Raw genomic sequence first — 61,253 nt, 5'->3', positions numbered from 1 at the left:
AAAAAAAAAAAAAAAAGCACGTGACAATTTGATCAACATTCACCTTATGAGGTCACTTTCTTTTATTTTAGTAATCTCCGCGATTAATTCGGATTTTAGATTCTATAGAAATTTTTTTATGAAAGCGACTCTCTTAATTTAATTTTTTCTATTTACAACGTCATGATTCAATTAAAGTCTTTAACATTATTTAAAGGATGCGGCAAATAAAGTGATCTTCCTTGATTTTGATTTCGCGGTAAGTTAGATATAGATCTTTTTCATGAATCACATAATTATTAATAAAAGTTAAAACCTATTAATATTTAAATATATTCTATCAATTATTTACTTGGCATGGATTCCTAATATTTCACAAATCAATCAATCTTTACAAGTGGTGCAACCTCAGCCCCATATTTATAATAAAAAATTATGAAACATATAAATATAATTAATAGACAATGAATGTGCTATTTTATTTTTATTTTTTACAAAGGGGTTTTAAGATTATTGGTTTGTGCCTAACTAATGACAAAGAAGACAAATTCATTAAGGATGTGGAAATTGGAGATCTAATAGATGACATTAACATTGGTGAATTGTCCACCACAAATGTTATTGTCTCTTCTTTATGTTTTTTTTTTTTTTTTTTTTTTTTTTTTGAAAGAATGTCTCTTCTTTATGTTAAAATTTTTAATTGGTTACAATTAATGGGGACAAAATTGCCAAATTAGCAACTCTTTTGGATCCATTCTCCATGGTTACATCAACCCAGTTCTATTTTTATCTCTCATCTTTTTCTTTTTGATTTTAGTAATAATGGTAAATAAAATTCTTACTTTAAGAATAGCTATATAAATAACATTTTTTCTTTTATTTTTGGATTAATTCTATGTCTTTATGTTTACTGTTCTGAATCAAAAATAGCAGCAAGTTAAATGACATTTAGCTCAATTGGCAATGCATGCTAATCATGTGGAAAGAGTTTTTGGATTCAATCCTCACTAAATGCACCTACATGGAGGGACGAAGAGTCTTAACTGTGATTAATTGCCAAACCGAAGAGTTTATAATTTTTTTTAGCCTTTTAGATGTGGTGTGTGGCTTTACACTATGCTTGGTAAAAATTAACCCACCATTTAAAATTTTTTATTTAAAACCCTACTCTTAATTTAGATTTACTTTATAATTACTCTCCCAATTTAAAATATAAATATTAAAAAGTTTAAATTAGAGTGCAAAAATTGTGGTAATTTCAAAGTTTGAGGTATTCCTAATAATTAAGCATACTTTATATATTTGTGCATACATAGTAGTTTTTTATTTTATTTTTGAAAAATTATAAAATATGGTTATTAGTTAACATGTTTGACATAATTAATAAGGCAAAGAGGAATTTTTTTATTTTTTTAAAGTGACACAGAAGTGTGTTAGACCAGAAGACTTAAGATAAAATTTAATTTTCTTATTTGTTTCAATTCTTATCCTTTAAGAAAATATCAAGAAGTATTTTGTATAATTTCTGTATAAGCAATATTCATATAGAAAAAATAAAATATTTGTTGTAGGATGTTCAATATTAATAAGGAAAAGTTTAAAAAAATATTTTAATTAGAGTTTATTTTTTTAGGTCACATATTTTATTGCCCAATAGGATTTTTTATTTCCCAATTAGCTCTTTGGCTTGGCCCATAAAATTAGAGTTATTACTAATTACTGTAATTTGTTTTCTTCAAGTTAGCAAAGGTTGAAAATTATTTTCTATATCGCGTTCTTTCTCTCTTTTGGTGGACTCATGGGGATTTTGAATACAGCTATATTCTTGAATTGAGATTACTTGCTTTCTATAGATTATACACCAAAATGATAAATCTCGTTTAATTATTAGTTTTTGCCAAGTGGGTGGAAAGAAAAGTACAACAAGATAGAAACAAGACCCTACATTTATTTCTTATTCCCATGTAGGAAAAATTTTCAATTCAAAATCATTACCAGCAAACAAAACTCAGGCAAGTATGGTAATAATTGAGATTTGATGATAATTAGTTGTCATTTTTTTTTTCCAATATAATAGAACCATCTAAACAAATTAAAAAGGGAAAAATCTGTTTTTTATTTTTTTCGGCCATCGACAACAAGCCCCCATGAGCAGTAATTCCCCCCAAAAAAATCTGAGAAGCCTTTTTGACCCATAATTTTTTGGTGTGAAATTTCATAATAATTCACCTTCTGTTCACTGGTCAATTCGTATGTATCTATCGGACGTCTGCCGTCCATACAAACGCACAGACTCGAAGACTTTTTTCTGTCGTTCCGTGTAGCTTTCTCTCTTTTGGCTGTTTATAAATTAAAGCTGCGTGGCTTCAAGAACTGAGGATTATAATACAATCTCTATCTTGTATTGTTCCTTATTCTTGGGTTTCTACCAAGTCTTCATCTTTCTGGTTCAATCTTTATTTTCTTCATTTGTTTCCCACTGGGTTTTCATTTATTTCAAGGGTGATAGTTTTTGACAAATTGGTCAAAGAAAAACAGCCATAGGTATTGGGGATTGGGGACTTGGGTTTGATTCTTTTTTTCTTTTTTATCTTAAGGATTTCAAATTCTGCTGTAAATTATTTAGTGTTAATTTTTGTGATTGAAGTTTTAGTTTGTTGACAAAGCTTAATTTTGAGGCCTTGTGATTATTAGTTCGTTTCATAGTTGACTGGCTGATATTGAAAGAGATCTAGTTATTGACAGATCGGATTATCAAAGTTGGTTGTCTGGGCCATTGGGGTATAACAATCTTCCCCCCTCCTGCTGAGAAGCTCGTTGTAGAGTTTTTAAAAAAAAAGCCTCGAGTTTGAATTCGGTTCAAACCGATATTACAGGTTAGTAAATGATTTAGTTTGTAAATTTCTTGAATTTCATTTCCTTACACCAGTAGTTGTAGAATTGTGGAGCTAATTCTGAATTTTCATGAACTACAGATATTCTAACTTTACTATAGCTGCTTTGTAGATTTTGTATTGAAGTCTGAAATCTGTATTTGGAATAGTTTTTAAGTTGCTAAAGAAGATGACAATTGAAAATCATGCTCCAAAGAAGGAGACAAAGTCAAGGAAGAGCAAACAAATTAATGAGGATGCTCCCTTATTGCCCAAGAGGGAACAGGATGCTGCAGGTTTTGATGAGTTTGATGGCGCCTCCTTTACTGGAGCAGTGTTTAATTTGTCAACTACTGTAGTTGGTGCTGGAATCATGGCACTCCCTGCTACCATGAAAGTGTTAGGTCTTGTACTTGGGATTGCCATGATCATCTTTATGGCTTTCTTGACAGAGGCTTCAATTGAGCTGCTGCTTAGGTTTAGCAGGGCAGGGAAGTGTGCTTCCTATGGAGGACTTATGGGAGATGCTTTTGGAAAGTATGGGAGGATTTTATTGCAACTTGCTGTGTTGGTTAACAACATTGGTGTACTCATTGTGTACATGATAATTATTGGTATGCTTTCATTCCACTCTAATTTTCCTCATAAAACTATTTGATATGTGTATTTATGACAGTTTGCCTAATCTTACCAAATATGGGAGAGTCTGGTATTGTTTAATTCATGTTTTTAATTCCTAATAGATGGTATAACGAAAGTAGTTATTGATATTTGTGGAAAGGACTGAAATGCTAATGTTTTCCTGTCTCGGTATTTGAAGGTGATGTGCTTTCTGGAACATCTTCAAGTGGAGTTCACCATGCTGGTGTGCTTGAAGGGTGGTTTGGAGAACACTGGTTCACTGCACGTTTCTTTGTCGTTCTTGTCACAACACTTGCTATATTTTCTCCACTCGCTTGCTTTAAGAGAATCGGTCAGTATTTTGTCTTAATTGAAAAGTGTCATTATTTTTTATCTTGATTCCTTATGTGTTAGGCTATATACTAAAATAAATAATTTATGAGCTTTAGCAGTTTTAGATGCTAACAATCTGAATTTTTTTATGTTCAAACTACTTTATGTTGCTGCTTGTAATATAATATTGGGGTCTAATGAGCTCCTTTACCAGCAATCCATTTTGGATCATTCTCTTTGGCATGTCAGTTGGACACCATATCCTTATCAGCAATTTAGTTATAGTACAACTTATACTAGCACATACATTGTGGAGAATGATTGTGAAATTTTTTGTTTACAGATTCTTTAAGCTTCACATCTGCCTTATCAGTTGCTCTAGCAGTCGTTTTCCTTGTCATCACTGTGGGAATTACAATTGTCAAGTTGATAAATGGAAGCATAATGATGCCCAGATTGCTACCTGATGTTACTGATTTGACATCATTTTGGAAACTCTTTACCGTTGTCCCTGTCCTTGTCACTGCATACATCTGCCACTACAATGGTATGCTATATTATAGTTACCTGGATTCTTTTGTTCTTAAAGGTTATCAACATAACTGTGGCAATAGGTTCATTAATAATTTAATATCGAGATAGTATTAACTGTCTAATAGCTGCTTGAAATGCTTTCTTTGTTTAATATATACCCGATCTATCATCATGAACATTGCCAAATTCTAAGTAAATTTGTTTCAGTTTAGCACCAGTTCCTTACAACCCGTATCTAAGCCAGTTAGTTTTGTAAAGACTACTCTTTTATATTTTGAATTTATGAATTATTTCTTAGAATAATTAAGTTGTTCTGCTTATGAAAGATAACAAAGCTGGCTGCCCTTAAGTTAACTCATTTTATATATTTCCTTGGATTAGGTTTCATATTTGTGTACCGGCGTCCAGAATATGAAGTACACTTGAATGTGATGGCTTTTATCAGAACTTTGTATTATTTTATACACGCACCAATTTAAAATTAATGGTCTTGGCTAATAAAGATTGGTTAATTTAAAATTAATTGATAATATTCTACTTGATGCTTGGGGACAGATATTTAGTTAGTGTTTTGTTTTTTACCTTTAAATTGGAATCATTATACAGACAATTACTAATCGATTTAATGCTCTATTTACAGTTCACAGCATAGATAATGAACTTGAGGACTCTACTCAGATTAAAGCAGTTGTACGAACATCACTTGCTTTGTGCTCAATTGTGTATATAATGACCAGCATCTTTGGATTTCTTCTATTTGGTGATGGAACTCTTGATGATGTGCTTGCCAATTTTGATACTGACCTTGGCATCCCTTTTGGTTCCCTGCTTAATGATGCTGTCCGTGTTAGTTATGCTGCTCATCTCATGCTTGTATTTCCAATCGTCTTTTATCCCTTACGACTCAACTTGGACGGTCTCTTATTTCCCTCAGCAAGGCCTCTTCATCAGGAAAATATGAGGTTTGCATCAATTACCATTGGACTAATCGCTCTGATCTTCTTGGGTGCCAATTTCATTCCAAGCATCTGGGATGCTTTCCAATTCACTGGAGCAACTGCTGCGGTTTGCCTTGGATTCATTTTTCCTGCTTCCATCACTCTTAGGTATGTTTATGACTTGATTACTTGAACTAGCAAGTTCAACTCTTTTCTTATTATATATATTTTAATTCTTAGTATGAATTTGTATGTACTAATTTGCAGACAGGTCATGTAGGCTAGTTGTTCATGGTTGATTATGCCAAATTCTATATACCTAAGAAAAATTGAAAACACGTCCATGTTATGAAACAATAGTAACTAATTGGCTTGAAGTAAAATTTGATAGTTATAGTTGAATCAGCACACTATCACCGTTCTGTTATCTTTGATCAGGTGCCAATCAGTATCTGTTTTCACCTTTGTATTTCAGGAATCGTCATGATATAGCAACAAAGAAGGACAAGATCTTGTGTATTTTCATGATTGTCCTTGCTGTATTCTCAAACTTGGTGGCCATATATAGTGATGCCTATGCATTGATTAAAAAGAACTCATCACCTCGCGAATGATCTCTCATATTGCTTCATACTGTGAAATGAACTGAGAAGCAAGGTCATCTTTAAGCTAAGATACCTTAATTTGCAGAATCATTCAGTCGAACTTAAAACCTGAGTCCTCTAGGAAGGTGTAATGAGTTGAAGTATTAATAAGATGAGCACTCGGATAAATGTATAAAATCACTTTGCTAAAGACATACACGTTCCCTAAACCCTTTCAGATTGTGTATTATGTGGATTGTTGTTCTGGTTTGTGCTTTATTTTAGTTTTACTGTGTTGGACCTGAATCAAATTATAAAAATGACCGCTGCTTTTTCTAGCTATAGCCATTTTGCAGTGTGCTTTTCCTGCTTCTACAGGCTTTATGCATTGTGATTGATTCAATTGCATAGCTGAATTTTCGAAAATAAACTTTTCTAGAATGAAGTTAACTCTTTGTGCGGGACAGGCTTGTAAATTTTGTTTGGAAGTGAAGTCTCTACCAGGAGAATCATGAAATGAACCATTTTGATGTTAAATGCAATTTAGCACATTTGAGGTTCCCGAGTTAGGGTTTGGAACTGTTAGTTTCAAGTAAAATTTGCAAGCTTAATTAAGGAGTGAATTTGAGAAAGCAGAGTCTTTTCCCGTCTTTCTGTTGGATGTTTAGAGATTTTGTTTCCCTAGAGAAGAGGCACTCCTTGCAAATTTGCAATACCAATTTCAAAAACAGGCTTCCTCTTCATTTGTTGTTGCTCTAAATCAAATAGAGCTCCAGTTATATGAATATCTGGAGTACTATGGCTCCTAACGCTTTGATATTTAATGCAATGAAACTACTATAATTTGCAAAATAGAGACTAAAAATACTACAATTACTAATTTTGGCTCAAAAACTGCTACTAATTTATAATGCCTATTTACAAATCATGTACCTAAAATTTCCAGTAGTGCTGCATTTAGAATACATTTACAGTTATTAAAACTAATTATACGGTCATCATAGGTTTCCAATACTGCTTACAAAAGGCACCAGCCTTCTATAGTCTCTTCTCCTCCCTAGGGCACAGTTGTCAAGTACTCGTCCCAATATCACACGTGTGTTCTGCAAAGCCACCTCTCTAGGTGGGATTCCTGATTCAATTCCACTTACTGCGCCTGGTGTTGAAGCTACCCCAAACCCAAATCCCATGGCATACTGTAACGGCCCACTCCGAGCTTTGAATGAGGTCTGAGGAGCAAGCATCTTATCTTCAGCACCATTCTCATATGACCCAGGCTCGTGTGGGTGGGAACCTGGCAACGAACTACAACTCTGCAAGAGGGCTTCCAACACACTGAGTGCCTCCCAGCACAATGTACTCTCCACCAGCTGTGACACAATTGCATACATATGTGGGCTTTGAGAAGCATCCATGGGCGTATGCTGAAGCAATGCTTTGAGCATGAGCAGAATCACGCGCTGATACTCAACAGGTCCTTTCTCCAATAGTCGTAACAAGTGCCCAAAAGCTAAAGCTGAGTGCTTTGGAAACCATTCGTTGCATAATAGAGGTGAAACACAAGCAAGGAGGTTCTCAACACTTTTGATCTCTCCTCGGGCATAAGCCACAAAAACAGTGGCTAATTCATCCAGTGATTTTGCTCGACACCAATGTGCAATGTTGTTTGCAACAGAGCAAGCCTTTTGCCACTGCTGGTGGAGTGGTGAAGCAGGTGCAACTGTTGTGTCCTTGCTGAGCTGCAAGCAGAGCCAGGGAAGTAAACCTGTGATGTGCATCAGGAGCCTTGTCTCTGCATCCCCGAATATAGAATCACATGAATGCACAGTGATTCGCGAGAGAACCTCAATCGCAACCCCATGACTAACAGTTGACATGAGCCCTTTAAGCACAAGAGGTTGCACCCCTTCAAATGTAGGCAGACTCCCACTGGATGATGCTAGTGAATCGATTCGTTGAAATTCCCCAATGTCACCACCAGTATCAAGCTCATCACGAGGCATGCTTGAAAGGAGCACATTTTCTGTTGTTCTCTCCCGGAATGATAAACGGTCAATCACACGTGAGAAGAGCTCAAGCACTTGACAATAAACATGAACAAAATCTGTGTGCATCATGGCAACGCATCCCCAGAAGAGTTGTGGGTAGAGGATAACCTTTTCTGGTTCCATATTCTCTACCATTACTTGTAATGTCAACAAAATTTCCATGATAAATCCCAAGACTGGAGGCACTGGATTTCCTAAGCACCTGTGGAGGCATCTAAGGAGAGATACACATGTGTCACTTGTGACACTAGGCCGCAATGCACGGTAGATCTGGTGTGAGCGGCATGCAAGATGTCTTGATGTGCACTCCATGGCCCATTTGAGTGCCTCAGCACCCCAAGTTTCACGTAGATCTCCTTGGAAGAAGATAGCATCAACCATACTCTGAACAAGTGCTGACAGAAGTGCTGCACTAGGAAGCTCCATTCTTGTAACTGTGGGGTCCTCATTCTCCCACATCATGCTCCCTCTCTTCGACTGAACATATTTTATCAGGCTTACAACCTGCTGCTTGTTCTCTCCATCACTGTTTTCTACCTCATACAGTTCCAAGTGCCGGCCTGCAAGTGAGTATAATAGATTGACAAGCAAATGCTGACAGTGCTCTAGCACAATATCTTCTGAACTATCCATTGAAACAAATGTGACGTGAAAAAGCAGAGGCAAGTGTTCGCGAAAATCTTCATCATTCTCGTATGCAATTTCTGCCAGTAGAATCAACGCTATATCTGCATGAGTTAATGAATGCTGTTGATGCCCCTGCAATGCTGACTGAAGTTCTTTCGCACTAACACCATGCATACCAACTCCAGGATGTAAACCATCTTCACCAGAGTTTGGAGTGTCAATCAGGTAATCTCCACTATCCCGAGAAACATGGCGGCTCCGCAAACTTCCTGTTGAACTTCTAACTCCCATCAAGGGGCCTGACATGTTCACCAGTGCTGGAAGGAGCTGCCCTGAGCGTCCTGTGGTCACTGGAACAACATTCAATTCTGGAGGCATTGGACTTAATGGGCCTGAGACACTTCGCCCCGTCACACCCGCCGTTCGCCAACTCAGGCTTCCACTAGTATTTCTAAGGGGACCATCTAGGGAACCACGGACAAGCAATGGTGACATGTGTGGCTGGGAGTCCACAACGGAAGCAATTTGGGCTGCTGCAGGCCCTTGAGAAAATTCCAACACAAAGTTTCCGTTGGCATCACCCTTAGTTGCACTAGGCACAACTGGTTCAATGCTATCTTCCAACATCCGTTGAGCCAATTGGTAAACCAGGTGATCAATTGTGCGCTGTGGACAAATCCGTGCTAAATATAAGCTAACCCGCTTCGCAACTGAAAAATATGTGGCAAATGCACCACTTATTTCAGCAGATGCATTTGAATCACAATCTTCAATTCCTTTTGTGATTAAGAAATCTAATACTGGACTAATATTCCTTGGCTTGCTAGCAATTGTGCTCCATAATTTTTCAATTTCATCAGGGAACTGATCGCCATGTCGCCATGTTACATAGTAAAGGCTCTTCAGTAGTCTTTCACTCCAACCTGAATCCTTGAGTTTCCAGAAATTTAGGTTCTCAATCCAAGGAGCCATACATGTTAGGACCTGATGCTGTGCAATTATATCAACAGCATCCAGTTGCCTCTGCATGATCTCCTCACAAAGAAGCTGGCTTAATTCAGGGTGATCTTTGGCAAGTTTACATGAAAGCTTGTACTGGAATTGTTGATAGGAATCAGGAAGATTGCCAACAACAGCAGCTCCATAGCTTCCTGAGCCCTCAATACCATCCTCAGCCCACTCACGAACAGAAAGTGTTTCAAGCATCTGAAGGGCATCATCACGGATTTGTCTATTTGGGTCCACAACTTTGTAGAGGATCAGGCTCAAAAGCCTCTGTATTTCACATTTAGGTATTTCTTGGCGCATGTAGACCTCAGCCAAGACACTGAAGTAACCATCAGCTATAGCAGCATCAGAATAGTAGCACTGGCAAAAAAGTCTAATTAATCAGTTATAAAGACTGAAAGTCAACACAACTCATCAATGTTCATGACAGAAAAAACAGACTGGTAAAATGCTGTAAATACAGACAGGAGTGTAATGATGGATTAGGCCCAGACCATGAGTCGATAAAATAGCAAAATAATTGAACGACGAAAGGGCAAAGCAAACCAGTATTTTAGACATCAGGAAGACCTTGTGCTTGAGACATCAGATTATTACTCTTAACCAGGTGGCACAGATTGTTCTCAATTTTTAAATTTAAATAAGAAACATTAGTATCACCCTAACGTAAAGCTTTTCCAGACAGGAGAGTGATGCATGCACCCAATCAAAATGTAAAGTTTTACCTGATCAATACAAGCTGGAAAAAGGTCCAAATTTGTAAGAAGAAGATTCTTTAAAGCCAATTTTGCTAAGGAAACACGGTGCTGACCACCTCTATGTCTGTCACGACCAGCAGCTCCACGTGCAGCTTCTCCTGTGTACTTGGAATAAGATGGAGTTGATGGAGAGTAACCAAATGGAGCCCTAGGTGCAGGGTCATTGAACAAACTATTGATCCAAGATATCACCCTGCCACTCATTTTTCTTGCATTGTCATCAAAGCATGGCCCATACAAAAGTGAAGCCATAGCATTCATGGATGCCCACTGAATTGCCTCAATTTGTTCACTTAGTTCTTTATCAAAAGAAATTTTGTCTATAGAATCTTTTGACCGGTTGTGCTGTGAAGCCTTGTAACGTTCAACATCACGTCGGTAATCACTTACACTATCCGGGCCCCATGTACTGCCAATTTCATCACTCCAGGTCAAAAGAAGATCAAATAGTCGTTTTCTGGTTCTGAGGTCAAATTTCTCTGATTTTGACTCAACAAATTCAGGTGCAAGAGACCTTAGAACAGAAGCAAGTGCATAACGGAGAGGTTGCATTTCTTGAAAGTTCTCAATTATCGCTGTTAAGATCTGCCTAGTTGTCTCATCAATGAACCTAAGATAATGAAGACGGAAAACCGGTTTACGGCTCAGCATGCCGGGCCAGATTTTCTCAGCAACAGTTCGGTATATGTTTGCAATATGAATCCGGAGTTCCTCACGACGAGATTTTTGAGACTGCAGTAATAGAAATGTGACATTCTGTTAGTTGCCTGAACAAAAGTTCAAAATTTGGGAAACTATCAATTTAAAGAAAATTCTATGAACAGTTTGTCTTCTCTTCTTTCTTATTCTTTTTCTTAATACCATAATGGTAAGATATTAATTGGTAAGTGAAAGGACAGGTTTCCACCAACTCTACTGGATTTTGACTGAGCTCATTGCAATCTTCCAAAAGAAAAAAAGGAATGACCTCTAATCATTGGTTAATTCTAGAATAAAATATTGAGGCATAATAATGGAATAGCATATTGAGAACAAACTGGAAACTGAACCAGACACAGACCGTTAAGCACTGGTCTGAATGTTCTGATTTCAAAAAATTAACATCCTTCATGGTCTGTGATAAACAAAATGCGGAGGATTTAGATGGACGAACTCGGATAACCAATTAAATTGACATTGCATCAAGATTCAATTGAGATATTCTGATAACCAATTAAAAAGAGATCATGTCCATTTGAAAAATGGAATCTGAAGGGTAGCAATAGATTAGTAGATGCAACTTATCAAAATGGTCATGAACCTTGCTAGTGAAGTCCAGCCTAACAATTTTTCATGAAAAATATGTGATAATCACATTGATAACATACCCAATACTCCAGTTACCTTGAGAAAGCAATAATGCCATATGAACCTCATGCATGATATATTTCCTACGCCTATATGCTTGTTAGGAAAAAGAGTCAGCTGTGATGATTGATAATGCTTCCAAGCAGACTCAAACATTATTGGTGTTGGCTATTATTGGTACGTTAACCAATCTTCAAAATTATAGCGAAGTTACATATCCTTCTAAACTAGCAGTTTTCAATGAAAACTCAGTGACTATGGTTTGAGAATAATGCTTCCATCAAGTTACAAATGAAAGCCAGAAAAAATAACAGATATTGCAGGTACTTTATGATAAATCCATACCTTCCACTTTGGTTTTCCCTCAGTTTCAGAAGAAACATCGTCAATAAAAGATGAAAGCTCGCTGAACATAACTTCACATGATTCCAAGTGCGAATGACCAAGAGCCATGGTGGCTGCATGCTAAATTCATGATAACAACCAATTTAAGCATCAGCTACAAATCTGAAAAGCATGGTGTTTTTGCAGTGCTTATATAAAGTAATTAATCTTTCTAATTAGTTAAAGAGAAGGCGTTTACTTCCATGCAAAACCACCTCAAATTGGTTCTGACTGCATTACTTATAACATATAAGGCTTTTATCTTTGTAAGCACAATCCTACCTCCATTCTACCAATCCAAGCCCCAGTGGAACCTCAAAAGGAAAAGAGAGAGTCAAACCAAGAGAAAAGGCACACCAAACATTTACTATTGACCAAAAAATTTTTGTCTCCTTTGACTGCTAAACAGGCACCTTAATTTAGCAATAACACAGGCACAGAGCCATATAGTTTTGAAAACCTATCACATATTTAGCACATATTTGAATAAGAAAACTTGTACTCTCAACAGTCAACAGTATTTGCAGAAAGTGTGTAAGAAAAGGCAGCGTAAGACAGATTTCACTACTTGGAGGAATTGGGAAAGAAAAAGCAACATGGCCATATAGCAAAACTAGTCAATAGCATAGTTAAAAGAGAGAAATTTCAGGTCACAAAAGATAGAACAAAGATACAGCATGCCAACTTTAAGAATTTATAGCACTTATATGTGAATTGGCCTCACAACCTCCAAATAGATCAAGATATTTGTTAGCTTCAACATCAAGTTTGCGATATTTGCTCAGATAAACAGATTGTTACGCCATAGGAAAATAAATCTAAATGACCAAATAAACAAGCGTCCTCGAAATACAAATGTACTTCCCATTCTATAATTAGTTGTTAGGATAGATAATTTCTGTTAACAATTTGGGTTTAATTGCAAATATAATTGGGTTTGACTATTGCTGTTTGAATTGATTTTAATTGTAAATCAATTTGTTAGCTTTGCTTAGGTGATTAAACATGTTTGGATGATGTGGCAATTGAACCTCGTGTGATAGCCATGTAATTGTAGGTATAGAAGTGAGATGTAACGGTGAATATTTTGAAATGATGAATAGTAAACATTTTCCTTCACTTTCTCTCTCTGGATCTTCCCCAATTCTTTGCTCCTTTTCTATTTGTTTCTCTTATTTTCTCTCCCAAACAATAATTTTTCTCTTAAAATCAATTAGTTAGGATCAAATGATCACTAGTCCTAGCAACATAGTACAGAGCACTAGTAAGATATATTTTCAAAGAAGAAGAAGAAGAAGAAGAAGAAAAACAGCAGCTCTAGTAATATGTACTTACTATGTTTGCCTCAGACCCAGATTTCAGTGAAGGAAAAATAAGATGATAAAGATCCTTGGTTGCAACTAAGCCACCAGCTTCTCTACTATCTGGTGGGCATGAACATGCAAACATTGCATACATGAGCCACTGATCCAGCTTGTTATCTGCATCCTGTGACTGATGAGCCTTTCCACCTAGCTCAATAGGCGTGATATGGGCAAGTCGTTGTATGACCTCTACCCTGCTAATTGAAATTTTGTTAAAATGACAAGCCTGTATCTTTTTCCTATGTGCTGAAATTGATTAACATGAAAAACATGATTAAGCAATAAGAATGCAGGAAAAATATTAACAATGTAACCAGACATTATGCACTAATTATTAAGCATTGATTCCCTTATATTTTGAACATTTTAGTTGGTAATTATAAGTTTGGTAAACTTGTATTCAGTTCAGAAGCACCTAATAATGTACGCAAAACCCACTCACATGTTATACAACCAAAAAAATGCACAAATAGATACAATTGTTTTGCATTTAACGCCTAAAAATCCAAAAATTCAAAGATCCAAATACTGCAAAAGTTGAATCCTGCTAAACATATTACTTCAAGAGAGCAATGCATTAAAGCTAGATGATAGGCATGTAAAAACACAGCAAAATATGATTCCAGGAAAAAAAAATGTAACATGAATACATGAAAGTCATCTACTTACTTTGCATCCTGAACAGAGCTTGGGCAAAGCTCAGCAGCATATTTGACAAGTTCACTAAGACACCGAGCCCACCTGTTCTTGTCAGGGCTTTCAAATATTACAGACTGAAGTGTCACTTCAGGAGGAATTGCATCAGATTCTCGTCTCAGGTCAAATGGACGCCCAGAATCCCAATAGCAGCTCTGAACAATGTCATCCTATGATATTGAAGATATGAAACCAAAAATAAGAAGACAAAACTTACATTCTCAAGAATTCATCTCACATGAGACTGTAAAAATAATGCAATAGATGGAGAAACTAATATTGGTATAGCTCACCCCATGTTCTTCTAGGACATCAATTACAAATATAGGTTCAGGTTCAAGTCTCAAATTATAGTCCACTTGCTCACGTGAAGTGAGGTCTTGTATATCATTCCTCAAGGCACGTACACAGCGCAATAACTCCAATGCTGTATGCCGAATCTGGCTATCCACAGAACTAAGGAAGATAAGACCAACTGCATCAATCTCGGATGCACGGAACTCAATCACTTCTGATTGATGAAAGGAAGACTTCTTAAATCCTTCATTTCCCTGTCCCCCACACTTTGTATCATCAGCACCAGAATCCAGTTTATCATCAAGCAAACAAGCTCTCCAAAAACGCATGAGTTCCAACAAGCGTCCCAATGAAGTTTGAATGAGAAGAGGGAATTCATCGGGAAGCCGAAGTATGAAGTTGGCCATGCCCCTCATAACTGCAAATCGACGATGAGGAAGGCATCTAACAATTCGATTCAATACTTGAACAGCTTCCTCACGAACACCGGGATCAATACTTATGCCATGTTGTGGGATTATTTCAGTTATCTTATCACTTCGTCCAACTTCTTCTATCAGGTACGGTATACACTTCAGGACCGACCGAAAGAGATACCCTTGGGACTTTTCCTTGGTCACAGCATCTGAAAAGTACACAGTTTGTTTGGTATGTGCCATTGCAGCCCAAAGAAGAATAAAAGAATGCAAGCAATACAAGGATATAGCACAACCAAGTTCATAAACAGAATGAGTCTTAAGAATAGTAAAAGGACACATTGCAAAAAATTGAAATAAAAAGAGAAAATAATGCAGACCTGTTGACCCACCTAAATAGGTGAAAATGTGTGGGTGGTGAGATACTTGATGCTTGTCAACATCTTTCCCACATGCAAAACCTCTAGACTGTTAATTTATGTTGTTTCTACAAGCTCAATGACTAACTATAGTCTAAAACTGGTGGGGTCAGCTAAATGAGTTTTTTTTACAACCAATTTAGCCAATCAGGTTAGGCTTCAGCATAATTTTCAAAATGAGCATCAAATTGGCCAATTCTCGGTTCACTGACAGCTGTGTGGAATTCAGAGTTGTAAATATCCTGATATTCTCAGACAGTGATAGAAGTTGAAGGACTACGTCAAGCAACTACTACAATTTTTCAACCATACATGGGAAAAGAGAGAAAATTTATCCATCAAAATTAAATGCAAGCAAAACAAGTTTATATATATACAATAGAAATAAAAATTATCCACCAGATTAGTCAACTGAGTAGTATGATGGTAAAGTGTGTGTCCATTTTTAACCTTATGTGACAAATTGCCGACAAACATTTCCTGCATGCATACCAATACTATACAATTTTGAGAAAGGTGTTACCTATTGTTGTCTTTGAAGAAGTCAAAAGGGCCTGACTGTAGGTTCTATGACAAGACCTCAAAATCGACTCAATTGCTGCCTTAACTTTTGGTATGTAGTGTCCAATATCATGTCCTGCATATGGAACAGGAGTTAATGTTGATAGAGAAAAGTAGGCAGAAAATTTATGAGTTCATTTTTCCTGTATTGTATTGAACAATTACATCAACTCTACATATACAAACAAACCTATGTCTAAACAGGAAATTATAGAAAAGGAAAATACAAACAAATCTTTCTAAATAATTGCTTCAAGATACACTAAAATCACACAAGTCAACACTTCCCTTCAAGTTTGTGCATAAATATTGCACATGCCCAGCCTGCGCACTAAATTATGAAAATATTTCCTATTAAACCCTTTAGTAAAACCATCAGCAAGTTGATTATCCAAGGTTACATGAGTAAGTTTCAAGAATCTTGGATAATTTTTTGGACATATCTCCTAGAGCAGAAACGTGTTTCCAAATTACTCAATTCACATAAACGGCCCTGAAACGTTTTCGAGGAGTTTCCAAATGTTTCCGCGCATGAAATGTGTCCATGCTATATAGGCGCTCAGGCTTCCCACAATAGTTGCACTATAAGTGATCTTTATCTGATGAGCTATGATTATTTTGTTTTGGATAAGAAGAATAAACAATTGGGTCTGGTCTTCTCAATAGTGGCTATATTTATCATAGCACTTTGCCGACTTTCTTCCTATTGCACATATGAATATGTTTGCTTTAAAGAAGGCAAAGGCTTCCGACCAAGCACCTGTATTCTTATTTGTCGTATTCCACATTCAAACCAGCAAAAAGAATCATATATGAGCCAGCTTTCCTTTGATATCCGACCACATTATGGGACATGTGAGTTTATTATTTCTCTTGTATTGAACAATTACATCAAGCCTATATATATACACAAACACAAACTTATGTCTAAATAGGAATTATGGAAAAGGAAAACACAAGAAAAATCTTCCTAAACAATTTCTCCAATGTACACTAAAATCTCACAATCAATAGTTAAAGTGATGCTTAATTAATTAGTCCACATATCGTAACGAAATATTATATTGTATTCATGTAACATGGCTTGTCATCTATTACCTCTAAATATTTCCAAGCCAACATGTTGACTTGAAGGAGACATAACAATGGCAAGCAAAGCACGAAGACCGATAACCTTTCCTTCACTTGGACTATCTTGCTTCAGCAATTCTAATATCATATGGTTCATGGCAAAATCAAGGTTATGCTCGGCTATAGTCACACAGAACTCAACTAGTTTATCATGTTGGACATCTTGAGTAAGCATTCCTTTTCTCAAAAATGTTAAGAGTTGAGAAGTCACACTGTCTAAATAATCCCATATACGATTTGGGGCCTGATTAGCAGCATGAACACTCAAGTAAAACCTCAAAACTCGATGGAGACAATCCAAGGCCATGAAACGATGGTTCTTGTCCTGCACAATCAAAACATATGCTATTGCATAATACTTGAAGTGAAAATTCTGTAAAATGATGGCCCCAAACCCTAAACAAACCAACATGATAAGACAGCTGCAACCATTTTTCCACTGCTTCCCCCTATATTGAAGTTAATAAGAACTTACCCTTAGAAGCTTGTAGAGTTGCTCCATGTGTGGACTCAAGTTGTTGTGGAATATTTGAGGATCACCCAAACAAAGGAGAAGAGTCACCAAAGGGTAGCCAACCTAAGATGTAGAATCATTCATGTGAGGATAAAAGAAAATACAAGAATGCACAAGTGCTTCCTGCTTTTTTTTTTTTTTTTTGGGGGGGGGGGGGGTGGTGTTGTGATTTTCGGAAGAGGGAGGTTCCCATAATTGGGGCACGGAATCTCACATAAAAACCAATAACAAAAGACAAAAATAAAATGAGGGTTGAAATCGAAAACAAGATGGCAATATAACAATGTGGAAAGTTCCAACTACAAATTCTGTGATAAACATTTTACAGGAAATAATAAAGACAATTAGATGCAACCATGAGAATGTCTCTAATACTTCTAGGACCATACCACTCGCCAGACCAAACATAATCTAATACTTCATTATCTAAGAGAAGTAGAATAAAGCTACAACCAATCAACCATTCCAATAAAGTCAAGATGATGGCTACTAAAAGTCAGATTTCTATGATTGAACAGTTATCCAAGTTCGATTCCCTGGAACCTCATGTTTAAGCCGGTTGCTCAAGCTCAATAATCAGTATCTAACTGGTTGGTTGTTCATGAGGTTGTTAACATATGAAATGATATCACAAGTAGGACAAATTAGTATAACATAATTTCAATCTCCATCAATTTGGAAGCATGTGATGCAACAAAAAAAACTCTTTAAAATAGTTGACAAGGGGGAACACTTGAAATGATAGGTTATATATTTCTGCTATAGATAAACAAAAAGGATTAGAAAAAGACTATTTGTACCACAAAAGACATTTAAAACCAATTAATCCAGCATACTGTGGTAGGGACCAGCACTTGCAAGCTAAATAAAGATGTCCATAATGCATTCAAAATGTAAACTAAAGTTTAAGAGCATGTGGTAATTTAATGCTTTAAGATGTGGAAGGGGCCTATTTCACCTCATAAGTAAACTGAGAAATCATGACAAATAAAGGCTATAAGACTACTGCAGATTAAATATCTACAAAAACCACTTTGTACAGTTTAGAATTTCAGATTGATACTAGGCAGAATGTTACTGCAGAAGATTCATCCCAAAGTTACAGCACTCAACGCAACTTCATCCTAACAGCATATAGAAGGCTTCAAAAGTCAAAACTGACAGAAAAAACTACTTATTCCACCAAAAGAAATTTCTATGAAACCATTTTATGCTTTAGAATTGCACACCAAAATCAACTTAGGGAACAACTAAATGACAGAATCTCAAAAATTTTAATGGAAAAGGAATTTAAGTAAAAGAAACCAGTTTATGATAGCACAACCATACACTTGAAACTCAAGAAAAAGTAGATAATCTGAGATTCACTCACAGCTATATGTTTGCTTTGTTTATCCATCCAATGTATAAGTTGCACTCTTATTCGCCCAACAGCCTCATACCACAATGTAAGTGCGTTGTCTACACCAGAAGGTGGCCAGTGGCTTTTTCCACCATCCGCTAGCGGAGCTAGAATGTTGGAAAGCATATTACATAGTGCATGGTAAAGCTCACTCTTGCGTTTATGTGGGGCACGGTTAAGAGGGTTTGCTTTTGCCACAAAGGAAGCAGATGCATTCAGTCCTCCCTCAGTCTTAACCTAGCATTTTAACTTATTTATTGTTAAATAATAGTTTCATGTCATTTGTCTCCTGAAGAAGTTAAAATTAATAAACATACCCCAAGTTTCAGATAGCGCATTCCATTGATAATACTCAGTGTTTCACTTCGGGCCACACTAGTGTCAATCCGACGTGTGTTTAATTCCATAAAAAAGCGCTCTGTTACAAAGCTAAACCTGCACAAGCCAAAAAAGATAAAATGTTGTAATCTAGAATTACAGAGGAGAAAAAACAAAGTAAAACATGCTTTCAATTTCAGAATCAGATGGTACTTAAACAGTAGTCCAGTCAACTTGAATGTCCATAGTTCCACAACTTAACCTCATGAATTTGGATGTGGTTGCCAACTTCATATGAGAAATAGATCAAAAGGCAGGAAAGAAGGTGGCATATTTATGCTCCATTTATTCTCACACTCTCTCAAGATATGATATCAACCCAAATTTGAGAATATGCGAGCCTGTATGCAAGTTATAAAGGAAAAACATTCTGCATTTCCATTTCCAATTTCATCACTATGTATTTCAGCTGGTTGGATTGTTATTGAGGTTGTTGCTATGATGTACCATAAAAAATCAACTAGAAAAGGTGGATAAGAAGTTGCATCGCTAGCTGAAGGAAAAGCAAAAGCAACAATTGTCCCCTATATAGAATTAGTGCACCTAGCTTAGGATATATCATTCTACAAAATATGACATAGATGATTAATCTGCCTAGATAATGGGAAAAAGTAAAGATGTCAAGTCAAGAAAATATATAGCTGAAACAAATAGCTATGGTATGCCAAAGTTGTTAAGGATAGATATATTAGAAAGCTAAATTAACCTTGAAATAAACTTGTACTTAAATAAAAAGCAAAACTAGGCATGTAAAAGCCAAGATAATTTAAGATGTAACACAGTATATCTTATTATCAACAGTTCTGAATTGAAGAAAACTACTATTGATGCCTGGAATCAAAATGTGATTATCACCTAATACGAGATAAGGCACCTAAGAGCTGAGCAACTAAGTCCAGAAGGAGACCTCGCAAATCAACCAATGAGGGATATTCAATCTGGCTAACAACCCTGCAAAATGAATTTAGTGAGCATATACTGGAACAAAGAAGCAGATAAATATTATAGAAGACAAATTTTATAACTGATTTCTCAACGTTTTTATTAATGTCTACATGGTAGTAAAGAAACAGGAGCTAATTCCTGAATGTCAATAACATGTCCATTGTAGATCAAGGGCATGGTTGTGCTTAGGTAAAAGCACTATCAATCTGTGCAAAACAATGCCAAATTTTCAAATGCCATAAATCTTATCCTAAAATTTAAAGCAAAACTACAAACGCAAGACTTTCACAGCTAATGCAGCTCGTTTAAATTGACTTGCAAAAGAAGTTTATGATAAAATTGCCAAAGAGGGAAAGACATTTCTGAGTTTTATCAGTACCGTGGAGAATCATTGGAGTTTGTTTCATATGAGCACAATTTATGTTGCAAGTGAAGCAGAAAAAGTCAACACAATTGTTTTAAAAAAATTTTCCTAAACCCATGGCAGCAGCCTTACCTGTCAGCATTGATTAGCCAGTCAAAAACAAAATTTTCAAGGCCGGACCAAAGCTTCTCTGCAATGAAATTAATCTATTTTATTTCACTAGTAAGAAAAACAAATTCAAAAAAAAAAAAAAAACAAAAGAATATGATAAACAAACCAGTAAGTCCTTCCTGAGGACAACACTCCACAAAACGAATGCATGCCGAGCAAAAAATACACTCAACTGCAAGCTGATGCCATGTAAAGATAATATTAGACTCTGAATCAAATAATCATATTTGAATCAAACAGAAAGAAAAAACGTATTACATCACCTCTGCCACATTAACGAAAAGAAAAAAAAGCAACCATAATTTGATAAGCAAAAGAGACGACTAAGTGATCATAATATAGACAGAAAATAATTATGGCACATTATGTTTTTCCTTCCACTATACGAATCATCCATAAAGAAAAAGAACAAGGGTGATTTCCAAGATAGTAATACACCTATCTATTATCAGCATATCTAGCCATAAATTGCCACTCTGACGTTTCAAGTTTCCTCATAAACAAAAAGTTAATATCCCTCAGTAGGAAGAGGGAAATAAGAAAGGAGGGAAAAGTCAGAAATGAACGATTTAGGATGAAATGGGGCTTGAAATTACTTCTATTTGTTGATTGACAAAGGAAGGAAAAAGAAAGAATCTGTAATTATTAATTGTTGGATCAACTGGTCGAAAAAATACAAATCCAAATGTGTGCTTTGGTAGGTTAAAGGAAAGGAAAATCCGGAAACTAATGCATTTATTGTAATTCCTTCTCTCCAATTCTCAAAAAATTGAAATGATGAGAAAATGTGGGCTCAAATGAAGGCCCAAATGAAGGAAAGAATGCTTCCTTTTCTTTTTGATTCCTTACAACAAACCAAAAGACCACACTCTTTCCTTTCCATGGTATTATTCCTCTCAAATTTTCCTCCCAACAGAATATTGGTTAATGGCTAGAATATCAAGGACTTATTATAGATGTTAGGAGGATTAAATTTATAGGTACAAAATAATATGATGGTGTACAACATTTTTCAACATCAGTTCCGTGGCAAAGGCTACCTTTCTTAATATATGTGATCAGCAATGAGTTTGTTAACAAACTAAAAAAGATTTTGTGAATTTGTTTAAGATTCTAGGAGGATATAAAAGGGAATGCTCGAAATTAGACACTAGTTTGTTATGTTTGGTTGAAGAGTTATGCCTCAATTTTGAACAACAGACTGTCTGTCCAGTTACTATAGAAAGAGTAGCTTTTTTCTTTTCTTTTCCCTCTACAGCATCAATTTTCGTTTTTTTGAAGAAGGTTCCTTAGCTGAAATGTCCTTGGGATTGGAGATTAGGTGATTTACGAAATCCTGCATATTTGGAACAAAACAGAGTAGGGAAAGACAGCAAATTGAATTTTAAGCCTGCTTCAACTGAAGGTATTAACTGGGTAATCCATCTGAATCTTTCAACATGAAGAGTGTAGGAACATTTATGAGTATCCAACTGTTTAATTTTTGTGTAGAAACATGTCACACAAACATCCAAAAACACGCACAAATAAACACACTCGTGCTCACACAAATAGAGATGCAATTTTGTTAGCTACTCCTATTTTTTGCAAATAAGGAGAATATTACTAGAAAGCAACTATTAGAAAATAAACAACCACAATAATAGTGATACACACAGTAATCCATTACCAACCTTTCTTTGGAAGGTAGAAGCATCATTTGCACCTTTAGGAGATTCACTGCAACAAAAAATTTAATAAAGTGAAAGAAAACACTTAGCAGAAAACAATTAGCCGCTCCAGAAGATAATGAATTTTCACATCGGAGTTAGAGACCGAGAGTTACGATAATGCAGATTTGAAGTGCCAAATAAGTCATTTGCTCCTTACAGTTGAAGCTTATTTCTAGCTGCTCACTGTAGTTATTATGTTGGAAATTCAAACCCTTAATTCTGAAAGGAACCTCTATTTATATTTATCAGCTAAGAAGAAAAGGAAGTACAAACTAAGTCACACGCCTAACATGTAACTAAAAATGGAATGACACAAATAGGTTTGTTTCCATCCATACAGGAAGCAGAATGCCTAGTAATGCTCTGCACCAATATGGTTGAATAATGAGTCCTCCACAAAAGGGAAGCAGCTGTGTAAATCACAAGTTGCAATCCAAAGACATGAGTTAATCTTTTTTTTTTGGAGGAAAAGAATGGCCGATGTGAGATTTTATTAAAAATTGCTAGAGAATAGAATTCATTTTCCTATAAGAAAGTTTCCACTGGGAATTATTGTTTCTCACTAGCAGATGAAACACGGTTAATTGTGAAATGAATAAAGAAGGCACAAACATAACCCATTCTTGGACCTTGTTTGTGAGCTTGGGACTTTAGTAAGAGGATCCTTTGCTTCAGTATCAAAGCTCTTTGACCATGTTGTCCATTGTTCAAATCTCAAACACGCCCTATAACTAATTAAATTTAAACATCATGTAGATGCAGTTGTTCACGATTGAAGCACCATAGGCTTTCATATGAGGTAATGTGTTAGAGATATTAAACTCAGTTTTAGACCCTTCTCTACAAACGATTCTTTGAAAACAAATGAAGGTAAAAGTTAAAAGGAAACTTATACTCTTTTGCTAACTTAGTTTCATATTGAATTAAAAATATCTTCCTTGCCTCAAGAAAATAGCAGAAATTTATTTTATAGCATTTGGAGTACGCTAAGGAAAAACAATTACTGTCCTAAAAGTATAAAACCATGAGGGTAGCCCATGAGAACTCTACATTCAAATATCCTTGTAGAAGACACTTGAATTTGATCTACTTGAATAAAAGAGGAAATATGCAAATAAAGGTCAATTGCAGTAGCTTGTACACAAGTCAATCAATTGGTGCATACCTATGCAGATCTCTGGAACAGTAATAACAAATAGTTACTACTCTAAAATCTCTATCACAGTTGGAATTTTCTTTCATTTTTGTTTAGGGGAAGCGCATGGGTTGTGAGGAGAGGAGAAATGGTGTTTTTGGAAAAAAAATTAAAAGATAATCTTTCAATAAAGAAATAATAAAATATTTTTTCATTTCGCTCTTTACAATTGGATACATTTGAAACTAATTTTCAAATTATGGTATAATAGTCTATCTTAGAAGGTTTGGATAAAATTTCAAGTTCAAGAAAAAGTCTTTTTTTTTTTTATTATTTATTCATCATTATTTGGCCTAATAATAATCCACATCTCCCTTGCTAAGTAACATTATATTTGGCCATCTAGATGTTTCTAATCATGCAAAAGAAGGTTTTGGTGAGCATACATATCATATTTCATACACAAGAAACTCGTCTTAGCCTCTTTTTATACAATTCCTCCCTCTTTCTATCACTCTCACTCTCATCAATTTTAATTTGAAAGCCAATAAGTTTCTCTAGGTGTGTTCTTCAAACTTGCTTTCCAGCATATCCCAAATAGTTTGGAAGTAAGGCTCAATTCAGTTGAATTAAACTCCCAATTGGATTAAGGCTTTGTATACACATGCATACACAAAATCCTGATAAACTTCCAATTGTGATTCCTATTTTTATTCATTTGTCAATTAAGTCATTTGTTTGTCCTATCCATGTATATGGGAACATTGAGAATGGAACCATATAGGCACACATTAAGACGCAAGTTAAGGATTATGATAGAAGGAAACAAGATTGCAACCACGTGGATGATAAATTCGGTATATCCTTGAAGAAATCTGGTTAGTAGTTAATTTTTAACTGTTAATTAACATGATAAATAATGCACGTAATGAATGTAAATCAAAGAGGAAACTCAAGGGAGTGGGATTATAATGACGTACCTCTCTCTCCATTTAAGAAGAGCTTCTAAAAGAGGTACAGGAGTATGTCTAGCAACCATAGCCAAGGAATCCAAAACCTGCTCGTAGGCTGGGTCTGACGGTCGAAGGTACTGTCCATCCTGCATTTCTCAATGTAACAGCATAAACATTACTAGAAAATTGTTGGTAGTAAAAGGCACAAGGACACAACATTTGCAACAATGAAAAATCTATGAGTCCGACCATCACATCGAATCTAGAAAGTAATAAAGCAGCATCCCACAAGGAAATTGTATAGTTCTTCTACACCCTAAGCAAGTAGAAATAGTATACATAAGACAAAAAAAAAAAAAAAAAAAGCACAATAATCACGCAATTAGCAATATATCCATGAGTCTCTTCTCCCAGCCCGCAAAAGTAACAAAACCATGTACTTCTATTTGCACTTTCTGCATTCTTGATCATGCACCAAATATGGAGACCCAATCTTACAAAAACATCAAAATGTATTAAAAAGTTCAAAACTTCAACTAAATACAAAACAATGGAATAAAATTCTAAGAGATAATTAAAAATTACAGACCTGAGCTTGAGCTGTTTCGATGCGGCGCCTGGCCAGAGGAAGGAAACGCTGCAGCAGCGCATCAACAATCAGCTTCGCAGCGCTTCCAGCTTTCATCTTCGTAGTAATTTACTATGCGCTTACAACAAGAATCACTCTCAAATGCCCGAAACACGAAAACTTAGACCCATCGCCCGTGAATTACGAGAAACTACAAGAAAGAAAAATCCATTAATTGATGAAAAATGAAAAAGGATGGATTCCGAGGAAGAGATTGTGAATGAAGATTAAAGAGGGCGGATTCAATTGCAAATGAGTGGAAGAGAAGAACCTGAAAAGTTCAGGGTTTTGGTAAATGATTGCTTGAACTTGAAGCCATTGCCAGTCTGGGATGATCTAGTACGAAGAACAGGAGCTGTGAAATGTGTTTCTGCTTCGTTTGATCGATTTACGGATTTAGATGTAACCTTAAACGGTAGCTCGTTTAATCCTTTTGGATTTCCCTTATGCTATTCTCTGACGGGTAAATTGGGTTAATGTCTGTTAGACTGTTACCCAACAAAACAAAATAAATTAAGAATATTTGCACTTGTAAAGTGAGAATTATCACCGTTAAATGGTCCAAAAGCTCAAGAACAAGTTTTTTATTCATCAATTACAAGCTCAGGGCTAAATTCGTCTTCACGGGCTTATCATTGCGCCGGGTCTTCAGTCTTGGGAGAAAAGCCCATATCCGTAAACTCAGAAACACCCGACCCACCCATTTTACCGCCTTCAAAGTAGAGATCTGTTAAACACTCCTGGTGGCGTGTTGGCTTCCACCATCACTCTCCTCTGTCTCTGCGAGTTTCAAAAGCGGTAAAAATGACTACCGCCATGGGACCTCCACCCCCAAGAAACCCCAATCCACAATCATCCTCTACTGGCGCCGCTACCACAGAACCGGAACCTAAAATCCTCGACACACCTCAAAACTCTTCCACAACAACAATGAAAATCGCCATGGGCCCACCTCCACCGCCGGCCCCAAAAAACTCTGACATTCCCGAACCGGAAACTGTCGAAAAAACAGAATCGAATTCGCTCAATTCCGATACGACGCAACTCAAGGAACAAATCGCGAAGCAGTCCTCGGTGCCTTACACCATTCCTGAATGGAGTGGGCCTCCTTGCCATAAGTTTTACCTTGAAGTTCTCAAAGATGGTTCCATTGTTGATCAATTGGACATGTAAGTGTTTTTAACATTCAATTCTTCATTATTTTTAGTGCTACTTAAATTCAATCAAAGAAAAGTTACTGGGAATTATGATCAACTTCAATTTTTTATGTTGAAACTTTTGCAGTTGCGAGAAAGGGGCTTATATGTTTGGGCGTGTAGATCTCTGTGACTTTGTTCTTGAGCACCCAACCGTTTCTCGCTTTCACGCCGGTACTTGCTTGCTCTTTTATTTATTTATGTTTTCTTCTAGATTACAGTCATTATGTAGTTAATCTGTTGGGTTGAATTTGTCTAAGTTAGTTCTCGTTCATTGAAGTTGTGATCAAAGGTCCGTTAGGTGATTGAGCCCCGATATGTTGAATCCTTGTTGAGTTTGAAATGTAACTGGAAACTGTGATCAAATAGTGCTCTTATGATGCCCAAAGCTGGAACTTAGGTTTGCCATATTAGCTTGCTGCATCTCATTTTTTATGTATGTAATCCTTAAAATAGGAAATTATGAATGCTGCTGCGAAGACCACTGGTGCTTTCAGTCAATCTTCTATAATATTCTAGGTACCTGCCAAAGCTGCCTATTAGGTAGCTCTGTATCCTATGCAATGGCCTATAACTGTGTACAACTGGCTACAGACATCCAAAAGCCAAATGAAGGATTATGAGAATTTTGTACTCCCATTGCTGTCACTGGGCAAGGTTTTTGTTTTTATTTTTTAGTGACTGTGTTGGGTGTTGTGAGCTGAAGCATGATCAATAAGAAAACTCTAGTGAATTTGTCGAGACCTTTTAATAGATATCAGGTAGCCGGCAAAAGAAATGATATAAATTCTATTTCTCTTTTAAATATACTTTTCCTCCTTGATATGTCAATGTTTAACTTAAGTATTACCTGGATTCTATTAGATATGAAGTGTGAAATATGCAAGATGAATTAGTGTCTTATGATTATGATTGCACTGATGTGCTCGTTATGCTTTTGGTTAATATTTTCTACTCTACAAATTCTGATGATGCACAATATATTTGGGAGCTCTCTTTTGTTGAAACTTGGAGATCGACGTTTAGAAGTCTAAATGACTTGATGTTCATCATATGATTAATTATATCTCTTTGTTAGTTCTACAGTTCAAAAGAAGTGGAGATGCCTACCTTTATGACATTAACAGCACGCATGGTACTTTTGTTAACAAGTGCCAGGTATTACCATGCAACAGTTAATTATTATTATTTGAACTATTGGCATTGAAGTATTTTTTTAGCATTTTAATATATTTAATTCAATTTAAAGGGTGTCTGATGTAGGGGTGGCCACTTTACGATTTTTAGAATCGGAACCACGGGTTTGGAACCGGTGAGAACCGGAGGTCTATGGTCCAGTTCTGGTTTCAATTTTTATTTTTGAGGAACTGTGAATCGCCGGTTCCAAGAACTAGCTGGAACCGGTGGTTTTTCCGACCGGTTAGAACCGGCAGTTCCAACGGTTCGAACCGACAGTTCTACCCGGATCCAACAATTTTTTTTATTTTTTCAAACATTTTTGTGAAATCTCCAAATTAACCCTCCTAACAACTATATAACGACTAGTTTTAAGGGTATTTGTGGAAAGTTGATTTTTTATATTTATTATAAATACCCCTTATCATTTAAAAAAAAAAAATTAAGTTCAAGCCTTTTTCTAAAAAAATAAATTAAGTTCTAGCCCATTTTTTAAAAAAAAATAAGTTCAAGCCTTTTTTTAAAACAATTAAATTAAATTCAAGCCTTTTTTATTTTTTCTTGAAGTTTTTTCTAAAACTTATTTCATAAATATTTAAATTTTCAATTCTCAATAAAAAATTGTTCCCTAATTTTTGATTTTATAATTATGCGATTTGCCGGAAAACTAGTTGGAGAATCGGCCGGAACCGTCGGTTTTGGAACCGTTAAGAAACCGTAACCGGAACCGTCAATTTCCGGTTCGGTTTCAGTTCCAGAATTTTTGGAACTGGAACCGTCAGTTTCGGAACTGAAACCGACGGTTCCGGAACCATGGCCACCCCTAGTGTGATGTATGTGTAAGTGTCAGTTTTTCAATGAATGTATTATATTTTGCGTGTTTCATTATCTAAATGAATGTGTCATTTATATTAGTCATTAAGTTGTTAAATAAAAGTCAGTCCTTCTATAATGAATTAGTTTCTATAGTCTTGTCCTGTAACAGAAGTTCTTCGAAAAGCACACAGATAGCTCATAAGAATGACATAGGAAAAACTGTTAAAATACCCTCAACCTTTCAAGTTTTTGGCATTGAGCCCTCAGCCCCTCATTGAGACTTCTATTTTACTGAGCCTTCCAACTAGTCAATTTAGTGTTATTGAGTACAATTCATAATGGATATCAGGAGAGTGGGACACATGTTGTTTGCTGCAAGAATTGGGGGCTAATATAAATTTTGTTGTCAAAATTGTAAGTCTGTTGCAACCATTGATGACAAGAGACGAAATTCAAAATTACTGAATATTAATTTCTGTTCACATTAAAAGTGCTTTCTTGATAATTCATAATTCTATTGTGAACATTAACTTTTGTTTGCTTTATTAACAACTAATTTATTTTGAACCCTTAGAATATACTCAATAGCATCAAACTGGTAAGATGGTGAATTCAATCTTAAACAAAAGAAAGGTCAATGGTTCAATAGAATAAGAGGGCTCAGTAGCAAAATCTCAAAAAACTCTGGGGCTTTTCATTTTTGTTTTTAAAAATAAAATTACATCAGGTTTTACTATTTCATCCATCATGTGAAAGAGATCCCATTATCCTTGGCTTCGGTGATAAAGTGATATGTTCTCTACTTCCCAATTAATTGAAGGTTCCTGCAAAATAGGTGGTTGTTTGTTTGTTTTTCCGATTTTGTTTTAATGCTTTTGTTATATTATTGGTGCTCAATTCCTTTACGTTGTTAATTCCTTTTCCTTTTCTGTTTATCAGGTTGAGAAAAGAGTTTATGTGGAATTGCATGTTGGTGATGTCATTCGGTTTGGCCAGTGAGTATCTTTTTACTTTACTTTTTTTCTTTGCCTATTCTTTTGTATCTTTCTTCCTTTCTCTTCTGATCAATAAAAGGAACCAAAGGAGTGGCACTGGCACCCATGTATTTTGAGTATGGCCTTCAAGCACCTCCAACAAAGCTATCCCTGAAGTTCACATAAGCAAAATGAATATAAATACAACTGAAAGACCTGTCCAAATATGTCTAACAACTTATTTTATGACATTAATTTATCTTTATTGACATTCAATGGAGATTCTATGTTTTATCTTTCTTTGTGTGTGCATCCCCCTTCCTCCAGAAAAAAAAAAAGCTCGAGTAGCTCACAATTCCCTCTCTTCTATGTTCTATAAAATAACTATTGAAATTGCTTCTCGTGTTTTATCCCTACAATGACAAATCCTCCAAGCAATAAATTTTATCTCCGTATTTTCACATTGATCTCACTGATCTCAATGGTAAATCTATTTTTTAAGCAGTTCTCTAGGTTAATTTCCCTTTCATTATCCATTGCCCTTGCTTGTGACAAAGGAGATGTCTATTGCGAAGCATTTTGCCCGTCTCATTGCACTTTCATCTTCCATGTAGTTTTCCCAAAAAAAAAAAAAAAGTGCTATTTCCTTGATTCTCCTTGTCCTCCAAATAGTTTTCTAGGGTTACCTTTTAAATAAATGAATAATTTTCTCCTTTAGTCAAATTGGTTCTTTTTTCCCTTCACTTCCATTGTCACATTTCATTGCTAGAAATTCGAATACCAGTATCTTGAGATTTTAGACAATCTCAGTGGCATGTTGTTCAGCAATATTTGTGCTACTATGTCTTTGATTCTTATGGGTTCACATATTCATTGTATATGCTTTATATGTTCTACATTTTAATATTACAGGAAGAGAACATGTGGTACGTTATTAGAACTGTTTGCACATGTTTATCATATGTATTTCTGATGATATTTTCTGTTTTTTCTTGTACAGTTCCTCTCGATTATACATTTTTCAAGGACCACCTGAATTGATGCCACCGGTAAGACTGTTGTCACAATGCAAAACCCATAATTATGTAATGATTAACTTGCACTCGAGACTTCTTTCTGTTTATGTTAAAACAGCTCATATTATTATCCTCAAAAATGTTTTAAAACAAATTCCCATTTTCATAAAGTGTTAATGTATGTGCATCTGCCAAGAAGAAAATGGCTAAAATTTCTAGTTTCAAAGATCAACTAAAAGTATAAATTCGCGGAAGAAACATGCCAGTGAGCCAGTGTCAGATGTTCTATGTCTCTTGCAGAGATTTTTTTGTCTTCTATCGTTATAATTGTGTCATGATTTCATGATGTCTATGCATGATCCGCTATAGTTTATCATGTGGATTTATGTTGTAGGAAAAAGACTTGAACATTGTCAGAGAGGCTAAGATCCGTCAGGAGATGCTTGATCGGGAAGCTTCACTGCGACGAGCAAGAGCAGAAGCATCTCTTGCTGATGGTATCTTATGGGGCATGGGAGAGGATGCTATTGAAGAAGATGAGGTTGGTGGTATATATTAATTTGGCTGTATTTTGCTGGAAATATCATTATATCCTGTCTACTACTGTTCTTAATTTAGCCATCACGCACTTATAATATAATATTGTTATTATCTGCTCTACAATAAATGTAACATATGTAGAGCTGGCAATTTTCGTCATTAACTTGCTTAAACAATGCGACATGAGATTAAATTAGGTGGGTTTAGCTTATACTTACGGGTCATAAACTGGTCAATCCGTTTATGACATGCTTCAAATCGTGTCTTAAGCAGGTTGACCTACCTAATCCGAATAAACCTGCAATAACCCGTTTAACTAATTGTGTAGGTAACAGATGATAAGCGAGAAGACTAAACCTATTAGGAACCATTTAATTTATACGACAATTTTTAACCTTGTGAAGAATTCATGATAACCTATTTTTACAGGTTAATTGCATAACCGGTTTCTATTATATTTGTGATCTGCATATTAAACAGATTACGCAGTTGTTGTGTAACCTGTTTAATATACATGTCCATGTTAGAGTTTCAACCCATTTATTTAAACAGGTCTTGTTTGGATTGAAAATTTTTTAGTATATCTACGTGTTAATGCTACCTGTTTATGATGCAAAAAAATGAATTTGCAGTCCTAAATGTATTATATACAATTGTTAGCGAACACAAGGAGATTTTATTTTCTTTCTCTTGAAAGGGAGCTTTACTACTATCTAATGTGCTTGCTCAGATCTTCTGATATATATCAATTTCGCTTTTGTTTAATGAGGAAAGTTGTCCTTGAATTACATCTACCATTTCTGCTAGACTTTTTGTGGTATGGATTTGAATGCTGATAAATAAATCATCCATCTTCCATAATTTTGGTGTTTGGATGTTTAGGATGATGGAGATGAAGTCACTTGGCAAACCTACAAAGGACAACTTACAGAGAAGCAAGAGAAAACCCGTGATAAAATAATCAAACGAAATGAAAAGGTGAGTGGTTTTCATTTTATATGGCCCCCCCTTCTCCAGTGAATTAATGTCTGATGTAACGATGTCTTTATTTCTTTTACACCTTAGGCTACTTTGTGGCTATGGCTAGCCTTTATATGCCCTTAGTTTATGTTTAAGTATATTCAAAAATGAAAAATAAGTTTCAACACACATTAAACTCTCTCTGTCTCTTGGATTACATTCACTGCTGTGACTGATCATCTGAACAGCATTCTACTTGTAAATATCAGTATACTTGATTGATAGAGGATAAAGTTTTCATTACATGATAATTACTTATAGATATTGAAAGCTATAAAATAATAGAAATAATGGTTAACAGGAATGTCGCTTGAGATTAGAAAGGTCCTGGGTTAACAACTTCTAAATAGAAAAAACCGGTCATATTTTCACAGTGAATTCATTATTCAATGTTGGACAAAAGTATTCAATATATTTAATAAACGATAATGACTTAAATTGTACAAAAACATATTTCCAGAGCTAAAGGAGGAAAAGATGCAAAACCTATGTACAATTATGGAACAAATATATGATAAAGAAGGCTTGAGTAATTGAAAAGATGAAGGAGAAATATACATAATAATGCTCCCAATGTTGCTAGGAACAGCAAGAGAATATCATTTATGATAGTCTCTGAAAATCTTTTTGTTTTTCTCGTGTTTCTCACACTAATTTATTGGTTGAATTTTGTTACAAAACATATTCTTGGTTGCAGATTGCTCATATGAAGAAAGAAATAGATGCTATTCGTGCTAAAGACATTGCTCAAGGTGGGTTGACACAGGGGCAGCAAACTCAAATTGCTCGTAATGAACAAAGAATGACACAGGTAAATGCCGGTGTTTTCTCCCAAGAATTGTCTGATGGTCCCTTTTTTTTTTCTTGGAGAGGGAAAGTCCCTTGTTCTCTCTCTCTCTCTCTTCTGGATGTTATTTTCTTGTGTCTGTTAATAGATCCTGGAAGAACTGGAAAACTTGGAAGAGACATTAAATGAAAGTATCAGAGAAAGTATTGGTGCACGTGCTGGAAGAAGATCTGGTGGTATGAGAAAGGGAACAGCAGAAGATGATGAAGAGTTGTCAAGGTACTTTAACATTACAAAGTTTCTTTGAGGAACAGACAATTTAAAGATTCCTAAATGATGTGAAATTTCATGATTTTGTCCCTCACCTATTGAATCATCTGCATGGTTTTTTATTTGGACTATATGATTCAGTCAACTGTATATATGATGAGTTTCAAATGTTTGATAAGGTCATATCACATCGAATTCCCTGAGGTTTAGCAGTGATTTCAATTCAGGATAACCTTTTTTAGAACAAATCCCTCCTCACAAATGTGCGATGTGATTAATTTGGAGGAGAGATTTTTCACTTCAAGAAAAATTATACAGAAATGGTGGAATTGTTATCTCAAAAAAAAAAAAAAAAAAAAAAAAAAAATCCTGATCTGTGATATAGCTAACCTCAACAGCTTAGGAGTAATTTACCCCTTTAATATTGATTAATTATGCACATTTATAAATAGTTAATGTTTGTCTTTTTGTTCTTCTCAGTGACGATGATGAATTCTATGACCGGACAAAGAAGCCTTCAATGCAAAAGGCGAGTGCAAATCAATCAGTTGAAACTGCTGATACTCTTCTTGACAAGAGAGATTCCATCCTGAAGGAAATGGAAAAGAAAAAGCAGCTGCTTTTGATTGAGAAAAATAAAATATCATCTGAAACTTTGGAAGAAACTGAAGCTGGTGACGCTCTTGATGCTTACATGTCAGGGGTGTCATCACAACTAGGTAGGGAATCACTGCATTTGTAAAATAATCCAGATAGTATATCCTTGAAAAGCATTTTTTATCTGACTTTTGTTGCCGATCTCCTTGTTAGTGCTTGATATGGAGAAAAAGTTGTCTGCTCTCCAATCTGAACTGGATAGGGTCTTCTTCCTATTGAAAATTGCTGATCCATCAGGAGCAGCAGCTAAGAAAAGGGATTCAAGAGTGGAAGAAGTGAATTCTGATAAATGTAAAGCTGAAGTACCTTCTGCTACTACTAAAAAGCAACCTGCTGCAGAACCAAAGAAAAGCAGTGGGATGGGAGAACCCATAGCTGCCTCTTTGATGAAAGAGAAAACTCCAGATTCCAGGGTTGGTGCCAAAGAATCAGAAAAGAAGCCAGAACCTGACAAGATTGCCATCAATGCACCTGATGTTAAACCTGCTGTTTATACTGTTGTGAAGCCTCAATGGCTTGGTGCAGTCAATGATACAGAAATGAAAGAGATCAAACAAGAAGTATTGAATATAGATGACTCTGACGAGTTTGTTGATTACAAAGACAGGCAAAAAATCCTGATAAATTCTGATGGTGCACAAGGCAAGGACGATTCTGACCTTGAAAGTGCTGCTCCTGGTCTGATAATAAGGAAGCGGAAAGAAACTGAGGAACCTGGAGACGATGGTAAAAAGGCTACTGCTGAACAGTCCATAACATCCTCTATGGAAGCTGAGCTTACAGCAGAAGATGCTGTAGCATTGTTACTGAAGCATAAAAGAGGGTATCATGCAGAAGATGAGGGAGGTGGACATCAAAGCCAAGAGAGAGGCAGAAGTCAACATAATAAAGATAGAAAAAAGCAAAAAAGAGTACTTGGTCCTGAGAAACCATCATTTCTCAACAGCAATTCAGATTATGATTCCTGGGTGCCTCCTGAAGGTATAAGCTCCCTCCCTCCCTCCTTCCAGTGACAACTTCAAGTTTAGGCGTAACACTAGTTGCTGAATTCATAAACTGTTATCATGCATTGAAAGTTTGGCATTTCTTGTTATTACTTTAAAATTGATATTCTATGCAGGACAATCCGGTGATGGGCGAACTTCTCTGAACGATCGATATGGATACTAAGTGGACATGCTTGGCTTTTCGTGATATTTGTCCATGAACGTGATCTATCATGGCGAACATGTTTTAGGAGGAAAAGGCGACACTATGCTCTTCTTTGTGATGTCAGTTATCTGTTCAAATCAGAAGCATCCAGCAAAGTAATGTGATTTTGTTCAGCACTCAACAAGGCAAATATAGAGAGGTGGCTGAAAGTTGCTTAATGTCATCATTGATCTGATTGAATTTGGTGACACTATTTCAAAGCTCTAGGTCGGATACATACATCAGGGATTATTTCTTGAAGGATATGGTTCCGAGATATATACCTCTTTGTATTTGATCTTGTCATGAAGCATTTTTATATACTCCGGTGCAGAATCAAACCATTGTACTGACTGATACTCAAGTCTCAATAAAAAGATCTCTCCACTGTACATGAAGCCCAGATTCTGAAACTGTATGCCCTGTTTCCTTTCACTGTCCAGGTAATAATATCCATGCATCAAATAGGTAGGGACTACTACAGTATGTAACCCAGCGGGGAAATCTCTACCTGCAAATTTCTGCTGAGGGATGAAATGCCGGAATGGAATTTAGGTTATCTCATTGACAATTTATCACTTTCAATATTATTCACTTCAAACATTAGCTAACAATGCACAGAAGTGAATAAATCACACTCGCATGCTGTATCTATGTTTACTTGTAGACAAAAGTTTGTATTTATATATGTATTATTCTCTAATATTTTAGAATTAGCAATTTTGATACCTATTTTAAGTATAGCATTTTTGTTCGTGATGATGAAATTATAAAATTCACTCTATTTAGTTTCTCGTGTTTCAAGGTATATTACACTTTGGTCCTAAAATTTTTATACCAGAATAACAAATGAATCTCTCAAAGAAGTGTACTTAGAATCAAATAATTACTAAAATCGCTAGTAAGGATCAAAGTGTATTAAAATAAATTAGAAATCAATTAGAAATCACCCAGTTCATAATGACGAAGAATAAGACCAACTCGCAGGTTTAAATATGAACCAATAATCTACCGAAACACATTCTATCTAGTCAATAGTTTCTGCAGATCCCTTGTTTTCTTGTGGTTGTGGCTTTGAAAGCCAACTCAGAGTTTGTCACAGAAGTGTGCCTTCACAAATATATTACGAAGTAGATATACTTCAGTTATTCATAATTCATATTTACATTAATGAGGAAAAACATATGGAATAGGCCACAATACCATCACAGATACCGCGGGCAAAATATAAACAACAATAGGAAATACAGTTGATCGCTTCCAGCGAACTTCTGTGCTCTATCAGAATTTCCTCATATTATGCAGGCACGTTAGAATAAGTCTCGACTACATCACAAACTCCATGAATCCTCGATATAGATTGTCAACTAGCGGAGATAAATGCTGCATGATCTTAGCACCAGTTCTTAGAACCACACACATCCTTGCTGATTTGACTCGAGAGAAGCTTACATGCAGGGGACCAAGAACTTACAGCTGCAGAACAAAAGTTCACGTTTGCTATACAATGCGTCATTAGTCAATATGACCAAATGAAGTAGAGACCATACCCAGTGGAGATGTTGGGAACAACTCTAAAGATATATACAGGCACTGCTCAGCTAGTCTCTACTATTAAGCTCTTGTGAGATTGTGGACTTCTCAAATCATGCTCAGATTTGGAAACAGGCCGACACCTATAAAAGTGGTGTAAGTGTAGTTCAACATCAAAAGAAGCCCTCGCAATGGATCAGTTGAAAAAATATGGTGATTCTAACACATCCCGCAGATCAAAGTCTCCTCTTTCAGGTAAAGGAGGAAATGGCAATGTGGGAAAAGATTCCTGAAAGCTCTCCAGCAACTGTTCAGAAAATAAACAGATACATAATTACTTAACATGATAAAAGGAGACAGGAAGACGAGTTCGGATTTGACACAATTTTGCCAAAATTCAAAGAAAAAAAAAAAAAAAGATCAAGAATGGTTCTAATAAACATTGATCAGTATTCCCTCAAATATATACCCAAAATCAAGTGTTGTTTGCAAAAATATCCTTGGTACTGTGCATTTTCTACCTTCCTTTCTGTCTCCCTCAACATTTCAACAAACCCATAACATAAAACTTAAATTGGCATGGTCTCGATAAATACAGGATCTCCAGCAACAGCTCAGCTCAATCTATAGGAAGATTCAGTAGTGGGACACTTACATTCTCCAATATTGGTATTTCATAAAGCTCAACAAACTTTTGCCTAAGTATCCTGTTCATTTCATCCACATCACATGCATGCGTCCAGTATGAATCATGAACTCCTGTTGTCAAGTACCAGTATACAATATTAGAGTCAAAACTAAGAACAAGAAAGCAAATGAAAGGAAAATACAAAATTAAAGGACCTGCGAAGGTTAAGCCTGCCCTTTTGCAGGCAACTGCAGTCATCATCATATGAGAGCCATCAAGTGAGTGAACAAAATTTGGTGGGAAAGCTGTTCTCTGTCGCTTGATCATAATCTGTAATCACAAGACCTCCAAATTTGAGACAAAAACCAGCAATCCAATTTCGGTTCTTTTTTCTCTCAATGTTTTGCTCAGAGATGAAAGCCAGATAATTTAAAGAACCCAAAATTATGACTTTCTCCTATTTTTCTTATAATCATAGTTGGCCCAAAATTTATTCCATTGCAGCTGCACATTTTTACGTCTAGGTGGATAAAAACTATAGCCTATCTTAAACTGAGCACATGTTCAAGTATAATTCAACGTGCTGGATAAATTCCAGACCAGGTTCATAACTGGAGTGCAAAGCCAGATTGTTATTTCCCTTGGGGGAATTCATCATTAACATGTGTGGAAGAGGAATCAATATGCTTAAATATATGATTCAGATCTTTATATAATGTGCACAGCGGACAATCGAAAACAGTAGCATAAGATAACTGAAACACAAATCAGCATAGAAAAAAGGGTCAGGCTACCTTTTCAGTTTCTTGTTGCAGGGTTAAAACCTGTAGGGAAGTTTTTATCTGCAATTTTGAAAGTAGCAGATAGATAACTAGATATGGCCTCATAATCCATTTGAACATAATAACAATAATGAATAACTGATTACGATGCTACAAATCCACAAAACTCACTAGATGTCTTCCTAATTTTCGGTAGGGTTGCACCACAGGAAGTCCTAGAGGAGTTGTCCACCTCACTGGCTCATTTTCAGATGCAATAACCTGATCATCGTCAAGTTATTTAGTAAATAACCAAAACATAAAAAGAAAAGGAATTTGTTAAGTAAATCTTAAAAATATGAATGAGAGAAAAACACCTTTGCGCATTCCCCAAGCCAGCTCATGATACTTCGTGCAGCTTCAAACATCTCCCCCAAGGCAGTTAAAGTCACCTGCTCAAAAGCAGTAAAATACAATATTATGAATGATGCATTTGCTATTTGGTGAGTTGGGGCTGAATAACTGCCAATCTTTCATTTCTACCTTTGCAGCGTAGCAAGATGCACCAAAGATCTCCGATTCATCTGCAATAAAACCACGTTCTTTCAACCTCCTCTTAATTTGATCTCTTGCTCCAATATAAGTGACACCATATACAGATGTCATCACTGTCTGCTTCACCAATTTCCTATCCACCTAGTAAACATCCAACAGCCAGAGTCAACTATTAGTTTGAAAGCCTAAGAAATTACTCACTACATGAAAAATGACAAATATACAATTAGAAGAAAGTAAAAGCTTGTTTGACAGCTAATATAATCCAGAAATGACAGTTTGCTGACAACCTGATTAATTAATGTCTTTGCACGCAATGCATCTGGAAAAACTACAGGATCTTTCTCTGCATCCCTCCGCATGATATTGAGTACCCTACATTACAAATTTGTATTTTTATCACTGTACTGCTTCTGTATACAACTTGTAACACTGTCATGCTCAAAACTCTTGCGCTATAATGCTAGAAACCAACTTACCTAGAGGCTATTCCGGAGTAGACGTCTGCAGGCTTCTCTCCAGTAACCAGATTAACAGCAGCTGCTCCTGACTGTAGAATATTTTCAATGATATCAAAGTGAACCCAGGGCCGTAATTTGGTTAGTATGGAATGGAATAACCTCCATTCCTGATTCCATTCCGTTCCAAATGTTTTTCGAAACTTAAAATTCATTCTTTACCATTTCATGAAAATTTAGTTTGAAATTCGGTAATTCTGAACTTTTCGACTATAAATACAAATCTACTCTGTTGTGGTATATTTCAACATATAAATTATAAAATTTAATAAGGAATAACCAATATATATTTATTTAAATTAAGTATTAATAGGAATCACAGTTAAATTGCAATAAAACAGCAAATTAATATCTCATATAACTAAAGATTCAGTTCGTTAATGAGAAATGGGTATATATTTTCATTTGACAATTTTCATTTAATTAATGGTAATGAAGTAATAACTAAGATATAAATTAGAAAGTTGATATGATTATGAAATTGATATAACATGTAAATTGATTTTTCATTCTATTGATAGTATCATTAAGTTAAATAATGTATATATACACATATAACTGTAAACACATATGATTTTATTCCTAAGATCAAGCTATATACATATTGTTTCCTACTTTACATTCTATTAGCATAACGACAACAAAACCCAACAATATAATTACATACAGATATAAGAAAATAAAAGCAGAAAACATATCATGAGAATAATTCATATGAAAAATTTTCAGAAGTTTCAGTCAAGCATTGATGATGCAGGAGCATCCAAGTTAAACTAGAAGTCTTTAGTTTTCATTTTTTGTTTAGCATTCCTATATAGTATATATATTAATTAATTAGGAACATTCAAGTTTTGTTCTTTAATTTAATATTTCATGATATTTTAGTATTTTATTATTAAAATGTAAAATTAAAAACTAAAAAATAATAAAAATAAAATTTCAGTATATAGATTGGAATATGAAATTTTTTATTAAGTTTCCATTCCATATCCAGTACCAATATCTTAAGAAAGATATTCCATTTTACATTCCGAATTCCGAAATTCCATTCTAAATTAAAATTTGGTTTAGAAAGGATATTATATTCCAAACCAACTTACACTCCTAAGTGAACCCGTATATTTTTCAACAAAAAAAAAAAAAAAAAAAAAAAAAAAAAAAAAAAAAATCAAAAATTCAACAATGACTAGCATGCAAAACAGGTTATAACATTTGAAACATTGGAGATCATTGAAGAAATACATAATCCAATACTGGCATTCCATTCTAGGTGAGGGCATTACCTTGTCTCTACCTAGTGCAGCATAGTGTTGTAGGCCATTGCAGGAACCATCCTACAGAAAACCAAGACAAGGAGAAGTGTCTCAATACAAGTTACGACACCAAACAGGTGGGACACAGCAATCATGACATGAGGCCTAGGAAAACAGCAATCACAGTGTCCACTAGAACAAATAAAACCAACAAAGATAGGTATTTGTTTACTTTCCAAGCAGAGAGCTTTTTGTTCTTCCTTGTATTTAGATTCCCCTATTCATTTCAACCTACTTGTTAACATGCAAGTAACTTGAGTCCAACTAGAGGTATAATCAAGGCAAGACAAATCAATACAATGTCCCAGTCGAACTTGATTTGCTTGGAAAATTAGAGGCTCAAAACTTGACACTAGCTCAATCAAGCTTTATTTTTTACCCTTGAGCTCGGCTCCTTCAGACATCTATGTCACAATCCAGCTAGGTACTTTCTAACTTATCTAGAGAACTCCACAAGTTCACAAGAATACAATCTGACAATAATTTGGAGAAATTACCTGATGAATGGGGATATGTGAAATAAACGTTTCGGGAGAGGAACTTCTCAGAGCTTCAGTTAGATCCATGCACACTGCCAAGCACTGAAATGGATCTTCTGCATGTAACCACCAACGCTTTCCTTCAAGAGGTCTGTCTGCAGAATCAAATATATCATCCAAGTGATTCTCAGTAAAAGCTATTCGACCATCATATGAGAACTTGTCTACACCACCAGCAAATAGATTTGCAAGGTGTATCTTCAGCCAGCGTAAGCCTGAATTTCCTAAAGGGCGCCCCTCAGCAAACTCCAAAATGCCCCGGCACAGATCTGAACCAAGATGGTTCAAGTACGGGTGCATAGGATATGCACGCCCTCGAAAGTCAAGGTTATGTGGATAATAAAATCCTTCTTCATCCTTCATTTTCCGTGCTACCTGAACCCAATCAGAACGTTGGCATAATCACTGCATAGAAATTAAAAATGGTACTATTGTATTTGAGGTGAAATGGTTCTTACAGCAAGTTTAAGTTCTGTGTCACAGCGCTGTGAGTGCCTTTCCTTGTTCTCCTTCTTCACAGCCTTGACTCTCCACTTCCATTTCTTCAGCAGTGCTTCATTTTCAGTATCTGGCTCCTCAGGTAAAGGAACCTGCAATGGGGAAGTCTGACGATTTGATTTTGTTCTACTATGGTCCTTTTGGTAAAATATTATATACTTTAGTCCCGAAGCTTTTATTTAAACAACATTTTTGCCATTGAGTTTTCAAATGAAATAACTTTTTGATCTCTAAAAAATTAAAACTTGAGGGACCAAAATGTTATCCTAAGGCGAGGAACCAAAATGTATGGAAGAATTAACATGTATATCATTTGAAAGTAGAGGATTATGTAATTCACTTTTACAAAGAAGGAATGTATCTATTTTTTTAAACCTGCAATTTTTGTAATTTAATTATAAATATTATAAAATAAAATAAGAAAATAACAGAAGTGACTCACGTCATTTCGGTCCACCAAATCAGCAAGCCGTCCTCCACTATTCCATATTCTATCTATAACAGCAAGTATCCTCTTATTTATCCTCCATTTTGTACGTCCAAGTGTATCCAGAGCCTGCTTAATTCAAACAAATGACCAAAATAGGTGAAATCTAATGCACACCAAGAGCTTATAAATAAGACATGCATTTCTCAAATGTTAGCAACCACAGAGACTTCACTGCAAAAATAAATATTGCAAAGTAAAAGCATGGCCGCCATAATCTAATGTTTACAAACCTCAAACACTGGTTGTAATTGCTCTTTAGAGGTCTGCCTCACTGCTTCACGTTGTTGCCTGACACCATGTGTGCGCATGACATAGGATGGCAAGAATAAGTGTGCTCCTTTGTCATAACTGCAAAAGACATGGAGAACATGGTTGACAACACAATTAAAGAAAATTCAGTAAACTATTTACACAGTTCTTTAAAAGTGAAAATAACATCCAAATGCCAGATCCTGATTAGTTACAAAACATCATCATAGAATTGAAACTTCTATTTATAGTTTTGATGCTGAAAGGCATCAACTACAAAAAAGCAAGGATTCCAACTAAATGTTATTATCAAATATCGATTTAATTTTGAGTTGCTGCTGAAAAATTCATCAGGAATGTATAGAATTTCTATATGCATATTCATCTTGCGGATTAAGTCAAGTTGTGACAAGGCCTACTGTCAGCCAAAAGCTTTTCCTTCCCAGCTAAGACATTGACCAATCCCAGCCGAAAAAATAAAAATATGCAACATATATGTATAATTATTATCTGACAGGTAGGTTGGGTTGAGCCTTCAGAAAAAAGTGAATCCCAAAGCCAGAACAAGGTCCATTTAACTAGTATGACTTGAACAGTCAGTACTAGGTCAGGCCAAGAGAGAAATCACTTGGCCAAGTCCAGCATTTTCCTGGGTCAGACTTCCAAAATCAAGCAGAAGGATCTCGAAATAGTTAACAACTTCTTTTCTCCAACTTACAAGATGTCATATTAGAAAAGCTAAAATCACAAAAAACATACATTGCAATGTGAGAAGCATTAAATCAACTTCTCCTTTCCCAGTTGCTAGTTCACTTTTCAAAGAACTGCAATGCCTTATATAAAGCAACTCAACAAGATAACCAAATGCGAAATTTTTGGAGCTAGGAGATTATATCCCTTGTAAATGATCAATACTAATGTAACTATGTAACTGAAGGTACCCTACCCTGTCCACTTGACTGGTGGAACCAACATTGGCATGTAAGGAATCACCATGTGCCTTGCCTGTGTAGAGAATCAATTAGTGGGAAAAAAAGTTCAGCAACTGTAAAAATCAACTACTCTTATTCCTTTGAGCTCTCATATTCCAGAAACTATTTTATCAGCTTAAATAAGGCTTAGTTGTTGTGGTTGTTGTTATAGACTAGAAATGGCCATTGAATTATCAGCATATGAATTCAATCTGACAAGATTACTAACACTTCTCTCAAGGCCTTTCAGAACTAGTGGGTCACATTGAATGACACCATATCTTCTGCTGCCCTTCCTGTTCAAATAAAGGACAATGAGCTCTAACTTGAAGCATGGGGAGAAGAAGAATATTTAATAAGGCAAATGATACAAAATAACAATTGCACACCTTTCTCCTTGTGTCACAGTTCTGAATGTGTGTACAAATGCAGGTCGAATATCAGGTGGACCATCAGCTCTTTGATCAGCAGGAGGCTGTATATAAGCTGTTCGTATCAGTAGTTCAATCACTCGGCTCCCAACCTACAATGTGGAGAGATACAGATCACATTTACATGTACCATATAGATCAGGAAAATTAAAAACTCTTCTCCACTTAATACATAGTGATGCATACCTTAGCCTTAGCATCCTGGCTCCAAGGTTTTGAATCATCTTGCCCCTTCACTATCTGCCTCACTGCAGGCAACTTTTGTTTCCTAATCAAATCAGTAACTTTTTTTCTCAACTTCTCTTGCTCCTTTACCATGTCATTGGATTCTTCCTCCTGATTTTTTTCACTGTTTCGAGTTTTTTTCTTCTTTGTTTTCTCCAAAAACTTGTGTATTCTGACCTGAAACACCACGGGAACAGTTATCAGCACTCAGTTGCAAGAAATTAAGAGGACTGAAGAAGTTGATGGTATAATACTTGGACTAGGATTAGCATCCTTATGTAGTTTTCCTTTTAGTTTGATGAAAACCAATGCGAACGACAAGGTGCTACTTAACGTCAAAATAAGGAACAATATTTTCAGTTTCACCCATAAGCATAGAGTACAAATGATGTACATGCAAAACCCCAACCCTGACTAAAATTTTCTGCTTTGTTCCTGGACTACAAAAGTATTCAAATACATACAAGACATTAAAAATGTATATACAAATGTAAATATGCATACAACTTATTGCTGTATCCGACAGGGAAGCATTGGACTTTGAACCCGCATTGACAAAAAGTGTCGAGCAAGATAAGGTAACTTCAATGCTTTAAGTCCAGCATGTATATTATGTGAAAATTGATATACGCTGTAGAAAAAGCTGACAGCTAAATAAGGCCTGTGCTAAAAAAAATTAATATTCAAAAATATTGGAATCCTGACATCTGTTACAAAAGATTGCTTTGCCCTGCTTGCATCCTGATGGCCTAATAGCACCTTTTAATAAACACAAGAACTCAAGAGCACCAGATACTAAACCTCATAATAGGAAGCAACAGTTATATAGGGAATAAAAGATCAACCAAAACTGTTCTCTATCCATCAATTTCCAAATCTCAAGAAAATTAATCTCTGGTCAAGTCAGAATGTCAAAATATTGCTGATATTTTGTAAGATAACAAATTCTCAAGCAAGACCTAGTTCCATTGGGATCAAGGCTGCATCAAGTCTAAATCCCCGAACTTACAGAATTTACATGCAAATTCTAATTTATCATGCTCCATTAAGGCTTCAAAACATAAGTTGCAAAAATGATTATTGCAAGAGGTAATTCTAACGCCTTTTTCTAACTCCAGTACCCTTCATCGAGGCTGCTGGGAATCAGTTTTTACCTTTCTCTGATCCTGCTCAATCTGTAGGTTCTTATTTTCTATTCCTAATTTCCAATTCGTAACACATAGCCATCAAAAATTGTACAGACTAATTTCTGCTAAGAAGATAACAAGCAGCAAATAAACGAACAAAACAACTTAGATATCGCACCTCCTGGTCAATTGCATCACCAACTGTAAGAGCGGCAGCCACAACCCTTGCACATCCATGTTCCCCACCCGTCATTACCAGCGCCATCAGCTTATGCATTGTAATAACCGCCATCATATCAGCCGGCAACTGATCAAAGTATGGAGCATAAGCTGCCCTACACTTTCCCTCTCTAATCAACTCTTGCTCTTTCGAAATGGCATCTTTCAAAGGCTCAAACCAACCAAGAAACAAAGTCTTCATATAAGGTAAATTTGGTGCCAATTTTTGCTTACACATATCCATCAAAAGCTCTTTATACTCTTTTGCTGCCTGTTCCCAAGCTTCAGTTTCAATCTTCACTTGCCTTTTCCTCAATCTTTGATACTTCCATGATGCCATTCCAAGTTCCTTCCTTCTCCGATGTTCTTTCTCTCTTCCCTCTTCTTTCCTCATTTCATGCAACAATTCTTGCACTTCTTCAACCACTGAAACATCCTCGTCAACATCTGTTGATGATGAAAGAGCCTCAGCTACATTAACATACCCTCTAGGGGAAATCCCACTATGCAAGTACCCACTAGACATAGATATAGACATACCATAACGATTACTACAGCAGCAGTTCCTTAAAAACCCAAAAGTGGGTTTGCCCATATATTCCTCATGTGTCAATATTTCACCAAGTCGGCAAATCCCCGGTTGTGAATTCGATATATTTGGTGGATACCATCGAATTTTTGAAACGCCTTGTTTGGCTACGTTTCTCCACATAATAGTGGATCTTTTTGGTGAGTTTACAGAGAGAATTTCAGGTTTCTTATGGAGAATAAAGAAATTATCGAATTTTTTTGTAGAGAGTAAAGAGGGATTGTTACTTAACATCAAATGTATCAAATTTTTGGAAGAAATTAACAAAAAAAGAGAGAAATTAAGGAGATAATTAGAGAGAAAATGGAGAATTCACGGAAGGAATTGAACTGATATATTGAATGTATGATAGTGGCTGTCTAAAACCCTTCTAAAACCTGGTTCAGTGTTTCCTCTAATAGGGGGCCTTTTTCACAAATTTCAAATGTTTAAGGACCTCCCAATCAATATTAAACTTTCTTTTCTCTTTTTCTTTTTTTTTTTTTCTTTTTTGAGGAGACTCATATTAAACAGAATCATTTCAAAAAATTAAATTAATTCCATGCTTATTTTGCAAAATAGCAAAACAAAATGTACATATAGTGATTTTAAAAAAATGTATGTACAGTATATATAATATTATTATTTTAAAATAAAAATATAATATTAGGCGGACAACATTATCTTTTTTTAATATTATTGTTTTTAATTAAGTTAATATTCTAATGAGTTAATATTACTAATTGAAGCTCCGTTTATTTTTGAAAAATAATTTACCTTTTAAAAATATTTTGTAAGGCAAAGATTTTCTTTGAAATTCAAAATAAAAAGAAAATTCAAAATAACTTATTATTTTTTGTTGTTAATTGCAATATTGAAATTGAGTTAAAAAATTTATTAAAACTTCAATTTATAGCACCATAAAACTATTTACAATAATGCAATTTATTGTTAAACACGAGAAAAATTTTAAAAAAAAAGATAAATTATAAAAGTCGCTAGTGAGTGACTGATAGGAGCGACTATTGATAATTGGCGTAGTTGAAAGTTAAATATTTTTCTCTCATTTTTTTTTTTTTTTCACTTTTAGGTTCTTACTTTTACCAGCAGTTTTGCCTTCTTGATTTTGTGAAATATATGAATATATTATTTTGAAGAGCATTCCATCAAAGTCATATTTTAAGAGACATGGAGTTGAACTTTATAATATTGCAAGCAAAAAGCAATTTTCTCCGAATGAATCTTTTGCTCTAGCATTAAAAATAAAAGAAAATAGTTACTCCAGAAAAATCTTTATTCTAAAATTAAATGATTTAAATTACAAATGGCTGAATGCATAATTTTTTCTCTGAATTTTTTTCAAACTACCATTTATACCTCTTTAACTTTGCAGAGACAGTCTGTGCCCGTTAAGTGACATTTTTTTTTAGCTTTTTATAGCGCATAAACTTAAATGCAAACCCCTTAAATTTTATCCGGCGCGGCAAAAACAACATCGTTTTATGTTATTAAAGTCACATCTCTCATCCTCTCTCTCTCTATGTCGCGCTTCTTCTTCTTCTCCTCTCAGTTTCTCTCTCTATTTTTCTCTTTCTCATTCTCTCAACAGATCTATCTTCTTTTTCTTCTTCTCTCAGTTTTTCTCTCTATTTTTCTTCTTCGCATTCTCTCAACTGATCTTTCTTCTCCTTCTTCTCTATTTCTTTATAATCAAAACGAAACCAACTTTTTCTAATATTTTATGGTTAATGAAATCGAAACTACTAACATAGGCTTGTATGACCTTTTTTTATCTGGTAATCTCTAGATTGTGTTGTTAGTATTATAGGAAATCTTTTATCTCAATTTAGCATCAATTTCATCAAAGAAAACTCTTTTTAATTTGTAGTTTTAAATCTGTTTGTGTTTTTGTGTTTTTGAATCTAATTTTATTTTATTTTTATGTTATTATGTTTCTTTTTTTTTAAATTCCAGAAAAAAACAATGGAGTTAAAATATAATTGGATTTTGTGAGAGAAAGGAATTTTAACAAAATGGAAGTTAAGATTTTTTGATTTTTCTCTCAGTTTGGGATTTCAATTTATGGCAAAAAGGTTAAGATTTTTCTTTTTAATTATATTTTTCATTTTTTCTATTTTTTTTTCTTTCACGATATTTTTTGTACATGTGGACGTGATAGATAAATTGATAACACTTCAGCTGCTTATGACATATCAACGAGAGTGTATTTTACACAAAATCTTCAATTTACTCAGAGCACAGAAGCTGCAAAAAACGTAATTTAAGGTGCACAAAAGGTTTAAGAGCACAAATAACAATTTGAGAAAAATTATGCATTCGGTCAATTACAAATTAATCAAAACTAATTGAAAAAATTGCACCTCTAAAATAAGATTTCTCTTTTTCTAAAACGCCGAAATCAATCTGATAAAAAGAATCTATTAATTCCACAAATTCTAATCTATTTTTTCTTAACCAAACGCAAAAAAAAAAAATTAACAAGTCTATGTAATAAAAAATTCATCATTCTAAATTCCATCGATCCAAACAACCTCATAATGCATTACCGTTTAAATTGACGTAAAGAAAAGTACATAGAGAATGTTAATTGAGACGGAAAGATAAAAGTTATACCTTACCAATAGATTAAACATTACAGACTAAGAAGTAATTAAATCATAATAGATTCATCATTTGGTTTTTGGATGGTTAAAAGCCATTAAATTGATATTGTAGATTTAGTCTAAGAGTATCTGTTCAACCTGGGCATATTGCATTTCCTTCCAATAATATTTATTAAATAGCAATTACAAAGGCAGACTTCAAGACCCCTTTCAAAAAAAAAAAAAAAAAGGCAGACTTCAAGAAGAAAAGAAAGAAATTATGCCACCAAAAACTCCCAACTGACTTCAAAAAGCCTAAGCCTATTTAGCCCTGTTACATGGAACCTTGCTTCCCATTATATTGAACTGACCAGAACTTGTCCTTCCCCAAGACTTTTTACACGCTTTGACATCATTCCTTCTTCTTCTTCTTCTTCTTCTTCTTCTTCTTCCCCCTCTATGATGACCATAGAACAATTACAACACATACAACAAAAACTAGTAACCTTCTCCCTACAAATAGATTTGGCTTATCATTACAAAAGAGTTGGTGAATTTGAAGTCTCTAATAAGGAATTCTTTAGAAAATATTCCTTTCAAAACATGTTTAAAAAGAAGCTGTTTGCTATTGTTAATCTCATAATGCTAGGAGGTTAACCTCCTGCGCCATCTCACACCATCTTGATCAAAAGAATTAATAAATAAAGGGAAGCTATTCAAGATTTGCATACTGAAACTGCAATGATATGTTCCTGTACAACACAGAGCCTCCCAGATAAATTTGAATGCATTTCAAACGCTACAATTACACACAAAGGGAAGGAGGTGGGACAAATAATTTGCGTGGTTAATTTTTTTTTTTTTTTTTTTTTTTTGGGTGGACAATACACTATCAGCAAATCAAGACTATCAACTAATCAAATAATTTAAGTAAAATACAACCTCATTCCTTGTTTGACTCTTCCTTTTCTTCAGAGTGCTGTTGCTGTAGGCTTGAAACAATCGATATTGCATAAACCGACTGACCTTATCATGCCTCCAAAGCTGCCACCACCAATCAACAGTCAACAAAACCAAAAGTTGCACATAACACCGCATCAGGCACAAACAAGGAAACAAAGAACATGTACTGTACTGAAGACAGTGGAAAGAATAAAACAAGGAAATAATAAGATTCCAATTTACCGATCAATGCTGTTCCTTGCTTTCTCATGCTGGTCTGAAACATGATTCTCCTTCTCAGGGCGATCCACACTCTTCCTTGATTTTTCTCTCTTATCAGTGCTGGTTCTTGATTTCTCTCTACAGTCTGTGCTTACCCTAGGCTTTTCTTTTAGCTCAACACTCGGTTTAAACTTCTCTCTTTGATCCACACTCGGTCTAGAAGTCTCTCTACAATCTGTGCTCTTACGAGGATTCTCCACTTGATCCCTGATCGGCTCAGGTACATTTCTAACACGTGATGATCTCTCAACGGCTGATATGAACTTCTTGAGATGTTTGATGTACTGTGGGTAGAGCTCCAAGTCACAATGATTTCCACCCTTCACCCATAATGGCTCATATTTCTCTTTACAAAGGTCCCAAAGCTGCTTACCATGGGTCCAATCCACAACATCATCTGCAGTTCCCTACAGTACAGACACATAAATTGAACAAAATAGCCAAACAGATAAGTATAAACCTGGAATTTTATCCAAAAGCTTCATGCTAGTAAGTTGAGTTGCTTTAACTAAATGTTTCATGAGGAAAGAATTTGAGACATTATATTACTGACATGACAGCAGGGCGACACTGACTAAAATTTAAACCTTAAATCAATGCATCAAGTAGCTGATTTTTAATGAGCAATTAATGTTGAGTCGCATGTTTAGTGTGTTGGATTTTCTAGGACCACCCTTATTTTACCATAACAGTTATGCCAAGCTAACTACTGGGGAAATGTAAAATTAAAAGTTACACATTGAGCGTTGGAAATGAAGGTCAATTACAACTTACATCCTAGATCTACAAGCACAATGCATTTATGTAATGAGAACCTTCTGATCATCTCTCGCAAAGCAGATGCACAAATGACAATATGAAAAAAGTAGCAACAACAAAAAGATTGGCAAGGAATAAATACAAAACTTCACTTGCCAATTTTCTTATTTGCATGTAAAAACATATGCACATATAGTCAAGTTCTTCCGAAGATATTGCTGATGCTTTTAGTTCCTCCAAGCCTTCTCAATCCTTTAGCTGGTTGACACAACAAAGGCCATTGGGATGGGATACTAATGCAACTCAAAACAACTCAACTAACCCTAATTCCAACAAAGTACAACTTAACACATAATTTATTGTCTCAGATAATTTAGAATTGCAGCTCACTACTAGTTTCTCATGGTATACCTCAAAGTTGAATCGCAGAGATGCCAATTCCACTGCATATGCAAATTACACACTTACACAACTCATGCATTACATCAACAAACCCTCCACCTTATATACAGTCTACCACAACAAAGAAACCAACCAATTTAATTGTCGAAGTGACCGCGTTGGGTTCTCTTGGCTTCACAAAGTGCATGAGGTGACTTTGCACATGTAAAATGTGGGTAAATAAAAGAGGAAATGAGAAAACTTTCCTAGCAGGCAATACTTTTGAAACATCTCACAGACTTCAGCCATCATTCTTAACTACTTTAAAAAAGAAAATAAAAGAAATGAAAAAGAAAAAAGAAAGCTTACATGGATCACCAACACAGGGCAGTTGACCATTGGTATCTTATCAATATTCTGCAGAGTATAAAATCAAAGTGCCATTAGCATATAACTAGATTTCTAGATATTTGCAAGCTAAGACATCAAAGCTCTGCAATTAAGCACTTGAAGACGGCCAAAAAAATACCTTGTATATATCAAACCAATATGATCGCTTAACCGGATACATTACACGAAGGCCAGATGCAATTGGACTATGCAGAACTACAGCTCTCAATTTTGGTAATCTGGTTGCCAAATCTAGAGTAGGTCCACTGCCAACTGATTGTCCATATAAGATAACATCTTCTTCCTTCACCCCATATCTCTCTTCAAGGCACCTATATGCAGCTTCTATGTCAGCATAAGTATTATGCTCAGTTGGCTGCACAAAAAGAATAAGACACAAATAACAAACACCAAACAACAAAAAGGTTCAACAACCTTCTTAAAAGCACCGAAACAAACAAAATGATTATGATAATGATATTAAATAAGGTAAAACAAATAAATCCACCCCATTTAAATTCCATGAAATTGGAGTAAACATTACACATATTGTGACAAATCAAGAAAACAAATCAAATCCAACACAATAGAAGATGAAGAAGAAGTAAAGCTTGTACCTTTCCACTGGACTGTCCATACCCACTATAATCGTAGCTGCAGACAAAATCACCAACCGCTTCAAATTAAAAAAAAAAAAACAAAAAAAAAAGACATTTTATTTTATAAACAAATGAAATAGAGAACGAGTAGTAACTAAGAAGAGACTTACCCCATCAAGTTGACCCGCAAATGCAAGCTAAGCTCATTAAACAAATCAAACATTTGTCCCAGATCGGCAGCATTTCCATGAGAGTAAAGAAGAGTCAATGAAGCCGCAGGGTTCTTAAAATACACCGCTATTACCCGATTCCCTTTCTTGGTATCCAGTTTCAAAACATCCACGTTTTCTCTCGTCCCTAACCCCACCATCATCAACTTTCCACTTGCCTCATCCATAGCCACCTCGTACGACGGCGGAGTCGGCGGAAAGAAGGCGAACTTCGCCGCCATCGTCGACGTCACCCCTCCCATCCTCCACTCCAAAAAATTTCGAACACAAAAGAACAGAATCAGAAACAAAATATTTCAGGCAGCGTTTGTTTTTGACGGAAATAAAGGGAAACGGAAAGGGAAGAAGGAGGCAGAGGGGAGGGAAAGAGGAGGGAATTCCGGCGAGGAAAAGGAAGATAGCACGTGTGATATAATTTGATTTTAATGGCAAAAAATTTACTATGAAAGAAAAAGAGTTTATTGTGTGTATGTAAGAGAGAGAGAAAGAGAAGTTAGAGATGGTTTACTTTGGACGACACGTGTCCTTGTAGGGAGGATGGGGTTAAGGTGGGGGCAGTTAGTTTTGAACAACGGTGGTCTGGTGCCAGCTTAATTCCCTGTGTAATAAGATATTAATGATTGTCCTAATCAATTTTTGGTGTTTTGCATTTGTTGTTTTTTCTTTTGGAGGTTTAATTACAAATAACTTTGGAAATTTATGGTAATATACATTTTGGTTCTTGTCTAAAAATTTAAAATTAATGTAAAATAATAGAAAAGCAGGAGAAAAATAAAGAAATTATTCTTATTGATAATTTTTATTTATAATGAAAAGTTACAAATATATATAGCATATTCGCTGCTTTCATAATAAAAGTTTTAAATTTTGAATTTTTTTTAAAAAAATTTAAACAGGACGTCTCACTCCTCACATTAATTAAAAATTAATCGAACTACACCTAATTAGTTAATTTTGAGATTTTTTTAATAATTTAAATACGAAGTGATAAAACATTTTTTTCAATAAATAATCTTTTAATTTTAAAATACATTATATGTTAATCCTTTAAAATTTTAAGATTATTCAATTCTTAAATTTTTAAATTTAGCCTCTTAAAATAATTAAAGATGTCTTTTTCAAATAACTCTTTTTTTTTTTTAGCCTATTAAATTTTTAAATGAAATTGTTAATTTTGAAACAATAAAAATCAAAATATATAATAAATATTTTTTTTTTTTACAAAATTGATTAGAATTGCGGATTTGAATTTGAGATCTTTAAATTTAAAAATAATTCTAATTCCACTTAATAAAATTGATTGGCATTAAATCCTCTTTTTTATTTATTTAGCAATTAGGGTTGTTTAAATCGGATGATCATGTTCTGTATTTTAGGTAATAAAAAATATTAATAACGGCTGGATTTACCGGTGCCGAAGTGGCAAAGGGAAAGGGGGTGTGGTGGTGTGGACAGTTCCGCCATGGATAAAATAAAGAGAGAGGTGGGGTTTAAAGGTCTATTTTGTTGTTTGTATTTTCAAGTGTGATTTGGACTTTGAGGAGCTTTCCAAAGAGAATAAAGGCATATCTTAGGCATCATCTTGTTTTCCTTTTCACAGCATTCTTTTACCGGCTAAACTCAGTCTACCCTGATAACTATATATCTACCTAATAAAAATGATATTATATTAACAATTTGTATTATTTTTTTCATTTTGCGTTATCAAATTCTAAACCAAAGCAATTAGATTTCCTATATCTTATTAAATGGAAAATATGAAAGAATTAACTATAATAAATTAGAAAAAAACAAATTGTACTCACACAATGTTAGAGTGCATAATTTTTCCAACAAAAATATTTTCATGTGCTAGTTTAACTAAATTGGTAAATAAATTTGTTGTTCATTATTCAATATATTAAACAAAATTTATTTTTTTAGTAGAAAATTTTAAATCTTTTGGTTAAATATATTTTTCCTCAATAAAATTTCGCGTGTTAAGCTTTTACTACGATAAGAATCAATGAATTCTCTATTTATAAGACGTCTATTATTATGATATTTGTGGTGCACCTACATTAGCAAGTCAATACGACTTAATTTCTTTTGATTGTTTTTTTAAATATACAAAAAAAAAATTATTTAGTCTTTGAAATTTCATGAAATTATTTAAGTAGCCTATGCCTTTGAGTCAAACATCTAGAATATCTCTATTCTCTGAAGTTCTTCCGTCCAACTTTGAAAATTTTGTCAGTTGAGTCGTAAGAAAAGGACGAAAACACCCCTGAACAATAGGAAGAGTCATGATTAAAAGGTTATAACTTTGACGCCATCTCAGCAAATTACGAAATATGAAAACATGTTTGCTAATTAAAACAATCCATTGTTAAGGAAGGTAGGAATATACCGAGTAAGTAATTTCAAGTATAATTTTGTTTGTTAATAAAGTTGTCAATGCACATATTCAAACTATATAAATAAATAATGTAAATATACAAATACGAGTCCTTTCTAAATTTTTATCTAATCTAAAATAAGACTTTATAAATAGATCGTAAATAAGTCGAATTGCTTTTGAATTATTTGAGATTTTTAAATTTTAATATATATATATATATATATGTGTGTGTGAGCAATAAGAAGATTCAACATTCTTTTTTTGTGCAACTTTTTATTTTTTTTCTTTTTAAATTAAAATACAGTATATTTATATGTTTATATATCTATATAAATATTTTTCTTTTGTTTTTACCAATTTTTGGATTTTACTTTATTTATTTGTATTGACATTAGAACTTAAATATTTATTGAAAATATAAAAAAATATTATATTAATATTATATTAACCACGTTAGATAATTTAAATTATAAAAACTTTATTTGTAGAATTATCTATGATAACGTATTTGAATTGTTTAAATTAATATGCACTAGATAAAATTAGCTATTTTTAGATAAATTCTAGCTATTATTAGTTCAATTAACACAGTGTTCTACTTTCTATAAAACACTTTACCATATTAATACACTAGTATAGCTTTCACTTTCTCTTTATAAATTTAGAAGTCTTTTCACAATGAAAAGGACCCCATTAGCAAAAAAACATATGCTTTTAAAAAAATTTTTTTTAGTTAGTATACATAAAAGATTGCATATGGATATTCTACTTCCTCAATAAATTATTTAACTTTTTTAAATTATTATTTTTTTAGAAAGTCATGTAAGGATCAAATCTCGAAATCAATTCTTATCCTATGAAGAGGGATCTTATAATGACATTTGATGATTTGGTATAGAGCAAATTAAGGTTGAAGAGCCTTTCAGTCAAATAAAGTTAGGTATTTTAGTTTTAGTTTTTTGTTGTAGAAATTTTATGATTTAATAATAAATATTCGAGAAATTTTCTTTATTTTTACATATTTTATAGGAAATTAAGCTAAAAAATGATAATGTTACTATAATTGGGTTGATTTTGTAATTTCAATGCAGCTCTAAGCTCTAAAATTTTAATTTTTGAATTCTTATATAAATAAATATTAAATATTATTATTATAAAATTTTATTTAAAATATTTTCAATTATTTTTATCCACAAATAATTTATTTTTTAAAAAATAATAGCATATTTCAATAATACTTTTAGTTAAAAATTATATAAACACCCGCACGCAAAGCACGAAATAACGACCAATTTGTTAGATAAATTATAAATCAAGCTCTAACATGTTTATCGTACTCGAATTTTGAAATCAAATTGTAATATCTAATGCCAAATACCAAACTTTTATATTTGACATTAATTCTTAGTATATTTTGACATTAATTGTATCTATTTTTACCTAGTATCTCTATTAGGTTGGGTGCAATAGAAAATCGATTGATTTTTCTAGGATAATAATATATATAACATCTAGTTTAAGATTTGCCTTTCTTACAGACATTACTTCTACTTTGTACTTAACTGATGTCAAATTCGCCTAGATTGTCATAACATAAATAAATAAATAAAATTATCTTTCCTAAAAAAAATTGAATTCTCATGTTAAAAAGTCAAAATCGACCAACAAATTCAAATCCAATCAAGTAATTAATTTAACTTAGTATAATGTTTTTTACTATCTATTTAATTTTTCACCTTAAAACTTCTCATTTTTATAGATAAGTTTAAATTTAAATCAGTGACGTGGACTTATTCTTTTTTTATAAATCTAAACTCATAAAAAATTTTTAAAATATGGTCCGACTTAAATATTTAACGCATTATTTCTAATATTTTTAAAAATCATTTTTGAAATTTAAAATTAATACTATCATTTATGATAATCTGGAGAGCTAAGTGGGTCCAGATTACAAAAAAAAAATTGATGGTCATGTTTCTTTTCAAGGTCGTTAGCTTTGATGGGGCCATCTTTGCGCTTTGGTGCCTAACATTCCACCAACTATGAGGTTTCAATTCATTATTTTAAAATACATTTTCTTAATATTCTTTATGGAAAAAATGCCTAGGAAATGTCACTTGAATTGTAGAACTTTACTACTTTATATTAATTAATTTTCAAAATAATTAAAAAAATATTTTAGGGGTTTATCTTATATTTGAATATATAATAAGAAATAGTAATTGTTTTCATTTCATAATTACCGACATATAATATAATTGTAATAGATTCACTTATAATTTATCATTTTTTTTAAAAAGACCCGTTTACAGAATTAAATTCAAATTCCATCTAAGCTCATTTATTAAAAGAATTTGATAAATCAACTCGTTAAACAGCAAGTTCAAATGAATTTGTTAGATTTGAATTTCAAATAATTCACCAACCACTTAGTTGATCTACAATTTTAGTAACTGTTAACGCTTGCCTAAACAAGAATTCCATAATTAAAGAAAAACACATTGGAATATTAAAAACATGCCAAGAGTTACCTGAGCCTGAAACCCACATTTGTAACTATTGTATATATTTAGGTATGCTATGTTTTCGTATAGTCCGATATAATATTGTAAATATTTCAAAATATTTATTTTCTTGGAGTACACTCCCTGGACTCCGATAAATAAAAGTGGTACTATTGTAAAATAACACACAAATCAATATAACTAATTCGAATATGTTAAGTAATTTATTTTATTTCTCATCTCATTTTCTTTTATGTCTACATCCCTTTCTTTTTCAACCCTCTAATTTCTTTCATTTCTTTCACGTCCTTCTCACTTAATTTATTTTCCCTTTCTATATGTAGAGGAGAGCAAAAAATCCAACTAACTGAATCGATGGTGTTTAGGTCAAATGGTCATCTGCATCAGTTCAGGCGGTCAATTTCTGAAAAGAATAAAACCTGACCTTTGATTGTTAAGTTGGAATTTGAAAAATTAACCATTGAAACTGGGGAATCCAACTATCAACTAACATAGTAACACGCCCTCTTTTTTATTTTTCATTTATTTTAGGGTTTAGGGTAAACTAAATATCCACAAAATCATCTCCACAATCTCAATGATTCTCTCACTTTGAATCTGAGTATTATGGGTTAGTTGGATGTGTCAAGCCTTAACTCTAACCATCGCACGGTTTTATCCCGCAGGTTAAATGAGAAACTTTTTAGGAGATCACTCATCCTATGATTTCTCTTAAGCGAGCACACTTAATTCTAGAGGTCTTTCAACTCTTTAGGCCCGCATCTGATGATTAATTTATCCATTTTATCGTATGATTTGATCCATTCTTATGACCTGCATTCCACTGCCCTAATTAGTTTCGTCATCCTAAAAACCTATTAGGAACTTTGCTCTACTCGTCCTTTTCGGACTGCTTAGTTGGGTCGGGATGTCAAAGGATGGTTTGACTTGGTCGGGTATCATGGGTTGGATTTATCAATTATTTATTTTCAGTTGTCTCGGTTCCTATTTATCAATCTTCCAATTAGTCGATTAGTTTAATCGATCGATAATATTAGTCGGTTCACTTCGATTTTATGCATGTCCACTTCGATTTGATTAGTTCGGCCAATGAATCAACACAAAACTAGCCGGCTCGATCAAATGCTCAACCCTATCCTCATCCCCTTCTTTTCGCACTAACAGACCCCATTAATTCACCTATCATGAGCCACTCCTGATAAATTCAAGTCCATGAACTCGATCCATCTTTAAAATCAATAGTATCCTATCTATGGACTATATATTCGACCCATCGTGGGTTATTTTATGCTTGTAATGGGAAGTAAAATCAAATGATTTTTAGTTGGATTATATCTAAGCAAATTTCATGATGATCTTTATATTAAAATACGATCAATTTGTGCATTGTCAACCTTATTGTGGAGTGTGACAATGAAGTTGTAGTCGATCTTATTCAAGGCAAAGCTCAATCTTCAAGCGCCATTCTTCAACTGGTTTTAAGTCATTATAAACCCATTTCAGGACAACTGGATTTTTGAGGTGCATCATATCTTCTGCGAGGCAAACTTCTATCATATCTAGTAAATAATTATTAACTCTTTAAAATTAAAAATCATTTTATTATAAAATCTCAACTACTATCATTATCAACTCTTAGTTGATATTATACAAATATGAAAATATAATATTTATTACACATTTTATATATTCAATCTAATGGTAATGTGTCTTTCAATTTCGGTATAAATCAAAGTTTGAATTTCTTTTCTCAATATTAGAAAAAATTAAATAAATCTATTACATGTTTTTTCTATCTATTAACCTAATCTATGTTATGAAAACATTTCAGAAAGATGTAAAAACTTTCATATGCTTTTGACTATTAAACTTGAATTTATTTTGAAAATGAATGTAAACATCAATATTATGATAGTTTATTAGCTTTGATGGTAAGATTTTGATTTTATTTCAATTCCCTTTATTACTTGAATTGAGAAATGATAAATTCAAATATTTTCAACATGATGATGCTTAGATTTGCTTATTTATAGAACAAATAATACAAGTAAAAATAATTTTTCTTTTGAACATTTATTTTCTCATCTTTCTTTATTTGAATAAGTTTTTAATTCGAATAAGTCTGAACTCAAATATATCTTAACAAGCCAAATTCGATATCGGACACTTATAGGGTACCCTACAACAATTTCTTTTGTTGGTTTTCATTACTTTCCTATTACCTACCTATTCAATCAAAGGTAGGTTGAAAGTTGAATTTAGAAGTTAGACTTGAACTTAAAGGTGCATCTTTCTTTGGTAGACCCTCCCAATATATATATCTCAGGCTTTATAAATCTGCAAAGAAACAGCTATATCTGATATCTCTATCCTTTATTTATAAGCTTCACCAACCAATTCAAACATTAGTGGAGCCCTATTATGACATTAACCACTATTTAGTGGAGCCCAATACTAATAACACTGTCAATACCAATCCTATACACAAATATTATTGATAAATTAATAATGTAAACTTTGTTTCTTATTATTTTAAAATTAATAATTTGTCTTGAGATTTATTTATAATTTTTTATTTTAAGTAGTTATTAATTATTAAAATTTTAAAAGTTTTCTACATTTAGTTCTTAATATTTTAAATCATATTACAATAAAGTCTTTTAAATTTATTTATTTAATTTTTAAAGTATTGCATTATGAAAATTCAACCTTTTGTTTTAAAATAAGAGTGTCTTTTGAAAAAATAAAAATAACTATAGAAAATATATAGAAAGATGTATTTTACCACATTTGGGAAGGATGAGGAAAATAACGAAGAAAGTAATATTTTTATTTATTTTCCAATTGAATTCACATATTTTGAATCTTCTAACTTAAAGAGAAATAATAAAGAAGAGTGAAAATTTTACTTAGTTTTATTACATGTCCAAATATCCCTAATTAATTAGCAAACTTTAACCTTTTTTTTTTTAAATTCCACTATTTAAATGAGACATAATTATCAATTTTCAATAATAATATTTGATTTCCTCTAAAATTTTGTCATTTCCAAATTAAAAAAAAAAAATTCATTTTCTTTTCATTATATCAAAACACAAGTGCTGAAAAAAAATATAGAAAAAATGATTAATAGTTCTTATCATTTCTCTCGGTAATTTTTATTTTTCTTCTTTCAGTATTTTTCCTTCATCTTTTTATCGAATAAAGCCTTAATCTCTTAAAAAATTTACACTTTAAGTAATAATAGCATATGAACTAAAATTAATAATTTGGAAAAACATGTAAAAAAATGTATTTGAAGACTATCTTTTCTAAAAAAATTTGCCAACTAACCCTAAGTCAATAAATCCTAATCACCCATTCATCAAACCACATTATGGACTATTCAATGATGGAGTGCACCAATCTGATGTGCCAGGCAGTCAAGACAGATGCAGAAAACTAATTAGATACAGCTATACCAGATTACATCCATAAATGATAAAACCCTGTCTTTTATTTTTATTATATTGCTCAAATAGTGACAAAATAAATCAGACGCAAACCTGAGAGAGAGCCTTTGAGGTTAGGTTCATTTTCTCATCTCTATGCCAGAATTTCATTTTTATTTTATTTCTTACTTCTTTAAGCTCTGACAAGGTCTTGTTCCTCGCCAAGCAAAATTGATAATCCTTGAACCTAAAAGGTAACCAATTTTTGTCACAAAACTTCCATCTGTATCTTCTCAATTGATCTCTGTTCAATGTTTTTACGTATTCTTTTATGTGTTCGAATCAACTTTTCGGTTGTAAAATTTTCAATTTTGGATCTGACTGCATATTGGGGGTTTTTAATCTGAAAATGTAATCTTAGTTAAAGTGGATTTTGTTTCAGTTATGGTGTTTGGATTAATGGGTTTTCTTACTTTATGGCTGAGACGGTCTTATGGGCTTTAAAGATTTGACATTTTGCTGTTCATTCCATTAAGTAGAGCTTGCATTTGGAATTTAGATGAGGCTTATTGCAAGGCAGTTAGGGTTTGTATGAATTGATTATTGTTTGGTTCAATTGGGGTTTTGAGGATTCAGTGATATGGCTGGTGTTGCTGAATCATCTGAATCTGGGTCTATTGCATCTATTCCCGTGTTGTCAAAATGGGGGAGTGTACGTGGTGGTTATGATGTTTGTCCTAGGCAAGTGTCGCCTATTAGGATTGATGGGTCTAGGAATACAAGTCCTTTAGGTCGTGTGGGATCTAGGAATACTAGTCCTTCTAGGCAGAAGGCGATTAAGACTAAACCACGGGGTTTAGATGAGGAAACAGCAGCTACATTTGGTAAAGCTGTTTACCCTGATGTTCAAATGGAGGATAATATATGGGCACTGTTACCTGAAGATCTATTGAATGAGATTTTGGCTAGAGTTCCTCCCTTCATGATATTTCGACTGCGTTCGGTTTGTAAAAGGTGGAATTCTATTCTTCAGGACAGTAGTTTTCTTAAATTTCATTCGCAAGTGCCATCTCATGGACCTTGCCTTTTGACATTTTGGAAGAACTCACAAACACCACAATGCTCAGTTTTCAGCTTGCCATTGAAAACATGGTACAGAATTCCTTTTACATTTCTGCCACAATGGACGTTTTGGTTGGTTGGTTCTTCAGGAGGCCTTGTTTGCTTTTCTGGACATGATGGGCTAACTTTCAAGACTTTAGTTTGTAATCCTCTCACTCAAACTTGGAGAACATTACCAAGCATGCATTACAATCAACAACGGCAGTTGATATTGGTTGTTG

At 34.2% G+C, this 61,253-nt stretch overlaps 6 protein-coding genes and 1 long non-coding RNA gene across 12 annotated transcripts in view; 4 read left to right on the top strand and 3 right to left on the bottom strand.

The window, feature by feature from the left end:
• The first annotated feature begins 2,136 nt into the window (after positions 1–2,136).
• LOC105646771 (amino acid transporter AVT6A) lies at positions 2,137–6,204 on the top strand. 3 transcript variants are annotated; one of them, XM_012232701.4, is made up of 7 exons: positions 2,139–2,523; positions 2,725–2,855; positions 2,986–3,466; positions 3,673–3,825; positions 4,150–4,353; positions 4,981–5,446; positions 5,754–6,204. In XM_012232701.4, the coding sequence occupies exons 3-7, from the start codon at positions 3,043–3,045 to the stop codon at positions 5,890–5,892; spliced, it is 1,386 nt and encodes a 461-aa protein (XP_012088091.1). In that variant the 5' UTR covers positions 2,139–2,523; positions 2,725–2,855; positions 2,986–3,042; the 3' UTR covers positions 5,893–6,204. The 3 variants fall into 3 exon arrangements, with proteins under 3 accessions (XP_012088090.1, XP_012088091.1, XP_012088089.1); XM_012232700.4 differs by having other exon boundaries at positions 2,137–2,855; positions 2,975–3,466; XM_012232699.4 differs by having other exon boundaries at positions 2,139–2,855.
• A 538-nt stretch (positions 6,205–6,742) lies between these two features.
• On the bottom strand, positions 6,743–25,630 carry LOC105646772 (ARM repeat superfamily protein). Its single transcript, XM_037642003.2, has 18 exons — positions 25,392–25,630; positions 25,082–25,271; positions 24,520–24,638; positions 22,366–22,411; positions 20,799–20,871; positions 20,654–20,711; positions 20,068–20,163; positions 19,152–19,269; positions 18,805–19,071; positions 17,394–17,495; positions 16,886–17,243; positions 15,750–15,863; positions 14,388–15,016; positions 14,068–14,264; positions 13,370–13,592; positions 11,996–12,115; positions 10,271–11,035; positions 6,743–9,905 (listed from the first exon to the last, which is right to left on the bottom strand). The coding sequence occupies exons 2-18, from the start codon at positions 25,175–25,177 to the stop codon at positions 6,861–6,863; spliced, it is 6,426 nt and encodes a 2,141-aa protein (XP_037497931.1). The 5' UTR covers positions 25,178–25,271; positions 25,392–25,630; the 3' UTR covers positions 6,743–6,860.
• On the top strand, positions 9,902–11,136 carry LOC149497108 (uncharacterized). The gene is made up of 2 exons (XR_016320442.1): positions 9,902–10,152; positions 10,227–11,136. It is a non-coding gene; the product is annotated as an uncharacterized LOC149497108 (long non-coding RNA).
• A 149-nt stretch (positions 25,631–25,779) lies between the features above and the next one.
• On the top strand, positions 25,780–35,466 carry LOC105646773 (SMAD/FHA domain-containing protein). The gene is made up of 12 exons (XM_012232703.4): positions 25,780–26,289; positions 26,405–26,490; positions 27,395–27,474; positions 29,248–29,303; positions 30,283–30,331; positions 30,693–30,839; positions 31,721–31,816; positions 32,556–32,669; positions 32,794–32,924; positions 33,396–33,634; positions 33,726–34,553; positions 34,693–35,466. The coding sequence occupies exons 1-12, from the start codon at positions 25,925–25,927 to the stop codon at positions 34,740–34,742; spliced, it is 2,241 nt and encodes a 746-aa protein (XP_012088093.1). The 5' UTR covers positions 25,780–25,924; the 3' UTR covers positions 34,743–35,466.
• Positions 35,467–35,665: 199 nt separating this feature from the next.
• LOC105646775 (DNA/RNA polymerases superfamily protein) lies at positions 35,666–45,783 on the bottom strand. The gene is made up of 19 exons (XM_089720133.1): positions 44,780–45,783; positions 43,436–43,651; positions 43,208–43,341; positions 43,048–43,114; positions 42,794–42,852; positions 41,829–41,946; positions 41,551–41,664; positions 41,069–41,200; positions 40,569–40,985; positions 40,042–40,092; positions 38,720–38,790; positions 38,531–38,615; positions 38,229–38,381; positions 38,063–38,137; positions 37,878–37,967; positions 37,719–37,766; positions 37,140–37,254; positions 36,952–37,055; positions 35,666–36,603 (listed from the first exon to the last, which is right to left on the bottom strand). Exons 1-19 carry the CDS (start codon positions 45,641–45,643, stop codon positions 36,493–36,495), a joined length of 3,024 nt encoding a protein of 1,007 aa, XP_089576259.1. The 5' UTR covers positions 45,644–45,783; the 3' UTR covers positions 35,666–36,492.
• Positions 45,784–48,138: 2,355 nt separating this feature from the next.
• Positions 48,139–52,025, bottom strand: LOC149497107 (alpha/beta-Hydrolases superfamily protein). Of its 4 annotated transcripts, none has more exons than XM_089720585.1 (7): positions 51,515–52,025; positions 51,363–51,399; positions 50,885–51,121; positions 50,725–50,772; positions 49,177–49,622; positions 48,934–49,035; positions 48,139–48,504 (listed from the first exon to the last, which is right to left on the bottom strand). In XM_089720585.1, the coding sequence occupies exons 1-6, from the start codon at positions 51,814–51,816 to the stop codon at positions 48,963–48,965; spliced, it is 1,143 nt and encodes a 380-aa protein (XP_089576711.1). In that variant the 5' UTR covers positions 51,817–52,025; the 3' UTR covers positions 48,139–48,504; positions 48,934–48,962. The 4 variants fall into 4 exon arrangements, with proteins under 4 accessions (XP_089576711.1, XP_089576712.1, XP_089576713.1 ...); XM_089720586.1 differs by having other exon boundaries at positions 48,139–48,448; XM_089720587.1 differs by lacking the exon at positions 48,139–48,504 and adding an exon at positions 48,686–48,743.
• A 7,922-nt stretch (positions 52,026–59,947) lies between these two features.
• The window catches only part of LOC149497106 (Galactose oxidase/kelch repeat superfamily protein), a 2,626-nt gene continuing 1,320 nt past the window's right edge, over positions 59,948–61,253 (top strand). The window contains exon 1 of the mRNA XM_089720866.1: positions 59,948–61,253. This exon is cut by the window's right edge and continues 1,320 nt beyond it. Within this exon, the coding sequence (XP_089576992.1) occupies positions 60,551–61,253 (703 nt within the window). The 5' untranslated portion in view covers positions 59,948–60,550.

This window comes from Jatropha curcas, chromosome 4, assembly GCF_041381405.1.
Source record: "Jatropha curcas cultivar XTBG-Jc1 chromosome 4, XTBG_Jcur_1.0, whole genome shotgun sequence".
NCBI classification, from domain to species: domain Eukaryota; kingdom Viridiplantae; phylum Streptophyta; class Magnoliopsida; order Malpighiales; family Euphorbiaceae; genus Jatropha; species Jatropha curcas.
The sequence above is the reverse complement of the archived record's forward strand: the minus strand, read 5'-3'. Positions and strand labels throughout refer to the sequence as shown.

Bases quoted from the DNA above. Each gene is read 5' to 3' on its own strand.
- LOC105646771 (XM_012232700.4), top strand. From the start codon at position 3,043: ATGACAATTGAAAATCATGCTCCAAAGAAGGAGACAAAGTCAAGGAAG. The intron at 3,467-3,672 runs GTATGCTTTCAT...CGGTATTTGAAG, and splicing joins TGTGTACATGATAATTATTG to GTGATGTGCTTTCTGGAACA. The intron at 5,447-5,753 runs GTATGTTTATGA...TTTGTATTTCAG, and splicing joins CCTGCTTCCATCACTCTTAG to GAATCGTCATGATATAGCAA.
- LOC105646772 (XM_037642003.2), bottom strand. From the start codon at position 25,177: ATGAAAGCTGGAAGCGCTGCGAAGCTGATTGTTGATGCGCTGCTGCAG. The intron at 24,639-25,081 runs GTCTGTAATTTT...TGAGAAATGCAG, and splicing joins TCGAAACAGCTCAAGCTCAG to GATGGACAGTACCTTCGACC. The intron at 19,270-20,067 runs GTGATAATCACA...TGGCTTGTGCAG, and splicing joins GGTGCCTTATCTCGTATTAG to GTTTAGCTTTGTAACAGAGC.
- LOC105646773 (XM_012232703.4), top strand. From the start codon at position 25,925: ATGACTACCGCCATGGGACCTCCACCCCCAAGAAACCCCAATCCACAA. The intron at 26,491-27,394 runs GTACTTGCTTGC...TCTCTTTGTTAG, and splicing joins CGTTTCTCGCTTTCACGCCG to TTCTACAGTTCAAAAGAAGT. The intron at 31,817-32,555 runs GTGAGTGGTTTT...TCTTGGTTGCAG, and splicing joins TAATCAAACGAAATGAAAAG to ATTGCTCATATGAAGAAAGA.
- LOC105646775 (XM_089720133.1), bottom strand. From the start codon at position 45,643: ATGTTAAGTAACAATCCCTCTTTACTCTCTACAAAAAAATTCGATAAT. The intron at 43,115-43,207 runs GTGTGCAATTGT...TTATTTGAACAG, and splicing joins ACTGTGACACAAGGAGAAAG to GAAGGGCAGCAGAAGATATG. The intron at 37,056-37,139 runs GTCCTTTAATTT...ACTTGACAACAG, and splicing joins GGCAGGCTTAACCTTCGCAG to GAGTTCATGATTCATACTGG.
- LOC149497107 (XM_089720585.1), bottom strand. From the start codon at position 51,816: ATGGGAGGGGTGACGTCGACGATGGCGGCGAAGTTCGCCTTCTTTCCG. The intron at 51,122-51,362 runs GTACAAGCTTTA...CTTTTTGTGCAG, and splicing joins ATGGACAGTCCAGTGGAAAG to CCAACTGAGCATAATACTTA. The intron at 49,036-49,176 runs GTAAATTGGAAT...TGGTGGTGGCAG, and splicing joins GCAAGGAACAGCATTGATCG to CTTTGGAGGCATGATAAGGT.